This window comes from Glycine max, chromosome 2 (genome assembly GCF_000004515.6).
Source record: "Glycine max cultivar Williams 82 chromosome 2, Glycine_max_v4.0, whole genome shotgun sequence".
Classification (NCBI taxonomy): domain Eukaryota; kingdom Viridiplantae; phylum Streptophyta; class Magnoliopsida; order Fabales; family Fabaceae; genus Glycine; species Glycine max.
In genome coordinates, this window is record NC_016089.4 from 12,238,497 (window position 1) to 12,310,585 (window position 72,089).

Here is a 72,089-nt window from a genome sequence, read left to right on the forward strand (position 1 = left end):
ACTTTCCTTAAATGGTCCAGGATAGTGACATTCTGTGCTAGCTTTAGAATCACTTCTTCATAGGAATTGGGGGTATCTTTTTTCTAAAAGATCCCCCTCATAGTTTCAACTTTCACATTAGTTCATCCATGATTTGTCTGGACTCATTTCCATGTGCTAACACAAAGCCTTCAATCATCAGCTACGTGTCCGCAACACCCTTATTTGAAGAGGGGGCTCACATGGCCACACCTCCTCACTTTTATGAGCATATATGAATGTGACATGAGGCACATATGGGTTAAGCAATGACTAGTTTGGCATAATATTTTCCACTTTAGTTACATGGTTTTTATACATAAATTTAATGCACATTTGAATGAAGACTTTGTATTCTATTTATAAAAAAGATATACATTGAAATTTATTATAGAAATTGATTCTTTTGTGAATTAGCACAAGATTCTTTTAGTTTAATAAGTAATTTTAAATATGTAGTTGTGTTAAGTATTTAGATAAAGAATTTATTATTCATCCTACTTTTATAAGATCTGAACAAGATTATATTTCATAAAGAATACATATAATTTAAAAATGAAAAAAAAAAAAAACAAAGACACTGAATCTTTCTTTTGATTTTTTTCCTCCCTTTATAAATTCTACCTGAGTCGGTGCTCTTTTGGCCTTTTTTCGTTAAGAGGGTGGGGCAAGGGTAAAAATACATCAATAGAAGGAAAATGAATAACGAAATCCTCATTGTAACAATTGGAAATATTTGAGATCCAATGCCCAGTTACATCCTTTAACTTATAATGATTGAAGAGGTTAGTGTTGGCCTGGTGAGAATGCACTGTACTTAGCACTAACAATTTGTTTAATTTGGGTTGATTAAATCATATATGGTGGGATCCATAATCAACTAATAGTTGTAAGGATTAACCAACGCCGACGGGCTCTTAAAAATAGTATCAATATTTTTTCTTTGGTAAAACGTTCCAAGGACTTCATAGAAAAGAATGAGGAGTTCAATAAGTGAAAAAAATGAAAAATGAATACGCTTTTGGAAGTTGTGTGATCGACCATTTGGTAATAAACTATCTAAAATATGCATTTCTAAAATTTCACTTTGTGACAAAAAGGGAAAATAATATAATAAATCATCACAATACTATTTTGTAAGAACATATGATTGATGACCAATGTTGGATCTAGTGACAGGAGATTAATTTTTTTATAAAGAATTTTGGGTTTGAGTTGTGTGGCTAAAAATGTATTAAGATTTCAAATTGAACTCTTGTAAATAAAAAAATAAATATTAAGAAAGCTGTGCACTTTTAAATAGGACACTTTAATTAATTGAAGTGTAATGTGACATGAGATGCAGAAAGTATCAAACGAAACAAAATTGAGTATAATTGATGAAGGTTGCTATAAACAATGTGTTTATTGAAAATACATTTGACAAAAAAAGGCGATCCTTTTTTTTAGACTATATTAAGCTTTGAAAGTAATAGTATTTGAGCATCCATTAGCAGATATTTTTTATACAGAACAAATATAGTATACTATGACTAAAATATAAAGATACCAAATGAATTCAATTTTAAATTACTTTAATTTAACTAAAGCGTTCTACTATCTTGATAATTTATTTTATCATAGTTGTTAAATAGGATAGAATTAGCGTGTTGGACCAAATATTAGTTAGATCACCGATCTGGACAGTTTAGAAAAGTATTCATTCTTCGCGAATGCATAGAAATCAAGGTGCTCTTGGCAATTTCTCATCTGGATTCTTATGCGTGAATGAAGTTCAACAATTAATGCATTATCAAAAGTTTCCTTTTAGGGCTGTTTCATAGAAATCAAGGGCTGTTACATACGAGGACCAAAAATTTATGGGCCATGAGTGATCCAAATAAAACCAAACAAAGTCTTAAATTACAAAAACATGATCAACTACGTTGACCAAACATTTGTTTCGTGGGTTCTGACTATTGAATCGTACCCTCCAATCATATTTCGGAAAGTCCTGAATGAGATGCAATGGAATGTGCATGATTTAAATAAGAGGGTGTAAGATTCAAATGCCCTAGTATCCCCTTATATGATCAAACAACTTTCATCTATGTAGATCCTTAAATTCATATTGGGAGAAATTTTAATTCGATTAAACACTGCCTCCATTTCTTACACAAACGCTCTTAACACTGGATAGCAAGTGAAGATTTTTTAGTAAAAAAAACACGATAAACCTATTTATATGATTGAACTCAGTAGGAAATACATTTCTACAAATGCAATGTTTTTTCAAAGCCTTCACAAGTCAATTTAAAAAACCATTATAAAACAAATTCCTTCTAGTAATATTGTTTTAAAAGAGATGCTTTCCAATAAATCCTTCTAAAAAACGAGTATAAAGTTAGAATATTCAGTCCAAGGGATCGAATATTCAGTGTGAAATCTTCAATGCTTTGTAGGAGCTAAGCTCTGGTGGCTATTTGCAGGAGGAGATAAAGAGTATAAAGTTAGAATCCCCTTACCTTATGTGTCTTAAGCTTGTTTATGAGGTTTTCATTTGGTTATGCGGTGTTTCCAACATGTTAATGTGTGAAAAATACTTGTATATCCATCCCCTTGATTTGTGGGGCTCGTTGCTAAGTGCTAACGGTTTTGTGATCATCTTCTTGTGCTTCGCACCTACATTAAGTTTGATATAACAGAAGGTTCTCAACTATGAAGACTGTTGTGTTTCTACTTAGATGGTTGGGTTTTTAACTGGGAGCCTACATATGCTTTAGTAGCTCATTTGGACCTGGGTAGCCAAAGTTGGCCGAAAACATGATCTATTACCGTGTTTGCTTCCGAGTAATTGCTACTTGTCCCATTGTAATTACTTTTGGCTTTATCAAGGGGGGATCATTTTTTATTTCAAAATTATCCTTTCCATAAAATCATGACTTCGTTGAACAAAATATACAACATAATCATGAATTTGTTGTTTGAACAAAATTTGCATCCCCCTTATCACTGTAGAATCACGATTTTGTTATATACATGTATCATGAAATCTCAATTTCGTTGTATATTTTTTTATCACCAGAGTTATAATAATAAAATCATGATTTTATTGTTATATTTTTTTTTGGCACCCCCTTAACACAATGGGATCTAAATTCCATTGTTGTTTTTTTTTTCACATCACAATGAAATCTTGATTGCATTGTGATAAAACAAAAGTTAAACAACAAAATCTTGATTCCATTGTAGTGTTTTTTCAAAAATTGAAGAAAAAAATATATTTTTAGTTTTTTTATTGATTGAACACCATAACACTGCATTTATTAACTAAACATTATTTTTCTCAACTGTTAGTATGATTCACGAGAGAACAATAAATCATCTAATATAAATAACAATATGGGTTTGATGCAACTCAACACCTATGTTTGATATTCACCATATTGCTTAAAACAAGAAGAGTGTATATGTTATTGTGTATTGCAATGATGACATGATTTCATCATCTAAAATGATAATGTTTGAATATTCTAATGGTCCTAAAATCATTACAATAGGTGAGAACATGTTGCTTTATGCTTTAAGGAAAACAATTATGGACGTCATCGGAGGTTGCAAAATTTTATCTCTTCTTTTTTATCGTTAACTTGTTTACATAGGTGATGGTTGTGTTGAATATGAGTGTATGGAGCTTAAACACGACGATGATGTGGCAAAAATGTTTTCATCTTTTTGGAATTTAGTAACAAATGTCCAATTGAATTGAATGCAACTTTTGGTCGATCTTCAAATGAAATCCTTGGCCTGTTGCACCAACTAAGGAAACCAAGATAAGCTGATGAGATCATTACTTTGATGTGTGATAAATTTGTGAGGTCATGTTTTTACTGTATAAAAATTGTATGTTGTTTGCTTTTTTTAAGAAAATAAAAAAGTTTGCATTATGAGTGTTGATGTTTGTTTTGTGAATCAATTGTAGAGATCATTGTTATTACTAGGCATTGTGTTGTTTAAACGGTTAAGGAACACAAAAAAATGTGTTTGATAATGATAATAATAATAATAATAATAATAATAATAATGATGATGATGATACAATAATCATAATAATAATGATAATAATGTGTTTAAACAACAAAAAATGTACATACTACATCAAAAGATAATAATAATGATAATAATACAATAATCAGTGTCTCTACCACCTTTCTTGCCACCATTTTTGCTAGGCCTTTTCCTTGGTTTTTGTGTGTCTAAGTTGCACCCAACTGCTAAGCCTTCCTACAACAATTACAAAGCTTGATGTATGAGTTGATGATGACTCGTGCCCTTTGGCACAACTCTGAGGTCCAACAAGCTCTGCATAGCTTCTGATGCCATCTAGAATCGATCATGCAATAACAATTATAATTAGTAGTTATATTTTTAGTGACAATTTAAGAAAAAAAATCAACAAAATTCAATTTGCACTACTCGACAAGAGTAGCCTCCACCTGATATATAGTCTATCAGTGGCTGCCTAGGTTGTGGTTGTAATGGGATGGATGGTAACCTTACAGAACCACGTGGTGGTGGTCCATCCTTCGACGGAATGGTATAAGGGTGGAAAACCTTGTAAAACCAAGGTAGGAAGTCAAAGGTGCAAGCCCAAGGACCACTAGGTGGCACAACATCGCCCAAAGGAATGATATATTGTTGCCCTCTACCCACACCTTATCACAAAGTTGATGCATAAAACGAGGAGGTGGATGACGTGAAATCCTCAATACATGATCAAATTGCCTCAGCACCCTCTTCGAACGATAAGGCCACACATCAGTCTCACATATGATGAATCTAGAGAAAAAGGGTTTGTTGTGCGAAAGGCCTCACACCCCTGTTCGAATCATATGGACCCCAAACGACATCATCCATTAACAACTCATCCAATTTCTCCTTGACTGGAAGAGCACACCCGAAACCTCTCAATAGCCTTCATCTGCTGGCTATTAGGTCCTTCACATCATAATTTGTCGACTATGAATAGGCAACACTAGGCAGATGCACAAACATATATGACTCTAAAAAACATTAAAAGATAATTATAGTAGTAAAGAAAATAATAATAAAATAATTTACTTACCATGAGTAACGTCATGTAACCTCCACATTGTTTGCTGGTGTATTGGCTTCCATAGGAGAGATGATCGTAGAGGTATGTCAGTGCAACTACTCCCCATGCATACTCGTGGCAAGCATCCAGGTTGTCGATGTACATGAGGTAGGTGACATGGATGTGAGTCGAAGACTTGTTGGCAAATATCGTATTGTCAATCAAGTGCAACAAATAAGTTGTGTCAACCCAAACACACAACCCTGACTCACCATGCCAATGATACAAGTCTGCCAACCATGTCAACTTCACACTGGCACCTGCCCTTTTCGCCATTGTGGCCTTTCCTTTGTTAGAATGGCACGGTGATGCATTAGTAGCATCTTCACCGCATCTTTGTCAAAGGTGGAAGGGACATGATCAATGGGCTTGGCGGTCGTAGGCAAGTGCAGCAGACAAGACGGATCATTCAGACTAATGATCATCTATCTGACAGACAGGTGGAAAGAAGACATCTCCTGGTGTCACTTCTCTAGAAATGCATTCATAAAGTCTTTGTTTGCAGCATGATACTGCGTCGTAACAAGGTATGATAACCCTAATCGCCCCACGTAAGTCTTTACCTACAGATGGGTAGGGAACGATAACACTTGGGCACTGGGGCTGACAAACTTCACCTCTAGACACTCTTGACAGATCTAAACATGACCAACACAATGGTCTCTGTAAGATTGAATCAATGACAAATCAACTAGATCTCCTCCAAGTGGAGGTCCAATCATCTTATCAGCAGCTAGCCCTAGCCTTGGTTGTGGCTGTTGTCGTCACTAGTCAACATGACACACACATCTCCAAACTCTTTTGCATGTCATTTGATTTCTTGAGCTTTATCACCACTATCCATCAACTGTCTTTCACCCTTCTCAATGTTATTTCTCCTCACCAACTTGAGTCTCTCCCCAAACCCAATGGTGGTCCACTTGGTTGTGCCCACCTCCACCCCAATCTCCCTTCCCTTACCTTAGTTATCAATTTCTCATTGTAGAAATGTTCTCCTTACACCGACCATATCAACATCAAAATCATTATGACTTAACATACTCTTTTTTTCTCTGTTTGAATACTCGTACTCTTTTATATTTTTTTTAAAAGTTTAAACAATTCATTATATTTTTTTCAATATATATTTAATCTTTTTATGAGACTTTGACATTTTTTTACTGTCAAAGATTAAGTTTATGTTTTGAACCGTTGTGTTTTATATTATGAATTATTTAATTTAATGACATCTAAAATTAGTTTTAAATTTAAAATTAGACAACAAATATCTACAAATTTATTGTTTCATAGCAGTAACCACTTTTAGTAGACAAGAATAAGCAGAGGCAAATATACCTGACCCTAAACGGGGAGGAGGTAGGCACAAAATTTTATCTCCAATAGATATCTCGAATAAAGACAATAATGTATTATGATTTTCATATGAAATTTAATAATTTTTTGAAGTAAATAAATATTTTTTTAAAATGATAAATAAGAATTTAAAATATTAAATGTAATTAATAGTTTTAAATGTGAGTATAATTTTTTTCTTATTTAAATATATATAGAACATAATTTGTAATGAGAATTAAAATATATTTAAAAACTCACCCAAAATAATCTTATTTAAAAGAAATTTGATAAGAAATTAATAGAAATTCTTTATATAATAAAAATCCTGGTCAACATTTGTTGATAACTGATATTAATGTGTTTAAAACTTACCCAAAATAAACTTATTATTGTATATATATGTTTGTTTAAAACTGATAAAAAAATACATTTTTAGAATTAATTAATAGTGCCATTTAATTTAATGAAAATGTTTGATATAAAACAAAAACTCAAAACAAATGTTCATGGTCAAATAAAATGTTCGATTAAGTAGAGTTGAGCTTGTGATGTTTTAAACTTTACTCTTACTTGATCTAAAATTTTGATTGGATCATTTTCTTAAACTTAAACCTACCTCAATTAAGACTTGAAATATGTGTGACATTATCGGGTCAATTAATTTTTTTGGTGAATATGTGTATTATCTTGTATGAATTTTAACAAAATAAGATTCTAAATCTCTAATATACTTCTCAAAACCATATTATAATCAAAGATATATTGATGTAAATGTGATCATAACATACGAGGTTGTTGAAAATATTGATTATAAAATCGATCCCTTGCATCATATCAAATATCAAATACCAATACTCATTATCACCTTTCGTGTAAATAATGCAATAACAACACGAAAATTAAATGAAGTTAGTTGGTAAGTATAAAAGAGCTATACTACTTCTACTCCTATGAATTTACCATTAAAACTATAAAGAAGCTACAAAACCAACAAAATAAAGAATCAAATATATTTTTTATTGATTCATGATACGATGTAAACTTTACATTGAATAATAAACCTATTGGATATCTTACATGTGTCATCATCTGGAATTTTAAAAAATTAAAATAAAATTAGAAAAATAATATCTAAGTCATCTAATTTTAAGCCACTTATTTAGATTTCTCTATGTCCATCCTATCATTATATTATTTCCCCCCTCCCCCTAAGAAAAGAGAAATCAACTTTCAACATTTTGTTTATTCTTGAATTAGCTCTATCATTTAACATTTTTGCCAATATAATATCATATGATTAGTAGATAATTTTATTTGTTCAGCATGTAATCATACATTTTATTCCTGATCCATGCAATAAAAACATATCTATTCTTAGAGATCAATCCCTTAGATTCATTCACAAGTCTTAATTTATGATTACTTGATTCACCTAAAAAAAATCTTTTTTTATATTATCCGTATGATAATTTGTCCATCCCAATTCAATAAATAGACAAAGAACTTAACTGGAAAGAATATTCTGCCAATAGAAATGTCCAAGAAGTTGTTAAACAGGTTGCCAAAAATGCGTTAAGCTAGTAGCAAGAAATGGAACTCACTACTAATGAATGAGAATCAAATAATTCAGAAAGAGATGGAGCGCTTAAAATACTATTTTTGTCGTCAAGCTTTTATTAACCAAATCATCACACATTATATTTTAACAATTAAGAAAAGTCTTTCCATTCTTTAACAAAAAAAAAAAAAAGAAACAATATGAAATTGAAACATCATTTTAGCATTAACAAGAATGATAATTCTCTCTCACAATACCAAGTTGTCTGAATCGATTTTTATGGACCCACAAAGACAAAGACACTTGAGCTTTACAGTGTCCTAAGCCATTGATCTGTGTCTTATCTATCTAGTTGTGTGTACAGTGTTGTTGTTTTCTTTTTTGTTGTGTCTCGAACTCAATTATTCAAAGTCAATATCAACGGTTCAAGATCAAGTTAACGTGCACCCCAATTTAAGTCTTTGATTTTTCTTTGATTTGTCTTCCCACAGATCACAACAACGCTCTCACGCACTAGTTTGACCTCTTTGCTGTTTGCACTTTTGGTTCCTCCTCTTCCACCTCACCGATCCACACAGGTTGGAGACCAGAAAAAAAGGATAAAAAGTTACCTTTTATTTATTTATTTTGTGTTGGGGAATGAGAAAAAGTGACCCTTATATTTATATAACGGTAATTTGGAAATGAGTGGTAGTTAGGAGGCTCAGAAAGACTATCCAGCTGAATTTTGCATGTGGGGGTTTCTGTTAAGTCAAGTTTCTTCAAGATCGTTGTCAAAGTGAGGGATAGGAAGACCCAGAAGCGCTTTGAGAAAGGTATGACTCAATTTCTGAGTTCCCATTTGAGAATTTAATGTGAGTTGAGGAATTTTCTTTGAGTGGTTCCTTAGTGGAAATGGGGGAGGTCATGTTTGTTCTTTATTGTGGCATTTCATGTTTTGGAATGGTAAAGTTAGGAGCTTTGTTGAGGATACTCAATGGGGTGGGTTTGGTGTTAGAAACTTTATGTTCTGATTGATGTAAGCTGAATGTGTAGTAAAATTTTGGTGATGTCTATGTTGATGTTATGATTGATGGTTTTAGGGGGTTATCTGTCAAGGATTTCCACGGGTTGGCGGTGTTTTGTGTGTTGAATTTGTTAGAAAACTCTGGATCTCGTATGCTTTCTGTTGTTAAGATTGGAATAGATGCTTCATTTGAGGAATTAATTACCTTTCTGTTGAAATAAAAATTGTATTTTGAAATGAACTGCTATTGAGTTTAGCTTTTCTAGTGGTGATTTATGCATGTATAAAGAATGTGGAGAGGAAATGTCACGGATGTTCTCTATTTGTATGTGTGGGAGAAACATGGAAGCTTTGATTGTGGTGTTTTTTTTTGTTGTTGAGTAGATGTTGATGAATTTGGAGAGTGGAGGAAAATGCTAGTAGTGAGTTGTAGAAAAAGATGTTTCAATCTTTTTGCTTCTTGCCATACACTCTTGAGGTCTGCAGTGTCAGGAAAAGTGAGAGAAGGTGAGGTGAGGAAATTAATATAAAGATGAAATGCTACATGTTTGAGGTCTTGAAATTCATATAAAATGAAAAGGTGAACGAAAGAAACTTGTAAAAAAAACAGACTAGGTTAATTGATCCTAAAAATATAAATACCCTAATGCCATTGAAAAAAAAATCCTACAGTACCTTTTATTTTGTACTTTCTTTTATTTGCATTTCTTCAATTCCATATTCTTTTGTATACAGCAGCAATTTTTTGTCTTTCCACCGTGGAATTGAAGGGAAAAACATAAGCATACCAATGCTTTCTTTTTATGTTTTCAGTGAACACTGCCAATAAAAGAGAGCATACAAATTCTTTGCTATTCCTTCATCAATTCCCTCCTCCTCAACCTTCTATAAATGATCAAATCATTCTAGACTCTAGAGGAGTTGTGTGAACTTTAGAAGTAATCTATGCATAGGAAGTAGGAACTATAGGCCTGCTAATTACTAACTGCTAACTATTGTTGTTTTCCTTTAGCAGCATTCATTAATGTTAGAGATTCCCTTAATTAGCTAGTGAATTATACACTATCTTTTTTATTTATGTTGTTGTGTTAACACACAAAATATAGTTGTTTTGTTTCTTCCACAAAAGATCTCATTTTTACCTTACTGTTGGACCAGCGGCCTCAATAACTTGCACTTACTTTCAGGACTTCCTGCTAGTTGCTGAACCACAAGATACAGACTAGCAATGGATGAACTAGCTAATAAAATTCAAGATGAATTTTATGGTATAGATGCAGCTTTTGGAGAACCCTACTCACTGCGGGGGTTCTCAACTAAAGAAAATGATGTGCAAGAAATATCCCTGCAAGCTTTAACAGATATAGACCATCGCTTAGCCTATTTTTCGGAGAAGCTGGTGAACTTGCATGTGCTTTATATTTATCTATTGGCCGAGGAAAGTGATCTTGAAGCAATGGATTCAACGAATAACTGCATCTTGGCCAACTTATTTGAGAAGGCAATGACATTTGATCTATTGTCTGGCATTTTAGATTCTGAGGTAAGAGAGCTGGACAGTTTCATGGACACTCTCCAAGAAGAAATTGTTGATGCTCGTCATAAAATATTTTCATGCAAACATTTGACTGAGGTTTTCTTTATGATGGACAAAAAATTGCATGACTCTGAAGAGTCTGTGAAGCAGTTTCAACAGCAGTTATTGGAGTTGAAAATGCAGTCATCCCAGTTACAGAAAACCATTGAGGCTTTTCGACATGAGAATTGTAAGTTGAAATTTTTACTCAAAATATTTTTGTTCAACATATTTATTCTGAGGATACAGTCCTTTTCCAAGTTTTGGATGACTGTTTACTTTTCTTAGTCATCCATGTCAACAGGCGAAGCGGGGAAGGCCTTGAATTTATCAGGAAATGGTCAACTGACAAATGTGAAAGCAAAATCCAATGAACAGATGGTTGAACAACGAAGATATATTCTGCGAATGCTTGAGAAATCTCTAGCAAGGGAACTCGAGCTTGAAAGGAAGTTAGCAGAGTCAAGAAACAATGAAGACCTAAAGTTGAAACTCCATTACACAGAACAAGTGGCATTTTATATGGAAGAAGCTGCAGAAGTAGTTTGGGGAAGATTTCTAGAGGCAGACAATACCACAGAGGTGTTAATGGGGATTTCTAAAGGTATAATGGGACGCCTTCAAGTAACTGAGTTCAACCTCAATGGTTCTATGCAACGAGAAAATGAGCTGAGATCAAAAGTTCAAATTTTGATAGATCAACTCAAGGCTAAAGATGCTGCTTTAGAGAAGCTTGAGAAATGTAATGTTGAGAGTGTTAAGGAAAAATCTGAGGTGTTGGCTTTAAGGGAAAAGGTGAAATTTCTTGAGGAAGAGCAAAAAGAATTTGAGCTTCAGATAAATAATGTGACTGCAGAGAATGAAGCATGTCACGAACACCTAATTGAAATGGAAAATTTTGTTGACTCTTTGAAAGAAAGCATTGACATAGCAGAAAATCGGGCTGAGAGTGCAGAAGCAAAGGTTACACAGTTAACTGAGACCAACTTGGAACTTACTGAAGAGGTGAGTTTTCTTAAAGGGAGTGCCAGTACTGCAGAGAAAAAGGTTGGTTCACTTGAGAAGCAACTAAGGGAATTAGATATCCAACTACAAAATGCAAAGGCATCTTCTGAAGCAAGTCAAGAACAGCAGAACATGTTATACACAGCTATATGGGATATGGAAATATTGATTGAAGAGCTAAAATCAAAGGTTGCAAAAGCTGAAACTAATAAAGAAAGTGCTGCAGAGCAATGCTTTGTGCTGTCTGAAACTAACTTGGAACTTAATAAAGAATTGGATCTCCTTAGGTCCAGAACAGTAAGCTTGAAAACATCTTTGGATCAAGCTAGCAATACAAGATCATCAAGGGCAAAAGAAATTGATTGTAAAGCTAAGCTTATCATGGATATGGTAATGCAACTAGCCTCTGAAAGAGAGCGCATCAATAACCAGGTAATGAGTTGATAAATTTCTAATTTTGAACTCTAGCTTCGATGTTTCTTTTAACAAAAAAACTAGTATTTTGGGCCTTTAAGGATATGTGTGTACTCAATTGAGTTCCCTAGAGATTGATTTTATAAAATGAAACATTTAATTTATCCAAGTTTGGTCCTTCTGTGCTTATTTCGTGCAATTTTTTGTTATCTCAACTGGTTATGCTAGGACTGAATTGAAATGAACTAAAATATTTAATGTCTAAATTGTTGAAAATTATACCCTGCAGAACACAATTGAGAAAAGTGTAGATGACATATACCCATTACTTAGTTAGATACTATAATAATTGGAGTTAGTTAGTTAGTTGAGGGCTGGAATAATTAGAAAAATAAGGAATGTTTCCTATAAATAGGAAGAGGGGTTGAGAGGAGTAGTTAATCAATTGGAGGGTTAATATTGCGTCTAGGGAGAGTCCTGGATCTCTCGAATATCCATGAAAATTGTGCATTCTTTCTGTTCATCAATAACAGTATGTTCTTTGTGTGCTCAACCTGAACAAGTTTCTATCAGTATATTGTAAGGACCAAAATAGTTTCTCTCCATCTTTATAGTTTCCCTAGCATATTAAAATGTATCTAAGCGAATTATCTTCAGTATACCTGAATCAGAATTTCCAATCAGGACTGTAACGGTTTATGGGTAGTTATACTGAAAGGAACAAGTGGAGATAGTTAACTTTATGGTAGCCATCAGTTTTAATCTCTATATTTTGCATAATTAATATAGGGAATAAATTAGTAATTTTTCCTTGAAAGAAAGAAGGATACCCAAAAAGTAACATGATCATTTTCAAGTTATGATTGTGTATTTAGTACAAGTTTTAATTTTTCTTCAAAATAGTATGGATTTATTATTCAACTTTTGCTGAGCAATGATACACTAACAGGGATATTAACACTCTTATCACTATGTTCATCCTGCAGTTACATGCTTTAAAACAGGAAAATAAACATTTGGTAGAAAAGTTAAAGAATACTAAAATTGATGCCTCTTTAGATGCATCCAACAATGGACTAAATAACAGAAATGAAGATCAAGCTTCCAACAATGACTCGAGCAATGATAACTCTGCTAAATCATCAGATGAAGAAGGAATAGATCACTTTAATAAGACATTTCAGGCAGGTACTTTTTTTGTCATCCTAATCTCTTTAGTTGATACTTGATATGCTTATATGATGCTGATAGGTGATAGCTGGGTGTTAAATTTAATTGTTCTTTTAATGACGCTGCATGTAGGACTAATGCTTTTATTTTTACAAAACTAGTGCCTTGACAAGCATTTACATACATGCCTATCGTCTCAATCCATGTTTTTATTTTATTCAGAGAGTAAAAATTGGAAACAAAACTAGTAATAAAACCTCATAATTATTCCACTAACGGCCCACTCTTTTGGGTATGCTTTTGCATTTTATAGGTAGGGGGGACTACAGACCATACCAAAGTTTTGGTATATCATGGTTATTTCATAATTTTCGCAATTAACTGAAGCTTAACAAAATATTATCTATACCTGCATAATAAAAGAAAATGTAATACTTAACATATCATTATTCCACTTTGCTTTTTATTTTTATTTTTTCTATGTGCTAATTACATGATGCACTCTGGTTGGCCATATATGAAAGACATGATTATTTAGAACTGTATTGGTGATACATAAGTATACTTTGAGCCTTCCGGGGTTCTTCTACTTGTCCATTATTCTATTGCATGCATATTGGAATCTCTTGGTGGTACCCAAAGATGAAACATATGGTAAATGATAAAAGGAATATTCTTTTATGTATGTGATGACTGATGAGAATATAGAAACAATTGACCCTTGTTTAACCACTCCAAAGTAACTTAAAGCTAAATAGTTCTTGGCTAACACCTGATTTACCATACACAGGTAGAATTGATGAATGCATATAAGCTGTCTCTAGGTTTCTATGGTTTTCAGTTATGTTTGTTTAAGAACTTGGATGAATATGTAAGTCAATGAACTTTCTGGTCATCATTGTAGATTTTGTCTCCCATTTAGTGTTTTATTTTATTCAACAAATAACTTTACAATTATTAAGACAATATAATGTTTGTATTAATATTGGATTTCCTCTATTTCTTTATTTCTTGTCATTCATCTTTCTTTGCCTCTATAATATAATTACCCTCTCTGCCTGAATACACTAGTGGCATGACATGAGTCTACGAACCCTGGTTCTCCCTTCTCAAACTATTTTCTGCCTCTCATGCTATAATCAGAATATAAACATAAGAAAACTTACTTCGAATTTTAAATTATCTGTGAAAAGTTAAACAATTCTTATCCTGATCGCATTTGCATTCTTTAAATTAATGGTGCTTGCAATGGTAATTCACAGAATTGAGCAAAATGCCCAGCATGAATCAATAACTAGTCATTTCTCTCAATCGTTTACTTTCTACCATCATTGAAATAGCCACCCTAAATGGATTTTGTATATTGCTGTGGTCAGATCACAAAATGGAGAATTTAACCTTGCAATTGCATTGATAGAATAAAAAGCTAATTTAGAGGTCCAAACTTATTTTTGCTTAGATCCTAAAACCTTCCCCCTTTCTTGGTTTCTATTTTTAGGTGGATGAAGAAGGTGCAAGCTCCGTAACTCGAGTAACATCATCTATTTCAGCAGATAAGCCTGCAAATTGGAGAAACTTGACATTTCTTTCAGTAGCAATGTTTGTCCCACTGATTTCTGTGCTAGCCTTCTGGTGGTTTGACAAAGGAAACATTTTTCTTTCCAAAAGCTTTTGATTGCTAAGTTATGACCTAGCATATAGAAAAATTTGCTGTTTGTGCAGTTGTGCTTCCCTCAAGTCCTTAGCTTATGTATTGTTATTGTATATTCATGTGATCTTAGGTGGTTGTAAGCTAATATTATAATTGAATTGGAGGTGTGTTTCTATCATGAGTGCTGAACAAATGTAGAGTTTTGTGTTTGATAAAGGTGCAAATGATGAAGATATATGCTTAAGATGTGCAATAATCATGGAAAAATCCATTGTTGAGAGGTGTAAAAATCATGTAGAGTTAAGAAGACTAAGGGAAGTTGGATATGATGTTTGATTTTAGGTGGGTCTTCAATGCCGTTGAGGTAGTTCAGGCAAGGAGAAAGTTTGTTTAGGCAAGAGCTGTTGGAAAATATTTTTATTATAATTTAAAATTTAAAGAAAAAATATTTTCTTTTTCTCAGTCAGTTTTTCTTTTAATTCAAGATAAAAAAAAATCATATCTTTTATTCCTATCTTTTAGGAATTGTGTTTGACTGAGCCTTTAGTCTTTAGTCTTTCCGTTGGAAGCCTTTTAGCACGTTAAGATTTTTATTATGTTTGTTATTGTTTTGTCGTTGCAAGTTGTGATAAATTCGGGGCTACATATTTGGTGGTTATTTATTTTGCTTATAAATAACTCCCTTTTGAGGATAAAAAACAAAAACTAGAGACACACATACATAAAATAAACACCGGATATTTTAGCTATTTCTTATAAAATTCTATTATAAAAAAAATTGTTTTTGAGTATAGATGTTCTTTGGTTCGGAGATTCTTTGTTCCACATCATCTTGATCTTGTGAGATAAATTTTTAACAGTGAAATGTTTTCTCTCTAAGGACAACCTTTGTTTCAACCCAGGTATTTTTAAACCGTTCCTATATTATATTTATTCTTTATAATAATTGATTGTAAAAGCATTTTATGTGTTTTAATTATAGGTGAGATTATAACACTGCTATATTTGTTGTTTCTAGCTTCCTAATTCTTTATGGCACAAGAGCTATCTTGAGCACTTTATCTTGGGATACGCGTTAATAGCACAAGAAATACGTACAATGCAGCAAAGTTCCCTCAGCAAAGCATGGTTTCCGTTTCGTGATGGTTATAGTCTATGCCCTTAGTGCCATTATGCATAATAATTAACTAAAGAACAAGGATTCCCTAAAAAAAACACCAAAGAACAAGGAAAAAAAATATTTGAAAATGATATGATAAAAACAAGTGCATTGTATTATATATGCTTGATAATGGTTATAATTGTTGTCTTTTAAATGTATTCACATGGTTGGAAAGTAGAATTTTAAGTTAAGATCTGGAAGAAAACATGGTCTTTATTATGCATAGAAAATTAGAGAATGTGTGAGAAGATGGCATTGGAGTTACCCTAAATTGCAGCAGTGTAAATCACAAGTGAGCTAAGATAGTCTTGACTGTCATGTTCTTTAAATTGTCTTGAACTACTATCTTAACCGTGCATGCACGGAAAAAAAATTTAACTTATTATATTATGATTATAATATGTAATTTGTTTTATGATAAATTTGATCAAACTAAAAAACTGATATCAATATATAAATTATAAATATATTGACAAAACATTGAAAGATAATAAGAGTTTTTTAATATATTAACATAAAATTCATCATACTACTTATATCTATTTATCATCATACTACTTGTATCTATCTAGAGTTTTGACAGCAGTTTGTGGTTACTATATTTCCTAATCTAATATAAACAATTATTATATAAATTTCATTAAATAATAAAAAGTAATAACATATATATATATATATATATATATATATATATATATATATTTATATAATTAAATCTAAAGTTGACCATAAAGTGTTGTTTATAAAATATTACTAATAATTATTAAAGTTACAATAAAATATATATTATATATCGATATAATATAACCATAAATATTAAATTTTCTAAAAAATTTTCTTCTTTGTTTGTTATTTTTTTCTTTAAAAATAAGCAGCTTCTTTTGTAAGAAGTTTTAGTGTTTGATTCAGTTTTTCCTTATAAGTATTTGTGATATAATTTTACAAATTTTTTTATATCAAATCAAATAAAATAAATTATTTAAGTCAGAAAAAGAGGAAGCCATAAAATTATTATAACTTAGAAGTATCATTAGAGAGTCTAACACCTTAATCACACCTTAATTAAGGTGCTAACTAAATAAAATGCAGAAAGTGAAAGAAAGAAAAGCATTGTATTGGTATTGTTTGATTTGATAGTATTTGTGTTGCATTCCCTTGTACGTTTTCTCTGGTTATATTCTTTGTTGTTTCTGTCTTATAATAGAACAACGGAGTATTCATGTTGAGCAGTTTTATGTAGATGCATTTTTTGTCTTTATTAATTGGAATTTTACTTTGATAAGAACCGTGACATATGTATATCCCATATTTCTAATATTCGTTTTGTCTCTTGTTACGTTAGTACTATTATTTAGGATATAATATTTTGTCTATTTATTTTCTTGTTAAATTTAATCTTAGTCTATAATTTTGGTCATTGTGTTTAATGATATACAAAAACGGAGCCAAGTTCAAGAGTATATTTGTCTTGAAATTCACAAACATCAAATGGAGTTAAGAGTGAAAAATCAATTACATCAATTTTCAAAAATAAGAAATCAAAATCATCATCATTTTAAAAGTAACAAGATTATGATTAAGTTTATTCAGAAAATAAATAAATTTTATTCAGAAATAAAATTTATTTGAAGACAAATAGATGTTACTAACTAATTTGAAAGATAATTTTGGAAAAATAAATATAAATTATTAAATAATTTAATGTTATTAACTAAATTAAATAACTTTCTTAAATGTGAATTAGGTAAAATAATTTTATATTTAAGAATGAAGCCAGTTAGTTTTGTTTTGATTATTACTCAAAAGTAATTTACTGCAATACGTTATAGTTACAACAGACCTTACTAGTTACTACTAACTACAGCTAAAGCATCGTATCTATGATTTTTTTTTTTTATTTATCCATTTTTTTAAAACAACCACATATACTCTGTATGGGACCAATCCAAATATACTCTGTATGGGGTTTGCTAATATACATACTTCCTTTTCTAATTGGAATGCATTAGCCATGTACACCAAAATATTTGCACATTAAACTCATTCAACTTCTATGTTTTATTATATTTATTTTAAGGATCTTATTGTAATTTAGTTTTATTTTTAAAAAAATAGATTTCTCTCTCCTCTTCCACTCATGGCTCTCGTTCCAAATTAACAAAGAAGGTTTGATCAATCCTTGTAACCTGCTTTGCCTCCGCATTCTACTGCCACCATCATTTGTGACGATGACGACCACGACATCTCCGGTAGAAAACTCCACTGCATCGTCATCGCACTATAGTAGAACTTGAATTGTTTTTCTTTTATCATAGTCACACCTTTTCCCTCATCAAAAACTTGTATTTTTCAATTGCACGATAGGATCATGTGTTTCCATGATTCCATGAAGAAACTTGTACAATCCATTAAGCAAAGGTGGTTAAAAGTTTTTTTTTTTCCGGTGACAAAAGTTGATCCCCTCTCGTTACAAAGAAAAAAGTGGTTGCGATTAAAAATTTGTGATGTTGCACCAACAACATGAACATGGAGGTTGGAGTAAGAGACGATCACCATGGAAGGACATCTCTAATAGGAGATTTCATTTTAGATTCTTAACTACTTTTTTGGTTCTATGATGTCACATTACTTTTAAAATCTCTTAAATTTTTTATTCAAATCATTTTAAAATATTTATTTATAATTTTTTTTAAATAATGAAAAATAATTAATTATATAATTTTAAATTTCAAAAAAATTTACAACAGAGAAACTCTGAGATAAAGTGGGTTCCAACGGCGTAGTGGGGTTCTATTGTGCACCATATAATCCCACTACATTTACATTTCTATTATATACTATTCCTATTTTTTTTTCTTACTTTTTTCTTCCCTCTTTGCTTTCCCACCCACCTCCTCCCTCCTTTCTTCTTTTCTCTCTTACCCCCACCTCCTCCGCCCCCGATCGGGGTCCCTTGACCGCACAAATCTCTTATTTGACCACCATAATCGTCGTCAGCCACCGATCTGACCTCCATCCCTCTTTTGTAATTATTTTATTTTTTATTATTTGTTTAAAATTATATTGTTATGTTATTGTATTGGATTGTGGTCTATTGTTGGTGTTATATGTTCTTCTTCTTCTTCTTTTTCGCAACAATTAGTTAGGACTTAGGAGAGAAACAATAAAAAACAATTTAAAAAAATTACAGATATTTAGGATTCTTCTATAAGAACCAAATCTTCGACATGAAGATCTTAAGAGAGGGTCTCCAGTAGCTAGATCTTAGACGAACAAATCTTCAGCTTAAGATCTCTCTAGGATCTTGAGATGACCTAAGATGAGAATAAAAGATTCTTTTTCCCAATTTCACCTTCTCTCTCCTATAATTTTTCAAAATACACCATTCTCAAAATAAATGCTTGAAATGAACCTATTTTTACTATCGGTGAGAAGTCGGTTTTTTTTTTTTCCAATTACACCTTGACCTTCTTTCTCCTATAATTTCTCAAAATACACCACTTTCAAAATAAATACTTGAAATGCACCTATTTTTACTGTTGGTGAGAAGTTGGGTTTAGCAATCCCGAATTCTCAACCTGCATGTTTTTTTTAACTTTAATTTGTTTTAATTTTTTAAGAAAAGATTTTTAAGGAGGTTAAGAAGTTGGGAATTCACTGCCTAATTCCCTAACTTTATTTTTTTAAAATATTATATTTTTAAAAAAAATGATTTTATTAAATATGATTTTTTTGCTTATATTACTTAATTTTAAAAAATTGATAATATTTTTGGCTTAATAATAATTAATTTATACTAGAATACATTACATCATAAATAAAATACATGAATAATAATATGTCTTTGGCTTAATAATAATTAATTTATATTATAATACATTACATCATAAATAAAATACATGAATAATGATATTTGTCTAAGGGAAATTTGTTTGTTATAACCTTGTTGTCAGCATATTTCATATTTTTTTTTGTGGTATCCCATTCTATTTCTTTGTTCATTTCAGTGGGAATGCGATTGAACGACCCTTTGCACTCCTTCTTCTCCTCAGATTGGATTAGGACCCATTGATCTCCTTCATATTCTTGTCACATTAATTTGTGTGGTGATAAACCAAAGGAGTTATCGTAAACATTATGTCCTGTAAAGTAAATAGCGGTGTAACATAGTTCATGGGATCAACATTGACAGATTTACAGACAATCATAATGTGAGAACATGGTAATTGTTTAGCCTGATATTCACCACAATCACAATTTTGAGATTGTAATATGATTCTAAACCTTCCAGGTGCTCTGGGTGTTTGAAATGGGGCTTGGGTCTCTTACCATAAATGTGTGGGTGTGTTTGTCAAATTCATTCATTTAACAATGTTTGTATTTGATCCTTGCTAACTATTATTCTTTGCCTCCGAGACGACTTTGGAATATTGTGAGTCGGAGTTGATCATTGCTTGGGTGTGTCGGCCTCTAACAGCAAAAAAATTTGCGATCTTGAAGTACATTGCAGTCTTAAAATATGTCTCCTCAACCAACGATGATGACACTGGCATTTCTTGTGCTTTTGAACATAGAATTAACCAACTCAGACAACAAATTTATAGTCATATGTCCTCAACATTTCCCCTCATCGAAACATTGTACCCAATATTTTTTGGGTCACTGATCCAGTCATTCAGCTACAAACACTAGTCAATTTAATATGTTATGAAATTTGAATTAAAATATAATTTAACAAAAAAAAATAAAGATTTTCACTAGCCTGCATGAGTGGTTTCTTCAAATGTTTGCAGTTCCGGTTACCCGTGAAGAAATGGGAAGTGTCCTCAACCCATAAGTTACTTGGGTTGTGGTAGACACTTATAATCAATGGGTGCCTATATGAAATGAGAGAAATGCTACTTTGTGGAGTATCCTGCCTTCTCAAATTTTGATGGAAAACCCTATGCTGAAGTTGACTCCCCTTCTACAATGGCGTAGGCAATCGGGAAGATATGGTTAGCATTGTCTTGTGTTTTCGCTATCAATAATGTGTCAGTATACTTCCCCTAAAGACATGTACCATCTACTTGTACGATGGGTTTGCAATATGCAAAACAAACACAGTAATGCATGGACCGAATGACCAAAACACACTTTTAAGCATTTTTTTTTGCCAAGTACTATTTCTCTTTCTTCAAACACGGATTTTGTTTGAGCAACAATCATAATCCCAGGAACACAACATTGCAAAGCTCCCAAAACTTTTGGTAGCTTGACATACGATTCTTTTCCATAATCATCTCCAACGCTTGCTAACCATGTCATTTTGTAGGATAGAGTATAATTCATGAACTTTTTAATCTTTGTAATTAATGTTTTGATGGAGATTGTTGGGTTCATTTTGACAATGGGTTGGATGATCTACGTTATGATGTGTTTGTCGAGTTGCCTATGATCCTGTCTAAGCATTGGTGCGAGACAAGTGCGATGACCTCTGATATTCTTGATAATTCATTTCCTATGCATCTTTGAATTGCATGCGCCCAATCTCCATGTACAACCATTTTCATGTGATTTACATACGAAGTTTAGCCTTTTCTGGTCATAATGTATTGTTTTGCAGTCAAAATGATTTCTGATGTTGTATTCTTTGGCTGCTCGAATACATTGTGATTTTTCATCAAAGGTTGTGCCAACCTTGAGTGCACCAGTTGGTGGTTGTGCACAATCTTATTGTTGAACGAAATGGTGATGATCAATGTATTGTGGTAGGTGGTCAAGGTTCAATTCCACTGAACACTTAGGTTAGTGATATTGCTTTGGTCAAGGTGACGTTGGTTCGACAACACCCTCGTCATTGCTTTGGTCATTATTATGATGAAACAACTCTTGATCCTCATGCTCACTGAAATCATCCATGTTTTCTTCGTGACATTGTATAATGAGATCTCCATTACTGATGGGATGTTCATTTGGGTTTGATGTTTGTGTTTGTGTTTGTTTGTTAGTCGATATTCACAACTTAATTTTGTATTGAATATTTGCACAAAATTAGAGCCTTACCTCCAATTTATGGTTCTTTTTGTAGGAATTGTACATATTTTCATGTTTAGTGTGATTTTACATATTAGATACTCACATTTTGTGAATTAATGTTGAAACCACTTCAGTTTCAGGCCAAAAGAAAAAAAGGTTCAAGTAGCTGATGTCTTGCTAAGCGAGGCAGATCCGTTTAGCGAGTGACATCCGCTAAGCGAGGCATACAGCTTGCTTAACAGGTTGGGAAACCCTAGAAGAGGATTAGTCAAAGATGTTCTCGCCCAGCGCGCCGCCAGCTCACCCAGCGAGTAGGTTGTCTCTTCTCACGCTTAGCGTGCCCAGCTCGCTAAGTCAAAATTCATTTACTCTCGCTAAACGAGCCTTCAGAAGCTGAAACGTCCAAGAAGCCTTTAAAACACTAAAGTTGGCAAAAACTAAAGGGGGAGTCGAAATGCAGAGCACAAGGAGAAGCTGAAGCAACAGAAATAGAGCTGCAAAGAGAGCTTAGGTTAGAGGAGTGAAATTAGGGTTTTAGAGGTTGAAGGAGACATCCTCAACCATTCTTTGCCATTTTATTTCACTAAACTATGTTCCTTCCTTGTATTGAGAGCATATTTCTTGTAATGGAAGGTTAAGCCTCTTGGTTAGGAAGTTCTGCTAAACCCTTGATGTAATATTATTTCACTATCTATTTAATGTTATTTTTATGTGTTCATTGCTTCTATCTATGCTTATTTTTACATGTTTGTGGCTTGATTACCCATTTGTATGTATAGCTAGGATTTTTAGCATTGGGAAATGCTTTAAAACCTTAGAACTTGATAGAGCAAGCTAGAAATCTGTATGTTTAGGTATGGAGTGTAGAGATCTAATTCATATTATGTCGTGGACTTAATGCAACTCTTTTAGGCTAAGTTTGTTGAGGGATCAAGGACGAAGTTTAAAGAAAGTTAGGCTCATTCACTAGAGGGATCTTGGTTTGAGTAATTTCTCAGCATAAGAACACTAGGATAATGTTAAATAAAGAAAAATACATAATAACATCAAGAGGAACTCAGTAGAACAACCCAACGCTTTTTACTTGACTGTTTTCGCTTCTATAATCCTAGATATTTAGTTTATACTCAAATAGACTGTAGTACAGAATTCAACTTGATATTTACTTTGCTTTTAGTTTATACAAATGTTTTCATACTGAATATACAGTGTCTGAGTGAAACAAATTCCTTGTGGATACGATACTCGATCTTATCATTTTATATACTATTTGTGCGAATTGGTACACTTGCCGACGTCATTCGAACATTGTTGTGATGGAGTGATGTTGTAAAATATTGTGATGGAGTGATGTTGTAAAATATTGTGATGGATGATAGTTTTGTTGGTGAAAGGAGGTTTGTTGGGCATCAGAAAAATAATCATTTTGGGATAATAGTCGTATGTATGAAGTATAAATGTCAAAGGCATCTTGTGTTTCAAGGTTGTTGTATGAAAATGTTGGATCATTGAGGTCCAGGTTGTTGTACGGTAATGGTTGTGGAGACGAAGACGGTAGTTGTGGTTGTGGAGACGGAAGGTGTGGATGTGGAGGCGGTGGTTGTGCTTGAGGAATAAGCTCAACAACAACATATAATTTGGAAGAATTCAATTCTGGATTTTGAACAATTGTTTCCAGCACACCTCTGAGATCGTCATTGTCGTGTAGTTGTGCTGAAATAAAACGTGTTTGGCCATGATGAAATGAAATAGGGACACACTATAACAACTTAACAACTATTTCAGTTGCCCGAGTGGGAGACAGTTGTTAATTTTTTGAATCAATTATGTTAACATAATTGACATACTCACGTATAGAAATATGGAGTTCACACATAAATACGCCAATATGACCAGATCGTCTACAATTTGAGACCATGGTGGTCAATGACAACTAATATTTCTTTAGGTGGAGTCATGGGTGGTGTTTGGGAGATGTGAGTGGGAAGACTATGAGAGTTAGAACAAATGTTACTTTTGTGAGGATGTTGTTGTGTGTGATGTTTTGTGAAAATAACAACTCTTGACCGTCGACAGTTTGTCCGTTGCATCATGACTATTGACCGCAATGTTTCTCATTATGCACTGAGCTCACATGGATTATTGAGATCCGCATTAATGTGCTTTCAAAGCATTTAGGTTCATATTATTAAAATAAATTGAAAATAACAACTAAAAAGCATGGAACAATGAAAAATACATAATAAAGACTAACAAAAAATTAAAAGCAATACAACAATATATGTTAAATTATTCATTGTAATTTCAGGGAATTGTCCAGCTTCTACTTCATCTCTGCCTAGCTTAGGTCATTAACTTGAGAAGGTGATGATGAATTATGAATATCAACTTTAAGTTCCATACATATTACACTTGTCATATTTGCAAATGTGTCGAACATGCACCAAACACTTTCTTCGTCAATAATTTCAATTGCCTTATACTGAGCACGATCATTGAATTGGTATACAAGACAACGATATCAAAGTGTAGTAATTATAGGTGTAACATCATCTTCTCTAATTGATAATTGCATTGTAGTGTTTATGTCTAGCAGCGTCATTGTTGAATTCAACGGTATCGATTTTGTCTTTTCACTTTTGAAAACTGCATTTGCACTTGAACTGTGGATGATCTCACCATTGAAATAAACGTACACACAGATTGGCTCTAAATTCATTTTGCTTGTTCTATCTGTTTTCTCGCATAATTTGATTTAATGCAACTATGCAAAGTCTATGGTAATATGGTGCCTTTATATATACAATCAATCATGGGTTCATGGTTCGTGTGATTTGGAATCTCAATGCGTGACAGTAAGACAGTCGTGTTAACGTGCTTTCGAATCTCGAGGCCTTAGAATGAGACAAAGTGTAAACGTGCTTTGGAATCTCGATGCAATTTATATTATAAATTGATGGGAGGAGCATGTTAATAACATATTTTCCAACTTCAAATTTTATATCATTTGTACCCGATTTACCTTTAAACCTCGTTCCCATGGCTCATATACCTCTATTGCATCATCAACATGTTCACCGTTCACGTACCACAGTTAACGACTTAATCACTTTGCATTACCATACAATACGTGAACCACAACCACAAATTATACCATTATTATCATCTACTAGATTCCAACATATTGCCCTAGTCAAACAGTACAGAATTGTTCCTGCATTAATCACTATATTGGTTGAACGATGGAGGCTTGAAACACATATCTTTCACCTGCCATGGGGTGAGTGCACCATCATACTCGAAGATGTTGCCCTGTATCTAGGCATTAGGGTCGATGGTCGTGTTGTGACTAGACCTAGCTTCTTACATTGGGATGAGTCATGCACTGAGATACTAGGCGAAGTCCCTCTAGATAATGCACGTAAGGGAGTTGCACTAAAGTTGACATGGTTGCTTAGTATCTTGTGCGCACCATTACCTGAAGAACCAACAACACACTAACTACAATGCAGGTGTAGAGCTTGCATAATGTATATGATTAGTGATTCTTTAATACCTAATAAATTTGAAAATATAGTTCATCTAATATATTTGAACCTATTACGTGATTTCGACAACATAAAAAACTATAGTCGAGGTTCTACTTGTTTAGCAAACTTGTACAAAGAACTGTGTCGGGCATCATCGGAGGTTGGTAGAGTTATGGGTGGTTGTGCCATACTCTTGCAGTCATGGGCTTGGTATCACATGCCTTTTATTACACCAAGAGTCCCACAGCCCAAAACAACTTATCCACTTGCCAAAAGGTTATTACAAATAATGAATAATTTTTTTTAATTTCAATTATGCGCATTATAACATTACAATACATGGTGGTATTGTTTCATTTACATTTCAAATGGAGTAGTGGTAGATTAGAACATAAGGGCACACCTCATGGTGACTTGGTCGGATATAGATCTCGTATAGATCATATGAAAAACCATCAACTATATTACTATCATCAACCGCACCATCAATATGTACATATTAACATTTACTAATGTTGCATTATTAACATATATTTCAATTTTCTTGGGTCCCATATAGAAGATTTGAAGAGCACCTACCAAGACATGCATACAGAGACATGGACATTTGGTCTGCATGTACTGCAATTATTTGTTTTCCCATCATGGAATAACATCAAACAAATCGGGTCAAGCTACAATTTAGACTACATCAAGATATTCCTATTGATCCCATGAATCTTGATCGACTTTACTGGTAAATTGCAATCATTATAGTGACTGGATGAAATATCACACGGGGTGGAGTAATATCTGGAAAAATAGACACAATGATGTTTTAACTGAACAATGGGTTGAGGGGTCAGTGACACATACAACGGAGTATATGGAATGGTATAGGCAAAAGACCATTTTGTTCTTGTTTGTTGCACAATAACTAAATAATCCACGCACAACAATTACACATAATGTTATAGGGACAACCGTTGAAGAAACACATTTCTCAGTTCCACATCCTCAGTCAATTTTTATACTCCATCACCTGTTCATCAAACTTTTAGCCAAACTTGTGAGTCAGTCAATGTAACTAACCATGATGGATAACCAATTTATTTGGTGTCGATTTGAATACACCAAATTTTGTGGTATCATATTTAGCTTCTTTACAACAATTAGATGCACCATATTCATTTAGAGAGCAAACACAAAGTTCTTCACCTGTCGCAACTCACAGTGAAAACACCAAGACAAAACAACAACATCATCATCATGAGGGAGAATTAGTGATATAGGAGAGAATAAATCCGCGACGTAATCAACGTCCACCGCCCTGTGGGACTGGTTGTCATCTTGGTCATTAAAGTATAAAATATTGTGATAATGAGATCAACTATGTTTAACTAACCTTCTAATGTAGTTTTCAAAATTATGTTAAAGTAGTCATGCCATGTTATGTTATGTTTAAGTGATCATGTTATGCAATTTATAAAATTTATGTCCAATACATTAAAAATATCTGTGGCAAATTTATTTCATAGTTTTCACGTCAAAGAATCCAATATATCTGTGATAATGATGATGATGTTTGCACAATGTTAATGTGCAATGAGAAATACCATGTGTTGATCCTATAAAATTATTATGTACCATCAACAGAACATCCGATGGTATGCTCAACTTACTTCAATCCACCATCACTCTCACTCATGATGTAATGTTATATTACAATGGGTGGAAGATACCACAACAATGTGATTTTTTGGATTACTCCTTCACTAGAGCAAACCCAATAAGATTTGAAATTCCTTCGGGTTGTAGCATCGAAACATTCAAGGATGTCATTAAGTAAATTGTGCCTATAGGGATTCACCCTTATGAAATTCACGAATCACAACTGATCAAACAATTGTTCTTTCAACAACCAAGTAATTCAAAATAATCAGAAAAATTAATCGAATATCAAATAATAGAGTTGAAAAATAATGAAGATGTGTTAAAGGTGTTAGCAGAATCCAACTATTGGAAACGTTTTTGTCTAATAGAAATTTTAGCTATTTCTAATAAACCAGTAATCCAACTATTGAAAGAAGACATGTTCGCTGCACAACACCTTTTAAATTATGATGAGTTACGTCATTTTCATATTTTAATTGTTATTGTTAGTATATTCCGCTATTTTTATTTTATTGTGTTCTATTTGTTATGTTTCAATTTTGTTTTATTATTTTCAATTGTTATTGGTAATATTTTCCATTATTTGAATGTTTTAATTTCTTCATATGATATAATTAAGATGTGATAATTATATATTTATTGTATTTAAAAAAATATTAAAAAAAAATCAAAAATTCGACAATCGTGTACAAATTAATTATTATTAAATAAAAAATATTATCAATTTTTTAAAATTAATTAATATAAGAAATAAATTATATTTAATAAAATCATTTTCTTAAAAAATATTTTTTTAAAAAAAAAAGTATAATATTTAAAAAAAATAAAGTTGGTTAGTCGGGTAGTGAATTCCCAACATCTTAACTTCCTTAAAAACCCTGTTTTTTTTAAGAAAATAAAACAAATTAAAAAAAAAACACGCAGGTTGAGAAGTCATAATGACCAAACTTGACTTCTCAAGTTTTTTTTTTCCAATTACACCTTCTCTCTTATAATTTTTCAAAATACACCACTTTCAAAATATATGTTTGAAATACATTTGTTTAAGATTAATGAGACGTCAGGTCTGACCATCCCGAATTCACAACCTGCAAGTTTTTTTTTTTAAATTTGTTTTTAATTTTTTTTAAATGTTTTATAAGAAAGTTAAGAAGTGGGGAATTCTTTACCCGACTTCCCAACTTTATTTTCTTAAAATATTATATTTTTAAAAAAATAATTTTATTTTTTTTATAATTTTTTATTAATTATTATTTTTATTATATTATTTAATTTTAAAAAATTAATAATATTTCTAATTTAATAATAATTAAATTATAGTCGTGATGTCCTTCGTTTCTCTCTCTTCACGTTTAACTATTGCCTCACACGCTACACATTACACAACACAAGTAACCTCATAATATATATATATATATATATATATATATATATATATATATATATATATATATATAGTAGAAGTATATTAAATATATATATACTCTTGCCTATCTTTGTGCAACATGTACTCTTATTGTCACTTAAAAAGAGACCTTAGGATAAAATTATATGATTATAATTGTATCTATGTTAAAAAAATTAAAAATAGAAGTATATTTTAAAAATTTTACATGTGTTATAAATTATTTAATATAATCTGATACAATGATTTAATATTCTGATTGATTGAGTTGATGATCGATCTAATTTTAATAATAATGTGTGTGACATTAAAAAAGAGGAAAAATAATATTTTTTGTTTTATTAAATTAAATATCTCAAATTACTTTAATACCTTGAAATTAATTAATTAAAATATATAATAATGAATTTTTGTCCTCTATATTTATATAGTACATTACTCACGCATTTACCACATCTCATATATATATATATATATATATATATATATATATATATATATATATATATATATATATATATATATATTCCAAGGTTTTTGGGATTTAAGAATTGAGGAGTTAATGCACCGTATTATGAGTCCCTTGTTAGGTGGGTAATCAATTATATTTGTGAATTGAAAAATGCACAGGGAAGGCTATCATTTGCTTCATTTCAGACATTCAAAGAAAACGCAGTGAGCAATTGAACTCGCTTCCTATCTCATTTGCTTCATCTCTTACATTTGTGATTAGTTTGTTTGTTTTATTCGTTCTCTCTTTAATGCTAAGGGAAGGACCCTGTTTTATTACTCATCTCTGACATTTATTTTCCTTTTTTCGTTTTGTATAATATTGGTGTATACTTTTTCTTGACCGAGGCTTGCAAGTTGATGCTGTAACAGCAAAAGGGGCTTGAAGATGGTGCATTTTCTACAATTGGTTATGAAGGTATAGTATTGTAGTGATTTTTTTTTTAACGTTTTTCAATTCTGGTTTGCTTTTCTTCTTTCTTATTTCACTTTTTTATGTTTACTCTTTCATCTTTGGTTGTAGGTGGTGAGAATCAAGGTCATTGTGACTTTGGGATTGATGAGAAATTATTATATTTCTCAATTGCTCATCTTCTCTCCGATGAATCGTTTCATTTTTGTTCTTCCATCTCTGATGAGCAAGAGTTTTCATAAGAAATAATTTTTTTAAGCACATAAGAAACAACCTCACTCTGTAATAAGAAACTGGTATATTAGGAAAGCAAACTTTGCAAACACAAAGTTATCATTAGACAACTCAAGTAAAATACCAAGGTGAGGGTTTGAGTGAAATATTACTATGTAACATGTAGCATTTATTTGATTCATGAAATCCAACTGTGCACAAGATGTGCCAAATTAGAAAGAAAAGAAGCTACAAAATTGCGTAGTATCCTGTCACAAAATTACAAAACTAAGTAGCCATTTACTTAGTATCCAATTGTGTATTTTCATTGTTTATAAATATTTAGTTATTGATTACTTACATTTCGTCTCTCTTTTTTAAAACACAAATGCTAGCCAAAGAAATTGTGCGTTAAATAAGACAACACAATATGTAGCAATTGTGGTGTGATTATTACACCATGCCTATGTTTGAGCATTTTTTGCCCACATAGGTGGTAACATTTAAATTTACAAAATCATGTAAATGATTAAAATCCCTCCTTTTATCTTTTTTTTTTTACAGGGCCTCTACTTTTATCTTATAAACTTATTTTTATTGTTCTTTTATCTTCTAAAATGGTAAAGGAAAAGATTATTTCTAACTGATTAATTAATTTGTCAATTTTCAGTTTGCTAACAAATTTGAATTGAAAGTCTTTTACATTGAAGAAGAAGGTTTACTTGATGTAGGATATTGCTTCAGAGTTCTCAATAGAATGAGATTCTAAAGCTTTTGAACTAAGGGTGTTGAAATTCTCTATTTTTGCCCGTTCTCTCTCTCTCAAATTAGTTTTTAATTATCTCATAAATTAGGTTCTTCCACATTTTTATTCAGTGGGAAATTATTTTGAGATTGTATGTAAACTTTTAATTTTAATTAGTTTCCTTCATATACCAGTACCTGAGAACCAATATTTGTTTTCTCCCTTTTCTAATAAATATCACAAATTAATATTATGAAGTAATTATACTACTTTTTTTTTGAAATTATACATTAAGTGTCTTTTTAATTTGAATATATGATCACTACAATATTGTGATATTTCTAAGCTAATAAAAAAATGAGGTAAATATTTTTACTTAGCTGTTGCCTTATCAATGAAAGCTAAAATATTTTTTAAAACAATATATTTACCTCTTATTATTCTATCTAACTTTTAAACTTGATTTTTTAAATAATAAAAAATATTACTCTTCTTTGTTACGTGCATCACAAGGGATACATGCACTAGTATGTGTCTCACACACACGTTGTATAGTATCGTTTAAACAAATACACATTATTATCCTCGTGAATGCAAGATAGATTATATATTTAGTTTCACAACCCTTCTGTGTTGTTTCACAACCCTTCTGTTATATATTTAGTTTCACAACCCTTCTGTGTTGTTTCACAACTTGGAAAATCTGGGGTCAACTTAAAGGGGTCATGGAGAATATTAAAAAAAAGATCCAAACAAGAAATTGGAAGAGCTTTATTGAAACAACGCAGAAGTGTTGTTAAACTAAATATACTACATTATCTCACCTCCACGAGGAGAGTGATATTTAATTGTTTAAACAATACTATGGTCCTATAGTAGGATATATAGTAGCCACCCGTGCTTGAGGCAAATTAAGCATCCAACATTCGATTGATATATATCATATTCCATTTAGTTACGTCAAGCCATGGAAATGGAGTTAATCTCGATACAAACCATTAAACCCTCCACAACCACCCCTCCTCACCCATAATCTATCACCTCTGTAAAAGACTTTATTTGAGAACTTACTAGTTGCTACAAAGAACAAAGTTCTAATACTAATAAAGAAACAAAATCTCACATAAAAAATGCTGACATTGGGAATATTCAACAACTTTAAACGGTATAAGAGTAAGGACGGATACATTTGAAATCACACTTTAAAAGGCCAAAGTATCAAGAAGGGGCAATTTTTTTTAAAAAAAATTTACCATTTAAGGATAAAATTTAAATTAATATCCCAAAGTAAGTGGTGAAGGTTACAACTTATTTGGTATTACTTCATATTGTTCTACATTAAAGTCGTAAAATATTTTATAACTTCAATTTTTTTTAATTATGACTTTAAAGTTATAAAAGTTTTTTTTTCTATGACTTTAAAATCGTAAAGTAAAATATTTTTTTTATTGAAATCATAAAATAATTTAAAACTTCAATTTTTTTACCTAAAAAATAGTAAATATTTTTTATTTTAATTATTTAATGAATCATTGTTTTATTTTTTAGTTTTATTTAATATTTTCTATATTCTTATATGGTTTTATTTAATATTTTCTATATTATTTGTTTTTTAAATTAAAAAAAATAATGCAAAAGACTAAAATTTAAATAAAAATATTAAAATATACTACATATTTATTTGACAAAAATATTAAAAATTTTTTTTTACTAATATTAACAAATAATATTAACTTATAATTTATCAAATAATATTAATTTAAAAAATAGTTCATTTTTACAATTATCATTAAGTAAATTAACAATTTCATACAGTAGTATTGACTAATTTTATTTTATAAATTATTTTAATATTAATAATAAAAAATAATTTAATAATAAAAGTAATTGTTAAAATAAAAATAACATAATACAACAACAACAACAACGCCTTATCCCATTAGGTGGGGTCGGCTACATGGATCAACTTCCGCCATAATGTTCTATCAAGTACCATACTTCTATCCAAACCATTAATTTCGAGATCCTTTTTGATAACCTCTCTTATAGTCTTTTTGGGTCTTCCTCTGTCTCGAATTGTTTGTCTTCTCTCCATCTGGTCTACTCTCCTCACTACAGAGTCTACCGGTCTTCTCTCTACATGCCCAAACCACCTAAGTCTATTTTCCACCATCTTCTCTACAATAGGCGCTACTCCAACCCTCTCTCTAATAGCTTCGTTTCTAATTTTATCCTGTCGAGTCTTACCACACATCCACCGCAACATCCTCATCTCCGCTACACCTACTTTATTCTCATGTTGGCTCTTGACTGCCCAACATTCTGTTCCGTACAAAATCGCCGGTCTTACCGCAGTCCGATAAAACTTTCCCTTTAGCTTGATCGGTACCTTTGCATCACATAACACCCCCGATGCTTTTCTCCATTTCATCCATCCTGCTTGAATGCGATGATTCACATCCCCTTCAATTTCCCCATCATCCTGTATTACAGACCCAAGATATTTAAACCGTGTGACTTGAGGGATAATATGGTCTCCTATTTTCACCTCTGAGTTAGAAACCCTCCTTCTTTTGTTGAACTTACATTCCATATACTCCGATTTGCTTCTGCTTAGGCGAAAGCCATGTGTTTCTAGAGCTCGTCTCCAAGTTTCCAACCTCTCATTCAACTCCTCCCTCGACTCTCCAAAGAGGACTATGTCATCTGCAAAAAGCATGCATCTCGGCGCTATCTCTTGGATTTGTTCCGTGAGGACATCCAGAATTAAGGTAAAAAGGTAGGGGCTAAGGGTTGACTCTTGATGTAAACCAATTGTGATGGGAAAATCGTCTGACTCTCCATCCTGTGTCCTAACACTAGTCGATACCCTATCATACATATCTTGGATAGCTCGAATATATGCAACCCTAACCCCTTTCTTCTCTAGAGCTTTCCACAAAATCTCTCTAGGCACTCTATCATACGCTTTCTCCAAGTCAATAAAAATCAAGTGCAAGTCTTGTTGGGCCATACGATATTGCTCCATCACCCGCCGTAATAAATAAATCGCTTCCATGGTCGACCTTCCCGGCATGAAACCAAATTGATTCTCAGTAACTTGAGTCTCCTTTCTTAATCTCCGTTCGATCACTCTTTCCCATAATTTCATGGTATGACTCATGAGCTTGATTCCCCTATAATTTGCACAATTTTGTATATCCCCCTTGTTCTTATAGATTGGCACTAACGTGCTTCTCCTCCATTCCTCCGGCATGCGTTTTGACCTCATAATTTCGTTAAAGAGTTCGGTGAGCCACTCAAGACCTCTATCTCCAAGAGTTTTCCACACTTCAATAGGTATGTTGTCTGGCCCCACCGCCTTACCATTACTCATTCTTTTCAACGCTTCCTTTACTTCCTATTTCTGAATCCGACGATAGTACTTATAGTTCCGGTCCTCTTCTCTTGTGTCTAGACTGCTAGAGTCATATCCATATCCATCATTAAATAAGTTGTGGAAATACGCCTTCCACCTTTCCTTGATATCTTTTTCATGCACTAAGACTTTGCCTTCTTCATCCTTAACACACTTTACTTGATCCAAATCTCTAGTCTTCCTCTCTCTACCCTTAGCAAGCCTATATATAGATCTTTCTCCGTCCCTGGTTCCTAGAGCTTGGTATAGTCCGTCAAAAGCTTGGGCTCTTGCCTCACTCACCGCCTTTTTGGTTTCATTTCTAGCTATCTTATACTTATCCCAAGTTTCAGAATTTCTACACCTAGACCACTCCTTGAAACACTCCTTTTTTACTCTAACTTTGCTCTGAACATTTTCATTCCACCACCACGATTCTTTACCCCTAGGTCCAAAACCTCTAGATTCACCCAACGTCTCTTTAGCCACTTTAATAATCTCTTGGGACATCTTGTTCCACATATCATTTGCACTTCCTTGTGATTGTCCACACCAACCCTCCCATATCTTTTGTTGGAAGATTCCTTGTTTCTCACCCTTCAAGTGCCACCATTTGATCCTTGGTGCTACCAGAGGACTTCTTCTCTTTGCCCTATTTCTAATTCTTACATCCATAACCAAAACTCTATGTTGGGTAGTCAAGCTCTCTCCCGGGATAACTTTACAGTTCAAGCAATACTTCCTATCAGACTTCCTGATAAGGAAGAAATCTATCTGAGAACATGTCCCTCCACTTTTGTAAGTGATAAGATGTTCCTCTCTTTTCTTAAACCATGTATTGGCTATAGAAAGATCCAAAGCCTCCGAAAACTCCAAGATGGATTTACCCTCCCCATTCATCTCCCCTAGGCCAAAACCCCCATGCACCCCCTCAAAACCTCTAGCCACGCTACCTACATGTCCATTGAGATCCCCTCCTAGGAAAACTTTCTCTCCTTGGGGTATATCCTGAAGTACCCCTTCTAGATCCTCCCAAAATTTTACCTTAAAGTGTTCTGCTAACCCAACCTGAGGTGCGTACCCACTAATAACATTAAAGGTGTCCTGTCCCACTACCAATTTTAAGACTATGATACGATCTCCTACTCTTCTTACATCCACGACATCCTTCTTCCACTCCTTGTCCACAATAATCCCTACCCCATTTCTTGATCTGATTTTTCCCGTATACCATAGCTTAAATCCCGAGCTGTCTAATTCTTTCGCTTTTTCACCTGTCCACTTAGTTTCTTGTAGGCACATAAAATTGATCTTCCTCCTCACCATAACATCCACTATTTCCATAGATTTTCCAGTAAGTGTGCCTATATTCCATGTACCAAAGCGAATCCTCCTGTCATGAACTAGCTTCTTTACCCACACCCGTTCACGAAAATGTGGGAACCCTTGCTTACTTTTCACTACATCCGGGCGGCGATGCAGCGGCCCTTGCTCTTTTGACACTGTACTCGAGCCATACAGCGCGTTGCTTCCGGGCAACGACCTAGCAGTCACATTATTACGTAATTGATCCATGTCATAGAGATTCGACAAAGTTTAACGTTGGCTGTCGAAAGCCTAACACAACCCTCTCCTTTTATCCGGGCTTGGGACCGGCTAAGAATAGCAAAACTACCCTAGGCAGGATTAAAAAATAACATAATACATTAATATAAAATGAATAATACAAATGAAACCGAAGCATGAAATTAAAAAGTAAAAATAATATTAGCGGCCAACTTACTTATCACAATAAACATTTTAAGCGATTATTTTTGTTAAATTAATATATAGTAACTTTAATATTTTTGTTTAAATTAAAATCTTTTGTATTATTTTTTTAATGTACAAAACAAATAATAATCCTTAACATTAGTAAAAAATATTAAATATAAAAAATATTAAAAAAAAAAAAACTAAAAAAAGAAAACATATATTAATTCATTAAATAATTAAAATAAAAAAATACTTACAATTTAAAAAAAGAACAAAAAATTAAAATAATAAATTATTTTATGACTTCAATTAAAAAAAAATTACTTTACAATTTTAAAGTGGTCGAAAAAAAAAAATCTTACAACTTTAAGGATGTAATTAAAAAAAATGAAGTCCTAAAATATTCTAGGACTTTAATATAAAAAAAAAATCATAATCTATTATGACTTATTTCTTTTTTAGTATTAATTTAAATTTCATTCTAAATCAATCATAATTTTTTTAAAAAAAATTACCCTTAATACTTTGGCCCACTTTAAAATGAACACTAACTAGTTTGCGCTTTAAAATAAGATCATGTTTACAAACTTGCACTAAAAGGGGTTTCTAAACTGAAGTGCGAATGTAAAATTAGGGATTTCGAACTGAGTCGACCATGAAGCGTGGAAAGAATCGCCGATCCTACGATCCCATGCTCAAAACGCTATTTCACTTCGATCTTTGTCTCTAGCGATGATGTGTACGAGGCAACACAGATGGAGGACCTTCAAAAATTTGTTGTTGTGCACCATGTTACGAGTTGAACCACAGTTTTTCTAACAATGGAACCAACCATAACACAATACAATAATTAGGGCTACGACGAAGTTCACATTACCTGTAGGAGATGAATTTCACGACAGTGGTGTCAGAGGGTTCATCAAAATTCACAGTAGCAGCGAAATAAATTTGTGTTACGATGTTTGAATAGAGAGTAAAAAGATTAGGCTCTGTTATGTTTATTACTTACCAATTTAAAACTAAAAAAATTTACTATTATATTATTAAATAAAATAAAATGACCAAAGGACTACATTGAAAATAACAAACTTAAACTTCAGAACAAATACATGACATGGTATGAGAAAATGACATGTCTCAATAATATAGGTCCAAGTCATGTAGGGTATCAAAACTCTTTAAAATGCGCGGACACAAGAAAAATTGCCTTTTTTTATGATGAAAGAAAGAAGAAAAAAAACTTAAACATTGAGATAAACTATGGAGATAACAACAGGCTATGAAGAACAATAAGAAAGAATTGACCGTTGAACACTAAGAGTTGCTTTGTGAATTAGTTTATGTATAAATTAAATAAACTTTTGAAAAAGCTTATATAAAAGAGTTTTTACAAACTAATTTACATACAAGTTAATTTTAATTTATCGAAAAAAAATCATTTTTTGCTTCTAATAGTATTTTATGGAGAAGTTTATCTAAATACATAAGAGATAAATATCTTTAAAATGTGTTCACTTATGGACAAAAAGAGAGAAAATGGATAATAAGGTTAAAATCGCTTTAACTTAAGCAAAATTTATTTTTTGTTCATATCACACATATCTTTTATTGGAGATAATCTTGTTTGAACCATATATGATAAAAAAAATAGACTCACTTGAATTCAAACTAAAATTAAAAAATGATAAGAAAATAAATATGTGAAAATATGTATAACTAAAGTTTAAGTTAAATAATATATTTCCATTGCAAACTATGTGAAATTAATATAAGTTAAATAAATGAATATACATGTAATTCAACTTATTTAAAATTTAATATTTTTAGAGATTTAAAAGAAGAATAACTAATCTATGACATTATAAAAAGATTTTATATTGCCATTCAATTATAAACTGTCATGTTAAGATTGTTAAATTATTTTTATTGATTGTGTCAAATTTTTACATTGATAATTGAAAATGTATAAAAGTTAAGCTCTTAAAAAATTTCTTAAAGTCAAAAGAATCACTAAAAAAAATCGTATTTGGTATAATTCTGTTAAATAAATCATTGCACCAAACTATCTAAAATAAAGTTTGGGCTGTTGCTTCCTCTGCCCCTAATTTGCTTCATGCACCCCATAAAGTTAAGATCACAAAAATTGACATTATTACCCTTGGTGCCACTTTAATTTAGCACACACCCCATAAGTGGCAACCCTAGCACCTTCCTACCCCATTGTGCGCCACAAGAAGAGAAGGGTTTGTGTGTATAATTATAGAAATTTTTTTGGAAAAAGTGTGTGGACATTGGTTGAGGAAGCAACTAGGGAGCATCTCTTGACTTCTTTGGTGCTAAGTGATGCTAGGCTATTTTTTATGTCAACATAATTCAATTCCGGAAACTATAATTCGGAGGAGATTTTTAAAGCTTTTAGAATGATGAATCTGGAACAATGATGCACAATTCTGGAAAATCAAATTTGAATCACAATACATAGTAAATTAATGTTGTGGATTTATGATTCTAGAATGGCAATCACATAATTGCAGACCAATTGTTCCAAAATAAACTTATATTTTTGGATTACATGTTGTAAAAAAAGAAGAAAACAACTTACCATCAATAGTGCAATGGGATTGGAGTCTCGAAATATTTAAGGGTGCGGAATTTTGATTTTGAATTGGGGAAGTTGTATAAGGTGACTCGGTGTTGGTGGTTACATTGGTTGGTGTGTGAATTTGTGTTTGAATTGTGAGGGTTAGATGAGATTGTTCAGTGGAAATTGATAAGGGAGGATGGGGTGCTGATTCTATGGGATTTGATAAGGGGTTCGAGGCATGTATTTGTGGGCAATGGAAATTATTTGTGAGGTGAGTAGGGGAATATGGTTTCAACAAGACAAACTTTAAAGAAAGAAGGACAACTTTGGAATATTTCAAATTAAGGAGATCCAGGCAGAAGTAAAACAGGAGGTGCAAGAAGTAAAAGCCTAAAGTTTGGTATTTTTAGCCCAGAACAAAAAGAACCCTAAACCTTAAATGGCTATGTACTTTCGTAGTCGTATATAAAGATGTAGACACTGCCTTTGCAAATGATACCAATGAAAAATTGTGTTGCAGCCTCACTCTGTCGTTTCATTTCATTTTATTAGGTCTTTCAGCAAATTATTGTTATCATGATGCACCATGTAGCCTCTTGCATTTTCTAGTTTTAGTTGCAAGAAAATCCTGAGTTAAGGTTGTCCTGGTGCAAAATCTAGCCACGGCAATTAAAATTCGTGTTTTTAGATGCGTGATTTTTCGCCCAATTTGCAATTTTTTTGCCACAAAATTGTTTTGCTACGTAGTACTGCGTGGTTAAAATGATTAATACCATTGAATAAGTAAAGCAAAATGATGAATCCATAACTTGTCTGAAACGGATGAGGATATCTTGTGTTTCTTATTGTCTTCCAAGTTCTCTGATTGCTTTGCTTTGTGTTGTTGTAACTGATTACGGTTTGTTCAACGGGTCAGTTACTTGTTCTTTTTTTTTTTATTTGGGTGTTGGTTTGATTATGGGGTTTCAAGTGTTAGTGTCTGTATTAGATGGTTAATACCGAGTTTGCTGCAATATGAAGGTTCAGTATAATAAAAAAAAATGTTTTTGATGCTGCATCTTCTGGTTTGGTTTCAGCTAATATTTCTATTAGAAATAAACAAGGAGAAAAAAATGGAAAGGAATTGTAGAAGGCAGAGAAAAGTGATGAGGTTATAATATCTGAATATGGTGTGGATTCCTTATTTCAAAGGGTCTTAAAAGTTCTCTGATTGCTTGGTTGGTGATTATCAATTGTGTTTTTTGCAGAGGTTTTATGTTTTCATGATATTATGATATGAAGGGAAGTGGAATAAAATTTTAATGGGAGTAATCAGTGATGAATCACCAATCACACTATTCCCCTTCTCTCAATTCCAATTTGTCTTCCCTTTTGATTGTTTACATTAGAATCCTTCTCCCAACAGGTTTGTATAGTTTGCATTAGCCTAGGTTTATTTTGATTACTTCAATGAACACGATGCTCTTGGGAAATTTAGTTGATTGTGTTAGGTGTTCATCTATTTAAAGTTACATTTGCACCCTGTCTTGAAATTTTTTTAGTGTTATGTTAGTGACAATTTCACACCCACAGCAAAGAACAGGTAGCTTTAAAACTTGATCATCTTTTTAAAAAGAAATTGAAGTAAAAGTTTGTGATTTAATGTGGGCATAATGTAATGTCATCTTCTGGCGGTTGAGATTCTTAGATGTAGGTCCTGCCGCTGAAGAAATAATAAGTTAACTGAACACAAGCACCAAAATTCTTAATCTGATGTGCATTGATCTGTCAGATTATACGAGCATGGTGCAACAAAAATTTCTTCTTCCCTGGTTTTTTCTTGCTTTATTTGTCTTTATAAATTGACATGTGAAGTAGAACTCGGGCAGGACATGTAGGAAGCTGCAAGCTTGTTAATTTTCCTGCAATCATTGAAATAGTTTTCTCAAGTAATATTTGTTCAACAATTACTTTTTCATGACATCTTCAACTTTGAGAATATAAGATGCCATCTTCCAATGACTTTGTCCTGATTGGATCTTCAAAGTTATGAAGCCATGTGATTTTCCCTATTGAAAACTTGATACTGTTTTAAGAGAAAAAAGGCTATTCAATCCTTGTAAACTTTTATACTCCAAATCCAGAACATCCCATTTAATCCCTTAATGATATTTATCTCAAGCTCTTGGTTAAGGTCCGTTTCAAATGACTTGTCTTGTGCCCTTTTTTTTGTGTGGTCAATGATGATAAATATAATCCCAGCTCTATGAGACCTTCTTTGCAAGGTCTGGGAATAGATTTGTTCACATTTGTCTGAGCCACCTTCTCTCAAACGTCATGTATACTTTATTTTAATGTTCAATTGCTGGAAATGTGATATTCTTAGAGCCAGTTGAGACCGTTTGATTGAAACTTTTTTGTGAAATTGCAATTCGTTCGTTGTTGTATGCCATGTTTGAAATTGTTGTACAAAATTAGGCATTTTGTGTAGTTGTTATCTAGTGTTGGTAGACAATTGTTAAACATATCTCATGATCATTAAATATTCTTTATTTCTTTTCTTATTTGTTATTAAATATCCTTATCCCTTGCATCTCTCTTGCATTTTTTTTTTGTTGGTCAATGATGATAAATGTGATCCCAGCTCATTACGAGACTTTCACCATTGCAAGGTCTGGGAATAGATTTTTCCACATTTGTCTGAGCCACCTTCTCTCAAACGTCATGTACATTTTATTTTAATGTTATTGCTGGAAATGTTGTAATTTTATAAATTGACTATTGAAGTAGAACTCGGGTAGGACATGTAGGAAGCTGCATGCTTGTTAATTTTATTACAATCATTAAGATAGTTTGCTGACTTTGCTCAAGTTTGTTCAATAATTGCTTTTTCATGACATCTTTAACTTTGAGAATTTAAGATGCCATCGTCCAATGATCTGATTAGATCTTCCAAAGTTATGAAACCTTGTGGTTTTCTCTATTGAAAACTTGACATTGTTTTAAGAGAAATTACGTGAACTTTTTTATTTTATTATTAAATTTATTAAAATATCACCCTTGCCTGTTTTTCCCATACCCCTTTTATGCATTTTTTATTGTGATCAATGATGATAAATATAATCCTAGCTCTATGAGACCTTCACCATTTGTCTAAGCCACCTTCTCTCAAACGTCATGTAAGTTTTATTTTAAGCTTAAATATGTTTTTGGTTTGTATTTTTTTCAATTTCGGTTCCTTTAAAGAATTATTTATTTTTAGTCCTGTAAATTTGTATTTTTTAATTTGTTTTTATAAAATATTTTGTTTATTTTAATCTTTATAAGTTTGTAATTTTTCAATTTTGATCTATGTAAGTGTTAATTTATGAGGATTATACATAAAAAAAATTAAAATCTTTAAGGAACTAAAATTAAGAAAGCAAAAATTTACAGGAATTTAAAAATGAACAAAAACTAAGTAACCAACATTGGAAAAGTGATAACATGTAGGGATTAAAATTAGACAAATGAATTTACAATTACTTAAAATGAAAAAAAATGCTAACCTATGGGAATTAAAAGCATAGTTATGCCTTTAATTTCAATGGCTGGAAATGTGATATTTTAAAAACCAGTTGAGACCATTTTTTTTAACATGTTTTATGATATTGCAATTCGTTCGACGTTGTGTACCTCTTTTTATTCAAGTTAGAGTAAATCCGCTGTAACCTGCAATTTGTGAAATCGATGCTATATGTAACTTCTTAATTGAAGAAGTTATAAAGAATTTCAAATAGAATTGCTTAGCCAAATTAAAAAATCATTTAAAATCCCTTTAACTTTTTTTTGGTTGATTTAAATAAATGTTATGTACGGTTGGATAGGGTTGAGCATATGTTGGATTTGGGTACAAAATGGCTTATTAGTCCATAATCATCCATGTTAAGATTTGGTTCAAATTTGATCGCTAGAAGCTTCGGGTACAAAGGGTTCGGATTGTTCGATTCACGGGTTTAGTCAATTGGGTAGAAATGGGTTGAAGACAACAACTTTCATTGCAGAACCAATGTCAACAACAATGACAAATCGAAAGTTTGTATCGAAACCAGAAACACAATGATGAAAAAATATAAGATTACAAAAGGAATAAAAAACCAAAGATGAAGAAAAATATATTGAACGTTCAAATGTCAAAGCACAGCACTGGTGCTATCAGAGAGTACGATGAGGGTGTTGTTCAATAGTAGCAGATAGAAAGATAGAGAGTGCGATAGCTTTTCCTTCTTGATGGCATGAAGCTGGACAATGAAGGGGAAGCAAGAAGATGAGTGGTGTAGGAGGAGAAAGAGTAACACTCAACTTGGGTAAATGTAAATATAGTTGTGTGACACAATGGCACAATGCTCAACATGCGTGGCAGAACTCTATCTTTTCTACTCATACCTGATATATCCGTTCTTAATCGAGATTTTCACTTCACCCCACCAGAAACCCAAAACCAACCAACCATTTCAATCAAATTAGGCTCGGGTGGATCCGGAATTGCTGCTCACCCCTAGGGTTGAATAACATATATGGGTAAAAAATTAAGGCAATCGTATAACAAAGTTATGGTTGTTGCTTTCTCATTTGGCCATTCTGGATGTTGCATTGGTAATTGGAGCTCCCCATTTAGACAATTTTGTTATCGGTGGATTTGATCATTAATTTTTTTTAACACTTTCTTATGTTATTTTGATGAGGTGGTTGGATTTAATAATCAAAGCCGAACATTAGTACATGCCCTTGTTTAAAGATGCTTGTAGGTGGGACTGCCTCAAATCTGAACTCTTCATGAACAATTGGTACTATCATTAAAAGATGTTTTGTGAAGCTGAAAAAAAATTAGTTTTCTTTGTCAACAAACTAATCAAGTCACTCATCATTTAACAAGGGCGTCGAGATTATATGCTGGATTAGTTATAAATTAGTTTTGTGAAGTCGAACAATTGGTTTTGTTGGTCAATACACTAAGTTCCTAGACACTACTCCAGCATTATTGTTTGTTTTGACTTCTGAGTTTATTTGGATTTCTTGATGTTGATTCGCGATGTGAAAGGGAATGGAAGTGAAGGAAGGATTAATTTATCTGGTTAAAAACTTATAATATGAGATAAATTTGAGTAAACAAAATAGATTTAAATATATTTTTGTTACTTGTAAGTTAATGTTTTTTGTTATTATATATAAGTATATTTTTTAATTTTAGTCTATTGATATTTTTTTAATTTTGATTCCAATAAGTTATTTTAATTCCTTAACATTTTTTTTCATTTATAGTCTTGAGACTAAAATTGAAAAAATTCAAACTTATTAGAACTGAAAATAAACAAAATCTCACAAGGATCAAATTGAAGAAACATAAACTTATAAAGAATATAAAAAAAAATTGCATAGACCAAAATTGAAAAATTGCAAATATGTTGAGACCAAAAACATATATTTAAACCAACAAATCTGTTTTTTTTCTACAAGACATTGGTTTGAAAATTCTTTTTCTCCTTTTATAAGATTTTTTCAACTTGTCCATTGCATTACTTTTTTTTAAAACTAAAATACTCTTACTTAATTTAGTTCATAAATAAATGTTTCAATGCAAAGCTAAAAGGACAATTATATTATAACAATAAAGTTTTTCTTACAGGACAATTATAATGAAACGGATGAAATAATTTCCATAATTAGTGTAAAATTAGTTATTTTGTTATATACAAGAGTCAGATAGAATACATCTAATGTTACAATAAAAAGAAAAAATAATAATTATATTAAAATAAAAAATATTTTTCTTACATGACAATTATAATGAGACAAAGCGAATAATTTTCTTAATTAGTGTGAATTAATTTTGTTTTATATATAAGAGTAAGAGAGAATATATCTAATAGTTATAAATAGTAGTACACCATTAAATCACTTGTTTCACCTATTCATTATAGAATTTACTATGATTTAAACACACTCAAAAAGAAAAGGAGAAAGTGAAGAGAGAAAGGGAGAGAATCAAGATAACTTATCCAACAAAACATCAACTTGCACACACAATTCTATACCTCTTTCTAACTTGTTTATAAATTTAATACACAAGATGAGTTATAAAGGCAACAACCACAAACCCAACAGCTATTAGTGTTCTGTTGTCCTTGTGCACGAAACTAACAAAAGAGTAGTACTCCCCCTCAACTAGTTTGCTTCATTACTCCCCTCAACTCACTATTAGAAGAAGTTAGCATTAATGCTAGTCACAGTTGCCAGAAGGTTGCGCCCCTATTCCCAAACAAAACCACAACATAGAACAAGTAGGGGATATATCAATTACAAAAACGAAGTTATTGAAAGTAGGATGGTAGTAGTTGATTTCTATGGGCAGCCTAGCTAGTTTACATTTTACATAATAATATTAAACATTTGAATTGTCGATTGCTACTACTTAATAGTGTAGGTAAGAGTGTATTGAATGCTCAAAATGGGTGTGCAATAAACTTATCCAACAACTTGAAATATGGAAACATCGATGAAGGTGTTGGGAGGCATTGCACTTATGTAAGAGGTCACTTGTTACAAGACCAAGCTTCTATATATTATTGTGCTTCTTCACGTGCCTTTAAGTGTGCATGCCTTTTCGTTTGTTTTAATCAATATTCAACATTGCGTTGACTTATGCACTTTGACTGCTCAAAGACCACGTGAGGCAACTCATTTCTAGGTTTCCAGTTTCCTCCTCCCTTCCTGCATCCATGTTTCCTCCACTCCTGTTTTTCCAATTTTCACTTGCACAGTTGCACTTTTGCAACTTTTGAAATGTCAAGCTCTTGTCCAATCACCTACAAACAAGAATTGAGAAGAAAATGCGGACTGTGTCTATTATTATATCAAGGGTTGTGCAAGATTTGAATTTCGAAAAAATTACACCGAATCAAATCGAATTACATTAAAAAAAATCAACTGCTTTCATAAAGTGGTTCGGTTCAGGGATTTTTTCTTAAACACTTTGATATTTTTAGGTTTGGTTTGATTAAATTTAGTTATTCATTTTATACTTATATATACCTCAGGTTTTTTAAAGAATCAAATCGAACTACACTTTTTAAGAATAGTTTGATTAACTATAGTGTTTTTAATTTATGAAGCTATTTCATTCAGGGTTTTTTTCCTTCTCAAAACGGTTTAATTTTTATAATTATAAATTTGGTTTGGTTTTTTCATACCCTTATTTATGATACAAACATATAATTTCATTATATTGGATAATGATTATAGTGAAGCTTAAAGCACAATGCGTAGTCATTTTAGAAAACAAAAAGTATTAGTTGTGCAAGTGAGAAACCATTTCACATTTTTTTTTTTTGGATAGGAGAAAGAATTTATTTCACATTAAGATCTTCAAATCAAAGGAATTCTATATTTAAATGATGTTATTATTTCAAAAGAATACACATCTTTAATCAAGTGGTATAGTTAAAAAAACATTAAAAGGACTATTTATGATTGATTTTGTACAGCTTTAGGTGAAGTACGGACACATACGGCCAGCTAACAGTATCTGAGATTGTTCCAACTTCCAATTAGCTACCTTAAATTAAATTAGCTTTTAAGAAAGTACATTGCTTGGATTCATTGGGTACAATTACAAAAAATGAGGAGCTATAAAAGATTGTGCTTTCATGTGTACAAAGTAGTACGGTACAATATTTGAAATTACAAAATATATACAAAGTCTATAAAAAAATATTTCTTATAATAAATGAATATTCTTATTGTCTGTGTTTTCCTCGTTCTGGTATCTTCAGAGAAACTTCACGGGGACTAACATACATATATTTTTTTTAATTAAAAAACTGAACTACTTTTTAATGCGAGATCAGATTGAACGGAATACAAATGATGAAAAAGATGTTAAGAGTTAAAGTAAATTTTGTTGCTATATTTATATCTTGAATAGTTAAAGTATTATTATGCATATTCAATACATTTGTCCGTTGTTATATTTTTTTTTCTCTCTTCTTTTCTTATCATACAACCTATTACATCTTACATTTCCTCTCTTATTATTCAAGATAGATACACCTCCAAAAAACAAATCTGCAACCATATATCATTTATCATAATTATTTAAGCCCTCTCAATTTTTTTTCAAAATTTTATTAATAAATGAATTAAAAAATATCATTTTATTGTGATATTTTATTTTTTAAAAGTAATGAATACTTAGAATTTGTTTGAAATACGCTAATAGTATAAAAAAATTATATTATCATTTAATTATAGATTGTTATGTAGGGTAAGATTATTAGTTTTTATAATACAATAAATATTTGAAAAGTCATATTTAAAATTATTTATAATTTTAATAATTTAAAACATTTACATTGACAATTTATAAAAATTAAATAATTGTTTATATTATTCTCAAATTAAAAAATAAATTTTGTTTTAACAAAATTTAAGGATGCTTTTAGAAGTTAAAATATAATAAAGAATGAGTTTAATATTTATGTAATGATAATGTAAAATAGTTTTATATCATCATTTAATTATATATTATCATTTGAATTACTTAAAATAATCATTTTAAAAGTTAACAAACTTATCATATATGGTGTGATTGAATGATTATGTAAAAAATTTATGGTGTGATTGAATGATTATGTAAAAAATTTATATTGTGAGTGTATAATCATTTTTTTCATAAAGAATTCCTATTATTAGAATTTCATGCTTGATTTTTAAAATTAAATCTCTCTTTTTTTAGTTATAGCATTATAATTTTGTATTTTTTATTTAATTTATACAAATGTAGTTTTCATAATATATAATTAATAATTATGAATCTTTTAATTATTGATTAAATTTAATATATCAGTTTTAAAATTATATTTTGACTTTAATTTTTATATTTGATCCCCTAAAAAGTCTGGTTCCGTCCATTCGTACTAGCTTGGCCTTTCCACATCCAAATCGTGTTTTGTACAGTAAATACGTGTTTCGCGTGTTTTGTAACAACAAATAAAATTTTCGCACCTTCTCTTTTTGGTAAATACACGTGTCTTTACTCTTTGGTACATAGTCGCTTCATAAACGTGTTTGCTTAAAATTGTCTTTTTTTCCTAACATTTTGTCGTTGAAAGGACTGAGGACCAAATAAATAGAGTACGTCTTTTATATGAGTTTTCTTAAATGAGAGTAAACATAAAAAAAAAAAAAAAATTGGCTTTACATATGGATAAAGGGTGTGTAATTATTTTTAACTTATATTTTCTTAATTACTCTTAAATTAATTTCGTGATAAATATATTAAAAATGTTTGAGTAAAACTTTGGTCCTTAATTAGTTCCCGGTGTAAAGATGTCCTTTTTTTTTTATTATCATTCAATTGGCATTGACGAATTACTAAAAGAATTTGATTTTGTAAACGGTTGTCTTTATAATTATCGAACAAAAAAATTAAATACCGACAATATAAATGTTTGGATTGAATAATAATGTAAAATAATTTTATAATATTACTATATCATCATTAAACCTATAATCATTTTACTTGTTGCATTTGAACTTTACAATAAATACATATATATAAATTAAGTAAAGATTATATGGAATGAATTAATATTATTTTAAAATTTTCCTTAAAAAAACATTATCTTAAATTTTAAAAATGACAAATAAATAAAAATATTATTTTTTTTAAAAAAATACGACAATTAAAAATGAACGAAAGTAGTACATTTTATCAATAACATACAATAAAGCACATGATTAAATAATAATTTAATTTTTTTATGCAAATAGTGTAACCTAAATCTCAAAGTGTTTTACCTAATTAGTTGTAGCTAGTCTTTGATTTTAGCAACTACTATAACCTCGTAAACAAAGTTTGTCTTCCATACTGGAAACAATTACTTTGTCTACAAGATTAGTAGCTAATGCAGGTAATTAAGGCCAACTTGCATTTGCAAACATCCCAAGCCAGATCACCTTGAAGACTGTTCCCAACAAACTTGACCTCACATAGACGTTAAATGTGTTGATTAGATGTTTATAGCCATAGTTTAGTATTTTGTCGCCAAGTTGTGTTTTTGAAAATGAATAAATTTGTCCACAGAACATGCTTAAAACTAAATATCCTTTTTCCAATAATTTTCTTTATTTTAATTGCAACATAAATTGTCGTTCACATTACTAATATTTATTGGCTCTATTACTTTTAGTACTTCATTCGATTAAAGATAAGGGCATACTTTTTTAAAAAGTTCGAGCTTGCAAATGCTAGATCAGAGCAGTTCTCTCCATTGAGTATAGCTTCTTTTCTAATTTAGTGACATAAAAAATTCACAAATATTAAGAAATTAAGAATTAATAAGAATAGAAATGACTTATGTTAATTATTTTTTAAAATCAATGTTATATGTGTGAAGTATTAACCGATTTTGTTAATGATTAATTTTTGTCAAAAAATCTTATTAATCAACCATTTTTTGTAAGGTTCTCCCCCCCCTCCTAAATATGTTTTTCTTTCATCTCAAATTTGAAATCTTACTTAAAGAATCCAAACTCAGATATACTCAAACCAACGACTTATTAGTTGACTTGTATTAAATTAAACTTATCAAACTTATTTAGGACTTGGCTAGGGTAATTGTGAAATTTTGAATTTTAATTTTTAGATCATTTTCAAAACAAATCATGTTTAACAAAAATGAAGTTGAAAGTAATTTTTAACTCAATTTCAAAATATTTCTACTTTCATTTTTAAAATCAAGAACAAATGATATGTGAATCTTGTTTTTAGTTTAAAAAAAAACACATTCTCCTTACATTTTATAATGATCTTTCCTGCTTCCATAACCACCACCACCATTGTCATTGTAAACATTATATTTTTTTCAATGTCTAATTAGAGTGGTTTTAATTAGATTTCAAGATTAACTAAATTTAATTTAAGTGCTTGTAATTAATTATTTAATTATGAATTGATGGTGAAACTTGAAGGTTTAGTGGTGAGAACTACTTCCTAAAAGGTTTAGTGACTTTTTAGTGTTAATGAGATGAATTATTGTTGATGGTGAAACTTGGATACTCGAAATTGACCATGAGTAAGATGGTGGGTTCGAATGTGTCAAACCTGAAACTCTCAAGGAATGTAAGTGTAGTTGTTGTGAGTAGGCACATAAATTATGGGCTTTTGATGAGCCTTGGACCTAATGTTGGAGGTTGTCTTTGGTGGCTAACAGAAATGAACCTATAGAATGGATGGATGAGTGAATCTCTAAATGAATTAAGATCTTTGCAAGTCTTACCGAGATAAGTCAGTATCCACGCACATCCATTTTTTTTTATAAAACCACACTTTCTATGTAGGTTAATTCGAGTCTCCCCGAATGATCAAGGTATGATTATATTAAGGGATGTACTTTGGTTAATTGCTCAAAAGGTGAAATCTCCATGTAGTTGAGTTTGTCAGTGGTGTCGATGATTGATGGGTGGATGATAGTATTGTTTGATGGATGAATCATGGTGATGATGATTGATTGACTGATGATGTATGTTTATTGAATCTTGATGTGATGGTTGATGAACTAATAATTATTATGAGATGCTCTATTATATGATTTTATAAGATTTATGCCTTAAATATGATTTTTGAATATTATGTTGCATATGTATATGATGATGTTTGTTTATGTTTTAACTTTTAAGTTCTATCTTGTTTTCGGTATGTTTGTTTTTTATAACTTATCCCGCATTGTTGTCCATGTGATTTGTGTCTATAATAACCTTGTATCTGATGTACATGGGGAGTAAAGGCTAAGAGGTGTCCCCATGTCTTTGGAGTCTTCAAGAAAATGCATTTTCGTCTATTGTTTCTCTCTTAACATCTTGTATAGTATTGATCAACTTAGAGTCTAGGAAGTTTATCTTTATAGAATTGTATGTGTTTATATGTATGTTCTGAGGAGTTATGAGTTGTGTTGATGTTGTGTAAGTGTATTTTATGATAGTGTTATAAGACGTAATTATTTAGTTGTACGTAAATAAACTAATAAAAGAATTTTAAATGAATTAAAATAAAAATTTTCATTTCAAATAATTTCTAGTTTCATATAACGACAATAAATCATTACAAGCACATAAACACTACTATCATCATTATCATCATCGTTAACACTGTCTTCATTGTCGTCTCTATTGTCATCGCTATCACCATCTCTACCATTACATTGTTCTCATCGCCTTTGCAAAACAAATACCAAACTAGGTGCTAAAGAAATTTCCTTCTTCATAACTCCGCTTTAAGTGTTTAGTTAGTTGTATGAATGTGGCTTCTCTACAAATAAATGTGATCAACTTTTACATTGCATAACAAGATCAAACTCCTTATACATTAAAATTTAAGGCGTTATCTATCGAGAAAAGAAGAAAGAAATGATGGTCCAATTATGATAGTACAATGGTCCAAAAAGGAACTCCTTCAAATGGTCCAACGCTAGCATGTTTTGCTTCCTCAGCATCGTGATCGGGCAATGCAAGTGAGCAACGGTACCTAAGCCGACCACATCACTGTTTATTAATATATGTGGGTTCTCAATATTGATGATAGAAATTTAATGTATTGTCTAATTAAGAATTTTTTTGGCAATTCAATTGTAGCTCAAGTTAGGTGTTTGATGTCATTGAGCGTCACTGTTTAATTGCTATTCATGTTAATTCTATTTCTACATGTCAAAATTACGGATGAAGGTTCTTTCCTTCTACAAAAAAAATGAAATACAATTTTTATCCTTCCATTTTATTTAATCTGTTATTTTAGTTCCTATATTTTAAAATAGGGACATTTTATGCTTCTATTTTATAAAATCTATATTTTTTGTTCTCCTATTTTAAAATAAAAACATTTGATTCTCATATTTTAATAAAATTGTAATTTTGATTTTCATATTTTAGAAAATTTGTAATTTTTTTCTAATTTTTAATTTTCTCTGTTTCATTTCTTACACTGTAAAGAATTTTAAATGAATTTGTTAAGTTTAGGGTTCAATTGAACTAAAATAAAAGAAATAAAACATAGGAAAAATTTAAAAAATTGACTAAAGTAGAGTATTTTTTTTAAAATATGAGAACTAAATGTCTTTAATTTAAAATATAAAAACTATAATCATATACTTTTTAAAATAGAGAGATTAAATGTGTCTATTTTAAAATAGAGGGACTAAAATTGTGGATTAAATAAAATAAAAAGACCAAAATTGCATTAAAAAAATGGATGAAGGGTTGGAAATTATTATCGTATATTCTAGATTCTGACTTACAACACACTTCTTATTTTAAAGGTTTTTTTTATCAAAAAATGTTAATTATTAATTTGTTAGTTTTTGTTAGCAAAACAATCAAACTCACAGCCTTTCCTCATTTTGATTCTTTCTTAACCACTCAACTAACCTTATATCTCCACTATAATAGTGTAAATGTCATCAATAAGTGTTATGAGATATTACAAATTTGATACTTAATTACTTTTTATCATAGCTTTTAGATAATCTTTTTCATAAATATTTATGAAATAATTTCTTTTATATGCAAATGAAATAAAAAAAATAAGAATGAAAAATGAAATTTATAAGTTACTAGTTTAAATATAAACTAATAAATGCGTAAAAGTTCTTTTATATTATATTATTTTCTTCAAAAGCTTCTTTTAATATAATTTACACATGAGTTAATTTTAGCTTTAAAATATTTATTATTATTTTCTTTTCTTATAAATACTCACTGAGAAGTTTATCTAAAGAAATCTTAGATCTTTCCATCAACACTTATAGAAAAAAAAAAAGAAAAAAATACAACAGATTAAGTTTCTCTCATAAAATAAAATTAATTTATGCACCTAATTAGCTTTTGAAAACGTTAAATGGGGAGAGTTTCTATAAAAAAAATCAAGTGCATGATTAAGTTGGCTGTACATTGTGAGAGAAACTCAATCCATCCTATAAATACTTACCAAAAATTTTATCCAAATATTATTATCTTATTTCTTTTTCAAGGGTTGTTTTAGATTGTAATACTGTAAATGAGAAATAACTAATATTCTCGTATTTAATTTTATATTATATCCTTCATTTATATATATGAACCATTATTTTTTTTGTCATTTATTTTCTTCATTTTTCTCTTTATTTAATTTCATGATACTTATGTCACATTTCTCTTAAAAAATTATTAAACATACTTTTACTATGATAAAATGACCTTCTCTCACAAAATTTCCTTTATCAAATTAAAAGTCAATTATAGTTGAAAATTCACACGAAAAAATATACTTGTAAATTAAATTATTTATGTGAGCTACTAATAAATGAAAGTATTTTTTACTAATTAATAATAATTAATGTTTTCTAAATTTTCTAAAGTAACAAATATTTTTGGACATATTAAAATGCCTAAAGTGAAATATAGTATGAAACAAGTGTTAGATTATTTTAATTTGAGTGAATCATGTAATTATGGAATGACTTTAATGAAAAGAAATCTAATATAATGATGGTTAAACTTAAAATTATATTAAAGATATTAGGATTTATTTTTAAGTTATTAAAATAAATCTTTCTCTCTTTTGACTTCATTAATGTCAATTTTCACATTAAAGAAAAGATTAAAAAAGAGGTTATGGAGGGATAAATTTAGTCTCTGTGTGACACATGCTAATAACTTTGAAGTCTCACGAAAGTAAAAAGTGAAGAAACAATTTTCTTTTTAACATTAAAATAAGTTATCAAGGGTCTAATTCAGTTGGATTAAGTAGGATGTGAGAGTATTATAAATCCTCTAATATTATATTTAATTCCAACAAATAAAAAAAAATTTCTCCTCATTTCATTAAGGTTGATTTTGGCATTAAAGGAAAAAAAAAATTAACTATGATATCAATATGATGTTATCTTTTATTGAAAACAGTAACACATCTCTGTGAGAGACCTTGAAGACATACAAGATATATATTCTCCTAGTGCGATACATCTAAAGAAAAGGATTTGAAAAAAAAATGAGATTATGGAAGTTATCAAAATAGAAATAAAAAATAACTTTCTTCTCTGTCTTGACACATTCTGATAATTTTTTATTTTTTTTATAAATTTTATGATATATGTTTTTCCATGTTTTAAAACCTACACAAAAAGCAAGATAATCTATTGAAGATGGTTGAAAAACAATTATATTTAATAATACATCAAATGATATAAGGAAAACATTTTTCTACGGTTAACCATCACAAAATACATCACTACAAAATACCACTCAACAACTTCCACTGTTTTTCTATGCATATTAGCAATGTAATAAAAAAAAAGGTGTAGGCTACATACATTTTTATTTCTCTCCCCACTTATTTTCACATAATCAAACAATCTCACGCGTTTATTTTTCATCAATGTCTTTTGTCTTTTTCCTTTTTTCCCCGCCATTTCTGTTCTACCAAACAAAAAAGTAAAGACTAAAGAGTATGTTATGTTGCAAAAAAGAAATAATGAAGTAAAAATACAAATACTTGCTCTTTTTGTTGTTAAAAAGTAAATAAAAATGAAAAAGAAGAAAAAATCGAGGGAAATCATAGGCTTGTTTCATTTTTGGTACTACTCAATAATTTCTGTGTGAAATGTTTAAAATCAAATGAAGGCAAGGATACGTTTGATAAAATACTACTAATGAACATTACCTTAAACTCTTAAATTAAATGGAAATAAAAATAATAATATTTTGACAAAAAAAAAATCAACCGTTAAAGAAGAATAGATGTAATAATGATATCTGAAAATATTTTCAATATTATACCTTTAATTGCAGTTTCAAAAAAAAATTCTGAAAATAATGTCAATAACAACTCTATTGGCCATATTTTTTATTGGCAGCATTCATATGGCTCAACCTAGACAAGAGGGGGCAGAGCAGAACCAACCAGCAGCTCATTAATTTCAGAAGAATTTTTAATTCGATTATAGAGTTACATTATAATAGACTTATATTAATTCATTTAATATCCCCTCTATTGGAGAACAATTATGTATCACTTGAGTCATAATCTATATACAAGTAATAATAATTTATGTTATTTAATGAATTGATTTAAGATTCAAATTTTGATTGATGCTGAGGTTTTAAAAGAAAAATATTGATCTTATTTGCACTTATGATATTAACGACTACTCATTCTGTTGGGGAATAAGCTTTAATTGCTTTCATAACAATTATAATTGACTGCTGTCGGTGAACCACCCTTTTGCAAGTTCAATGAACTGAACGCTGGCTACCTCAGTGTGTGACTCTTTAAACGGTTCCAAAGTGCTTAACAATGACAACACATTGATCAATTTCTAACTCTTTTGAAGACATCATTTGTGTGCATAGGCTTTTGCAGGGTTTGTACCAAAACCAACCAGACCAATGTGCATGCATGTACATGCCTACACCAGCACCCAACTTAATTGTCGGTTCTGAAAATTATCTAAAGTTGGATAAGAATTGAAGAACGGCAGGTGTATTAATCAAAACTAGGAAACTTTGTTGTTTTATGTTTTGCAAGCATTTTCTTAAAATGAAATCCAATTTAAAGGCATGTAGAGAGAGAAATTAAATATAATACATGTTTGGATGGATATCTTAAATACACTTAATGCTACAAATTCACGTTAAATAAGTAACATACAAGTAACAAGGAGGTGCTTCAAGATAACACACATTAATCATCTCTCGACATGAAATTAAACATGCGCATAAACAAATTTTAAGAGAATTTAAATTGTTGTTGGTTTGTTACAAGAAAAATTAAAATTTGGGATATTGTAATTTATGTATAATTTTTAAAAAAAGGTGGTAAAATTTTTGTGACACTAATATTAACGACGAAAATGTCATTTTTTCCACAAAGAAATTATTTTTTTCTTCTCGTACGTTATTGGATAAAATTACTAAATTCAACCTCCATTGATAGAATTCAGTGTTTACTTACATAGAACTTAAAAGAACTGTTACACTAAAGTGGAACAAATTTTGAACACTATATATTAATATTTTAATGCAGTGTATACATTTTATAATAACATAGTCCTATATTTTAGAGTCTTAATTAGTCCCTGTTCACCAATTAACAATTTTTTTTTTATCAACACTTGCCAATTAGTAATTACTAATTAATGACTTTCAGTATAGGAAATATGGAAATATAGATGAAGGAACAAGGAGGCATATAGCACAGTGTGATGAAGACACTTCATTCATGGGAATGGGATCAGACCTACCAGCTACGTGCTTCACGTGCGTTCTTGTGTTTTCTTTTGTTTGCATCATTCAGCATTACGTGGTATCCTTTGACTACTCCACCACCACGTGGGGCAACATATTTTCAGGTTTTCACTTTCCTTCTACCTTCCACGCCTCCATGTTTTCTCCACTTTCAATGTTTACTTTGTCACTTGCTCTTTTTTATTGTTTTTATCATCAAAGTTATATATATAATTATGTATTAGCATTAAATATTTATTAATTTTTTAAATAATTAACTTTTTTCGAGAAATTTAACTATTTATTAATTTAAGATTTTCATTCTAAAATTTAAATTCGATACTTTATTATTATCAAAGTTATTTACATGTAAATTTAATTCATCTACACTTAAAAAATAAACTATAAATTACTATAAAAAATCGATTAACCATTATTTTTAAGTTCTTCATATATTCCTAAATATATTTTTTTCACAAAAAAATCCAAACTCGATACCTTGCTATTGCCAAAATAATGTGCTCTAAACTCTAGTAATTACAAAGTTTCACATGATTTAAGAGTAAAAAATATGAATAATTTATAAACACCCTTTCCTTTTAAGTCTCAATGCATTAAGACACTTTTTCTAAGAATAAAACCACGATAATCATTAAACACTTAAAGTGAATAATATCTCATATACAAAACTTTAAGGATATTTGGGGACTTGAGTTGAAACATTATACACTTTTAATTCATCCACACTAAAATAAAATAGTAAAAATGGGAACTATGGCATTATTATGTTTCAAACTATTTTAAGGAATAAATTATAAGAAAACTCAAAAATAATTATTCAAATTTTAAAAAATATATATGTTAGCATTTTTAGAAATCAACATAGAATATTCGAAAAACCGTCCATATTAAAACACTCATAGCTTCTTAAGGCAAGTGATATACGCGGAGGAAGTATTAATTGAAATGAGGTGACAACATGAAAAACGTGATAAGTGTTTGCCTTTTTGGCATTTAATTTACTATAACTCCAACTTTTTACTACTTTGTTCTTCATCACTAGCTAGGTTCAATGTTTTACGGCGAGTCAACAAGATGACACTAGCTGGCATTGTCTAACTTTACCAAACTTTCTTGGTCCAAACTTTGATTTGCGTCGACAATGGTAATTAAAAGGATAAGAGAGACGTATAATCCGAGAAAACAAATATAATGATGTACTAAAACGTATACTTTATACGATTAATTTCACATGCAAATTTAAGAACTTCGCGTATTCGTTGTCTGTTTTTGTTGTATGTAAATGTTATTAGAATATCACATAATTATGCAAATATTGTATTAATTGATTCATATATAAAATGCATCGATCTTCTCGGATATAAACGATTGATCAGTTTAGACTTTTCTTTATTTTTTAAAATCTATTTATACGATTGTGTAAAATGTGAGTAAGGTATCTGTATAACATAAGGTATTTGTGGCATTCTAAATAAGTTTTTTATTTTATATTTTCAAAAAATATTTTAATTTTTCAATGGTTTTTATTTAAAAAATAAAAAATTTATCTATACAGTATTTATGAACTAAAAAGCTCATAAATAAAAATCAAAGCATGCACTTTTAATAAATTGTAAATTTTCACCAATATTACTACACCCAAGTGGTCCCTATGTCAAATTCTCTTAAAGAAACAAAACAAAAAACTAAAAACTAAAAACAAAAGTTTAGAAAATATTATCCTATTTACCAACAAAAGAAAATATTAGGTAGCACTTAGTTTGAATGTTTATTTTTAATTTTTGAAATTAATTTTTTTCTTAAATTTTTAAGATTTAAAAAACATATATTGAGAAGAAAGTACTCGAACGTGTTACTGGGTTTTTACTTTTTCAGAAAACAATGTTGAAAACGTTAATCTGTTTTTTTCTTTTCAGTTTTAGATCTATTGTTCAAAATATTTTTTAAATTTTAAACAAACATATTTTTACTCTTATTTTCTGTTATTTTAACTAAAAATAGAAAACACATAAAGTGTGACAACTCAATATACATTTTCTCTTTGAATGACTTTATTCGCTCACAAATATTAGTTGATAAATCAAGGTATTCTTCATAGGTAATAGGTAATTTTACTAAAACGTATATCATTTAAGAAGAATAAAGAGAACATAATTATTATTTTATGTTAATGAGCTGAAATAATGATTATTATGAAAAATTCAACGGTCAAGAAATTAAACTGAACAAAAAAAAGTAAGGCTGAGAAGAATATGACAGATACATTGTTTTTGCTCCATCTCTATTTTCTACTCAGCATCCCAATCCATAATTTTTCACCTTTTTCACTTCAATTCGACATAAGAGTTTAGAAGATACGAAAAAAAGCATGAAAAAGGTAAAAAAAGAAAAAAAAAAAAAAGAACAGACGAAGACTAGAAAATTTTGGATTGGCCTCCTTACTTAATTTGAGTAGAACTAATAAAAACCATTTTCAAAACCCATGCGTGTAACTTCGGGGGCTAGAGAAAAAAAGAAAAAAAAATTATTGTGGCTGCTTAGCCATAGATATTAGATAGTGCCATTTGGTTTTTATTAATTTGGTTCACTGTTTTGAACATGTTAAGCTGTTAAACAGTATAGCAAACGAATTTTCTTTGTGCTGTGGAAAGTTTGGTCAAGTCAAAAATCTTAATTAGTTCATGTCAATGCAGTTGGTCTCAATTGGTCGAAGAAATTAACATAATATTAAGTATATAAAGTACATGATTGACGTGCATATAGGTTTGAATTCTCCATTAATTATGCGTTAGTCCATTTGAGTTTCTAACGAATTTTAAAATAATATATATATACCCTCATTATATATAGATATAAGTACATACAGTTTAACCTTATCTTAATTAAATTATATAAGATGATGAACGAAAAAACAAGTGGGGTTGGGGGATTGAAAATGATACTCCTCCTATAAATAACCATAACGTGTTAGGTATTTACATGTCTTTATGCCAACTTTTTACTAATACCGGAGTAAAACCCTATTACATGCATATATCTACGCATCCCTTTGCGTTTGTGATATGCATAACCTCTCAGCCTAATAAAATTCAATGCATTATATAATTCAGAAGAACCTTTCTTCAATTGGAAAAACAGAAAGGCCAATTAGATTAATTGAAATAAAACATGCACTATCTGTTGTACCCCATTAACTAACTTTGTTATTCAATTCATATATATCACCTAATTTTCAATCAAATTAATTAGAAATTCACTTTGAAGGGGGTCATCACATAGCTAGATTGGACCGAATTTTTAATTTGAGTAAAGAAAGCATAAGCAAGGATGAATAAGGACAAGCTATGAAATTATTTTTGACCTCACACGGAATTTTGAATAGAAGGATAACAAAATGTCGGTCCAAACATGTTATCATAACTTAGATTCCAAGCGTTAATTATTGTGATGGTTACTAACAGTTCAGTTTTCTCTCACTTAATATTGTTAACAAATAAATTAATGTGGATTATTTATTAAAACGTGATCAGTATTTTATGTTAATGAGCTGAATAATGATTATCATGAAAACCCATTAATAAAGAAATGCACCGGCATTAGCCACAGTGATTATTCTTAATATTTTTAAATATAGAAAACAAATAAAAAAAAGTATAGTCATTACAAAATAAATGAAGAGAAAACAACAAATAAAAAATATCCATTATTTAGAAGTTTCGAACCTAAAGACAAATACCTTCTTTTTTCTTTTTTTTGAAAATATTAATTCTATATACATGCCAGCAGTATATATGAAAGCTGGACAACAATCTAACTAATAGATTTCTAAGTCATTTTCTATTAAACAAACAACTATTTTCGATATTAGTCGTGATAATTTTAATCAAAAGCCTTTTTGAAACCATAGCATCAGATTTGTTATAAAACGTAAAACACACATAAGTATAAAGAATTTTGGATAGGAAGTTTCACTGAAAAGGGGGAACACGTGATTGGGGCTACATATTAGATGATGTTCAAAATGTTGTGAATCTTGTCAGGGTTGTTATATCTTAAACTGTGTATATTACATAACATTTTCTTAAAATTATTTTTTCTCTTTATCTCTCAGTATTATATCTATTAATGATTTTATTACACACTTTTTCTGTTTTTTTTTTAATATTTTGTTGTATAAAGGAATTATATAAATATAATTTATCTTTAGTACTTACCATCTTCTATCTTTTCCCGTTACAAGTGTGCGTTTTCTAATCTAAATTATTAATTATTAATATTTATAACAAACTTGCGTTAGGGTTTACAAGCGTACGTGCATGTATAACCAACAATTACATTTACATTGTCATTTTCCTTACATATAATTTAGGGAACTTTTTTAGCAGTGCCATAGTAAATATTTATTTCCATAAAATGTTAAGACTCATTTTTATATGACTATTTTCTTGATTTATTTTTAATTAAAAGAAAGAAAAGTTGCAAAATGAAAAAAAAATTACGAAGGAATAAGTACCGTTAAAATTTCAAAAATTTACTCATATTAATTCAGATGGCAAGTATCCCTTCTTAATATGTAAGAGGCAGACTTAGATGATTTTTTACCCTAAATCCTTATTATTACTCTCAAAACTCAAAAGTACAACATATCTATATGTTATGAGAATCATATTTGTTAGAAATAGAGGCATAAATTTGACTTAAACTATAATTAACAAGTGATAAGAATAAAAAATATTATTTATTTTGGTATTTCCCGTCCTAAATACTAGTAAGTCTGTAGGTTAAAGAATTAAAAAATATTTTTTAATATAATAAATAAGTTTTATAATTTCAATATTGTAATAAATGATTTTTATAATTTCAATGAAACAAATGTTTTTTATGATAAAATTTGTCTTTTTTTCACCCACTGCCCAGGTTAGAAAAAAATGTTTGTTCTGAAAGCAATAATCTTTTCTCTAAATATCTTTGTCCTCTAATTCATACACCTCAAAAGCAAATTAATTTCTTCTTGGTACGTTCAGTTTGACCATATGCCGTCCACATCATTCATTATTTCATTGCCAACACACCCCATTTAATTCGTCATGTAATAATCAATTTCATTATCTGATCACCAAATATTTGCTCTTTTTCTAGTTCTATTTAAAATTTTATAAGACTTCTTCGACACTGTTGGAATATTGTACTCTTTGTCCTAATCCGAATTAGAATGTAATTATTATGACGTAAACAGAATCATATTGATGATGATAAGAACAACACTAAGTCACAAACAGTTGGAGTGGAAAGGAATTTGGCATGACAAGATATATTAAAGCAATCATGTTATTAATTTTTTTAAAGAAAATTGTTCCCTTACCATTTTCAATAGATAGGCCGGTTGTAATCGTTCCTTAAATTACTTATGGTCCTATGTTTGGCTATAGATAATACCCAGTATCATTCGTAGCATTACATTAATTAGCATTTTGTAGTGACAACGTAACAACATGAAAAGAAAATAAAAATAAAAAAATCTTAAAGACACATTCATTTTGAACAGCATATTTGTTAGAGACACAACAAACTGAGACTTAAACTGAAAACTTAATTATCCATCTACTGAAAAGAAAAAGAAAAAGAAAAACACAATTAATTCTAATAATTAACAACAATAATTTCTCTAATTATCCTTGTCCAGTTCATTCATACATTTCGAGGGCATGCAAAAGAATTTGTCCTCGGTATGTGCAGTTTGACCATGTGCCGTCCACATTCGTACATGATAATCATCAAGTTCATTTCCTCATTATCCGATTACCAATTATTATGAGCTATTTAATTAATAATTCTTACTGGATATATAAATTAAACTCATAAAAGTAAAAAACCTGTTCCTTTTGCGGAAAACAATTAGCACACTTGTTGTAATTTCTCGTCATTGGAATACAGTAACGTACTTTAATTAATTGTCCTAATCCAAATTAGAAGGTACTGTAATTTTATGTCACCAATGATAATATTAGTGTAAAGTACATTATTTATCAGTTATGATTAATCTCTGAATGATTCGCCATCTTTAGTGATATCTTGGACTTTTAAGTAAGTTTTTTTTATCAATAGACTCAAATGCATAAACTTAGTTGAAAATGTCAAATTTAGTTTCACTAGCAAGCGCAATTACATAGGCATATTTATCTCACGTGCAAATAAATTATAGTAAATTGTTTGTTTGTTTTTTTTTTTTTTTGGCGAAATGGCTTGTACGCCGGCAAGCCATCGTTGTCGAGGCCCAACAATGGTACCAGAAATGGGTTCCTTGGTTGGTCGACGCGTATTATCTTCCAAAACGAAAACTACCACTCTGCTTCCTTCGTTGACATGGCTGGTCCCTCACTCACATTTCCTTGCCCATTTTTCTGCCTATGTCTACGTGACGTGGACCCCACTTTGTCCCCTCCCTCCCCTACACCACCCTGTTCAACCTTTTTCTCAACACCTCTTCAGCTTTTTTTCCTTACTACTTTTTTTATTCTTAAACAATGTTTTAATATATGTTCTTTATTTTCAACCTGGAAAAACACTTCCAATCCTATTATAGATGACATTTCAGGGTTGATTGGTCAAAAATAAGGTGAGTTTGAATTTAACTTATGGTATACAATTGATTTGTAAAATAATAATTGTTTTTTATTTATATAGTTTATTTTAATATTATTTTTAGTTGATACGTGATTTTAATATATTTTTTGTCCTTTATGTGAAACTTTTAACCTACCTATTTTATTTAGAATTGATCATAATTTAAATAATTTTTTCTAGTAGAATCTAAACTCAACTTGAACTTGAAATCAAAATTAGAAATATCATATTTTACATCAAGATGAGTCGATCTAATAAGAAGAAGATAAATTGAATATCAAATACAAATTTCAAATTTCTTCTTATAATATTAAACAGTAACGAATTGATTGCACTGAAAGATGAAAATTTAATATGAATCCTTAATTACTTATCAAAACTAGAATTAGCTTAATTAATGATGTTAGTTGCCAATTAACAAATTATTATATGTTTTTTATTTAAAAATTAAAAAATTCGTAAATATCATAAAAAATGTTGGTTAGAGTTCATATTTATTGATATACTAGGATTACGCAATTGAAAGAATATTTCGCTACAAGGGAAAGTACTTTTTGTATTTGGCTGTTTGTGTTGCTTTATCTTGCGTGTGTCACTGTGCACTCTGACTCGTCAAATTTCTTGTTACTCGTTTCAGTCAACAATGTTTGTTTGAAGGCGGAACCTAAACCACGCTCGTGTATTGTCACCAAGTTGTCGTGGAAATCCACTATTCACAATTCTTTGAGTTTTCGTATGCAAAGTGAATGGTTAATTACTTAATTTTGTTATAAATATTTAATATTTTCAATATAATTGACAATTCAATTTGAGAATATTGTCTTTATACAAAAATTTAATGCTAGAAGAAAACTTTTTCGTGCAATAATTTTTTGAAGGTAGACAAAAATGACTTTGCAATAGGCATTAAATTAGGGCACTTAGCATATGCAAAAGGTCTTGATCGAAGTCTGATGTTTCTTTCTCGTGTCTTTTTCTACGTCCATTTAATTTAACAATGACTAGAGAAAAATGACAAAAATATTTTTTTATGTAACATACTTCCACTTTTAATTTTTAGTTCGTATACTAGACTAGAGAAAAAAGGACAAAAAACAACAAATTACATTCCATTAAAAAAAAAATACTATATCGTACCTCATGAAAGAAAATTAGACTACCGTCCATTCAAAAAAAGAATATTCTGAAAACACTGACTATTGATTATTGAATCACTCAAATTAAATATTTTTAATCACTTAAAAACTAAATCTTATTAATTTTTTTTTCTCAATTTCCATACAATAAATATGTTTATTTCCCCAACTAAAAACCACTCCCTGGATTCTCTTAAAAACAATACATTTTCTGCATGTTAGAGTTTTAGTATGGACGGCACACGGCAGCAGGGTACATAATATAATCTTTTTATTATTTTTTAAAAAAAAAAATAGTAAAGTACAGAAATAATCTTGTTTCTCACCACGTGGGTCCCACTGGATGGCATGGCACAGTGCAGCGTGTAGTCACACACACCCCGGTCCCTCCTTAGTTCTTCCTCTATATAAACTCTGCAACGTGCACTGGTTCTCTCACTACACCATAACCATAACCACCACGAGTTTCTCTATCTGCTTTCTTCACAAAGAGTAACTCAGTCTTCTAAAAACTTTCTCAAAACCATTATTATTCTCTAATCTTTCGTTTCTTCAATTAATTAATTGGTTTCTTGCTATGGCTGTGGACTCTGCGATTTCGTCCCCATTGGGTCCCCCGGCCTGTGAGAAGGACGCAAAGGCGTTGCGGTTCATCGAAGAAATGACTCGCAACGCCGACGCCGTCCAGGAGAGAGTCCTGGAGGAGATTCTCACACGCAACGCCCAGACAGAGTACCTTAAACGCTTCGAACTCGACGGCGCCGCCGACCGCCAAGCCTTCAAGTCCAAGATTCCCGTCATAACCTACGAGGACGTCCAGCCGGAGATTCAGCGCATCGCCAATGGCGACCGCTCCCCCATCCTGTCCGCTCACCCCATCTCCGAGTTTCTCACCAGGTAATTACTTGCTTCAACACAATACTCAATTTAAATATACCAGAAAGAGATCAATTTACATCAACATGAGTAACTTTTTCAGTTAAATAAAATTAATGACCTATTTCCGTCGTTAAAGTATAAAAACAAAAAATAACTCTAAAAATATTATTCTTGGTATAAACTCATCGAACTAAAATTGGGATTTGTGTTGGTGGAATCTGAATCTGCAGTTCTGGGACTTCAGCTGGGGAAAGAAAACTAATGCCCACAATCAAGGAAGAGCTGGATCGTCGCCAACTTCTATACAGCCTCCTCATGCCAGTTATGAACCTGTAAGTTTCCATCTCTAAATAATTGACCTAAAAAAACAAATAATACTATTACTATACTCCTCTGCTTTCCGATTCTCATCTGCGTCTAATTAATGTTTTTTGTCTTTACCTGGCAAAAAAACCATCAATTGCGGAAGAATAAATTTATAGTTTTCATAAATTAAAATTAAAATATTGACTTGAGAATTTAGTTTGTTTTTAGTCAATTAAATTAATACATTTATTTATTCTAACGGTGATTATTATTATTTTTGAATGGAACAGTTATGTGCCCGGCTTGGACAAGGGAAAGGGCCTATACTTTTTGTTCGTGAAGTCCGAAACAAGGACCCCGGGTGGGTTACTGGCCCGTCCGGTTCTCACAAGCTACTACAAAAGTGACCATTTCAAGACCCGACCCTATGACCCGTACAATGTTTACACAAGTCCAAATGAAGCCATTCTTTGCTCGGACTCATTCCAAAGCATGTATACTCAAATGCTATGTGGCCTCATTGAGCGCCACCATGTCCTCCGCCTCGGCGCCGTCTTCGCCTCCGGGCTCCTCCGTGCAATCCGGTTCCTCCAACTCAATTGGCCCGAACTTGCCCATGATATCCAAACCGGAACCTTAAATTCTCGGATCACCGACCCGGCAATTAGGAGTTACATGGACAAGGTGCTAAAATCCGACCCGGAATTGGCCCAATTTGTGACACAACAATGTTCCAAGGACAATTGGGAAGGAATCATCACAAGGATTTGGCCCAACACAAAATACTTGGACGTCATCGTAACGGGTGCCATGGCCCAATACATTCCCACTCTTAACTACTACAGCGGAGGAGGGTTGCCACTTGCATGCACCATGTACGCTTCATCAGAGTGTTACTTTGGACTCAACCTTAATCCGATGTGCAAGCCCTCTGAGGTTTCATACACCATTATGCCAAACATGGCATATTTCGAATTCCTTCCCCACGATCCTAAGCCTGGCTCCACCAGTTCAAAACTAGTGGAGTTGGCGGACGTTGAAGTGGGGAAGGAATACGAACTGGTGATCACAACCTATGCGGGACTCTATCGGTACCGTGTGGGCGACATCCTCCGAGTCACCGGTTTCCACAACTCGGCACCACAATTCCACTTCGTGCGCAGGAAGAACGTGTTGCTGAGCATTGACTCAGACAAAACAGACGAGTCAGAGTTGCAAAAGGGGATTGAGAATGCCTCAAAGCTTTTATCAGAGTTCAATACAAGCGTTGTGGAGTACACGAGTTATGCAGACACAACAACGATTCCGGGTCACTACGTGATTTATTGGGAATTGTTGACCAAGGACTCGACGAACTCACCCAGTCACGAGGTGTTGAATCGGTGTTGTTTGGAGATGGAGGAGTGCTTGAACTCGGTGTATAGACAATGTCGTGTTGCTGATCATTCCATTGGCCCATTGGAAATTCGTGTTGTGAGGAATGGGACCTTTGAGGAGCTTATGGATTATGCAATCTCAAGAGGTGCGTCCATAAATCAATATAAGGTGCCAAGATGTGTGAATTTCACACCCATAATGGAGTTATTGGACTCTAGGGTTGTGTCTGTGCATTTTAGCCAGGAATTACCACATTGGACCCCTGAAAGGAGGAGGTGAGGTTCTTCGTATGTGGCTTATTGGGCTTGAGTCAAACATGTAGATGTAGATTTTATTTGTTGTTTTTTTTGCTAAGGTTTTGTATTTTTTGGGTAGTGTGTAGGACTCATGGTGAGTCTACATGGAGATGTTGAATTAGGATGTCTCTTGGTTGGATTAATTATGTATTTCGGTTCGATTAACTTGTGTAAAAGATGTGACTTTTTTTTTTTTTTTCCTTTTAGCAAAGTTATATGTTGTATGTATTGGTCTTTCCATGTAGAAGTGAAGAAATGTAATTGAGCAGAGGATATTTTCTTTTGGCAAGTAAAATTGTTCTATTCATTTATGTCATTATTAAATTTATTTAGATTCCTTAATCTCTATGAGAGAGAAAGATGGCAAATCATAATTAATTATAAATTTCAACAAATTACTATTACGTTATTGTTGGAGGTGTTGTAATAAAGGATCTTTATCTCTTATTTCTCTCTCCAATGTTAGCCTCCTTTTATACATTTTAAGAGAAAAAAAAAAAACAGGTTCTTCTTTGTTCACTTTTAGTCTTCTTAACTCTGAATGATACACTTGTTGAATATTTTGTGGGTAAGTTTTAAAAGCGACTCCCACATGGACTAAACAAGGAGAAATAAGAAGAAAAAAAAATTATTTATTAGGAAACTAGTTTTATTTTCAAATTTGTTGTGGTAAGTTTTGACTTGATCAAACTTATATTTTGCTGACTAGTGTTTTTACATTGTCCAATAGTCTTGACCATTCTTTTGCTAATCCTAATTTTTCTTACCCTTTGATGTTAATTTTCAACACTATTTAACATCTGTTACGTCTTCTTTCTCATAATCATAATTCTTCGTTCATTCTCCAATACTATATTAAGTATTAACATAATTTACTTCTCGGTAGTTCTCGGAATTTTGGCATTATTAAAATCCTTAAAAGCAGTGTTTTCACACGTTTTAAGCTACCAATTTTTCTTTTACCTCTTTTTCTTCTAATTTAAGAAACACAGTTCGTATTAGGAGATGATCTTACGATATAGGACAAATAAAGGCTAAGGTATTACGGCTGAATTTTTAAGAACCTTTAGTAATCTTAATTGTGAAAGAATTATTTTATGTCCCACTTCATCGAGTTCTGAAGAAGAAAGCTCTGTGCAAGTATTGAAAGAGCAGAAACGAATGGTCTTTATAAAATCAGTCCATGCCCTAAGTCTAGAAATATGAAATATATAAACAATATCAATTACTAGATAGATATGAAGACTCAATATATACAATAGAAAGTAGGTAAGTGAAATTGTCAATTACTGATAGCCTCTTGGATTCATGAGTGGCAGGGTCACTCTCGGGGAATATATCAAAATTCAAAATTAATATTATTTTTATCAATGTTTGTTAGAATCTTAATTTTGTTTTAGGGGAGATTAAACTCGCCTGATCTTTCCTCTCTTTCTTTTTCCCTTAATCATTCAACACATCTTATATCTCCATATCAAAATCAGCATAGATAACCTTTGGTAAAAATTGTTAGGGTCACTTTAGTTCTAGTATCATGTTAAAGTCTCTTTATTGTGTAATCGAAAAAAGTCTCTCTATTAAAGTGTTTTTGCAAGGACCAAAGTCCATGTTGGGAGATTTTCTCACTGAACCATGGTTCATCGTTGGATGGATACGATCATGATTTGCTTTGGACCAAGATCCATTCTCGTAACGTTTTGGTGCAGTTTGTACCATGGCCCGTTTTAGTAAGTCTTTGAAAACCATAAATTATTTTGGACCCTGAATCACAATTCAATATGAATTATGATTCTTTCTCGTTAATTAGTCAATGATCACTGGGATTGTTGGTGTTGCACCTATATTCCTTCATGGGAACAAAGGGGGTCTAACAGTTACTTCAATAGAGTGTATGAGTGTTAGAAATCTTCTGGTACCTTGTTCAATTCTTACGAGTATATAAAAAAAATTCCTTCATGGGTCTTGAACTTTGGAGTTTCTGTTAGAATTATTTATTTGTGTTGAACATGCTACATCATGCTGATGCATCATTGTATGACAAGATTTAAAATCTTTCTTCTAACATTCAATAGCTTAATCCTCACATACCTTGCTCATAGGACATAATCCTAATAAGTTCACAGTTGCACTTGACTGCAAATACAAGGGTGTGCTACATGACAAAAAATGAAGAGGAATGAAAATTTTCGGACCTATGAGTAATATGTCCCTCAATTTTCAATCCAATTTGTTTATTCTATGTAAACTTCAATTAAGTACATTGAAATAGTGACTTAATATGTCTCATAACAGATTCAAATACTTCACAGGTTGCCATGTTATTAGATTCAGCAGATCATTAACAAAATCAACCTAGTAAGTGATAGTTACTTGATTACTTCCAGAAGCAGGCTAGACGAAAACCTGCAAGACCAACATCAAATTTTTTATAATGATTTGTTTACTCACTAGTGCATAAGACATGAAAAAATATTATGTTATTGATTGAATAGAACATACATTGTGAACTGACATTAAAAATCTTAAACATGTATATCAGAGTAACAGATACTTAAGATTCCATCACTTACTTGTGTGTTGGAAGCCAAGCTGAGGTTGCCGTTGAATGGTTACAGCTACAAGATCCATTTTGACTAGGCATAAATAGCTGTGTCTTGTAACAAGACTTCAAGAAAGTGGAATACGTAGGCTATTTTACTTTCTTGTGTGGTGTGATTGTGTGAACCATATTAAGGTTAAGAATACATTCATAGAGGCTCTGTTCTACCATTACCTATTTGTAGTTAACCCAACACGGATTATGGCTAATAGCTACCAGGTAACAGCCATTGAAGTATAAAATACGAATGGTTTCTTATGATTGATCTATGTTGTACCTATATATGATATTAATTCAGGATTAAATCCGAACTCATGTTTTTTTTTTTCTTTGTCAACCAAATTAAGTTTTATTAGGTATGGATACAAGAGGAACCCTTTTACATGACAACATATCAACATCCAACCAATTTCCTAATACCTTAACACCTCCCTGCCCACCTTAATGCCTTAGCACTTGTCCACCCACCTAAAAGGAAAAAAATGAGTTGGTGCATACATCAAATGCTGCTTACTTAAAAAGGCATGACAGAAACATGCATCGACTACTACAACCTATATTACATACTTCTCTGTTCAGATCACACACCTACAAGCACTTGAAACACTCCAAGGGTTCGATAATTGACCATTCATAAAAGAAAAAAGGAAAAGCCTTTCATTTTATTGGACAGTTAAGACCAAGCTCTAAATTCAATCAAAACAAACACAAGTACGTTCACCGTTAGGACCCTCATTTTTTGAAGATAACGCAATTTCTATGCAGCCAATAGGGACCAAATTGAGGCAAACCAGATAAACAATCAAGCTGTCTTAACTTTCTTATCAGAGTAAACTAACTTATATTTTTTAGAAACATAAAAAAAATAAAATCAATCTATTAATTAATTTGTAATTGAAAAATTATACTGGTTTTTTAAGAGAAAAATAAATGATAAAATTTAAATAACGTACCGACATGCATATTCCCACGCACCAAATCTTTTCAAGGTCGCGTACATGTACCAAACCTGTACCGTAACAAGCACCGAATAGTACCACAATCTATGTAACTATAATGGTTGGACCTATAGTATCACATGTTATCGAATCTTCTACACATGTGTAAGCTATGCAAACTTCTCATTTAAGATGTTTAATTCTTGGCTGCATTGGAGATCTTACCTCGCCTAGTAATATAGTCAAAGTAGAATATATAAGTGAAGATAATCCTCATCTTATAAGTTGATTTTGTAGGATCCAGTTAGACTCATTTTGAAATAAATGTGAGCTCGGGAGTAATGAGGAGTGATGAAAGGATTTATTCATCGCTCCTGAGCTCACATTTATCCCATAATGGGTCCTTGACCCTAATTGATTCACCAGTAGAGGGACAAGCTTCATGTAAATAAGCGTATAAGGAGGATTAGCATGATCCAACCCATAGCCAACCCTCCTATGATAATCCACAAGATCAAATTTCCAGAGAAGAAAACTCTTATCATTACCAAGAAACTGAGTGTGAAAGAGAGATACCCAATTAGCTCAACAATAGCTGCAAGCCGTGGGTAGGAACGGGTTATGGTATCATTGTTTGAAAATAACACCACAGAGAGTGAAGCTACAAAAGCAATCACTATAGCAGGTCCAAGAATACAAGGTTGGTCTTGGGATGTGATCGTTTGATACCCCAAAGCAGCAAAAGTTAGACAAACAATTTTTGGTAACAGATTTAAGGGAATTTTCTTGGGGTTGTAGTCTAGTTTTTCCTTCTCAGTTGCATTAAAATGGTATAGTGGCAAGTGATCATCAGAACCACCATGGTTCTGAGGCAGTGTTAAGGTTAAGGACTTATTCTTGTTACACTGGTGGGTGTTCCAAGCATTAGGAATTATTCTGTGGAAAAACGGAGGCTCAGAAGACATGAATGATAAAAAACAACCAAAGGAGAAAGACTAATTTCAAAAATTCTCTCAGTGCTCTTTGTTATCAAAGATAGTGTAGTTTTCTACCTACCTTCTTAATTGAGTGCATTTTTCTATTTTATAATGAGATAAGGAACATTCAAGAAAAGCCATGTTCTCTTTCCAACAAGCCTCATAAATTTCCAAGCAATTGCAAAGTCTTTATTGCTTGATTTGATTTTCCACGTAATGATGCGTAGGGTGTGAAATCAATTAACAATGTACGAGCAATGAAAGTTATTAAAAGAAGTTAACAACACGCTGATCCATTTTCTAATTTGATAAATCATAGAAATGCAACAATTAATTTACATTGTCTTCAAAGAAATTGTCACCCTTTGATCTTTATTAAAAAAAACACGGTTGTTTACTAATACCTTCATAGGTGTGAGAGTGGGCCATGTGATGTCCAAGAATCTTGCTTTTTTCTTTTTCTTTTACTGTGCTTATACCTTCTTTTACTTTATATTTCAAGCAATAGTTGTGATTATTTTTAAATTCAAGTAACATTGAAAAATTAAATTCTAAAATATTTAAAATAAAATTTTAATAAATGTATGTATAGTTAATTCATATAAAATTTGAATAATTTAATTCTTTAAAAATATATCTATAATTAATTTAAAGAATTTAAATTTAAACAAAAGAAATTATGAATAACATAGATAATCATTTATGCTCTATTTAAATTAGAAGATATAGAGAAAGAATAAATAAGAAGGAAGGAATAGGAGGGATGAAAAAGTGAAGAAAAAAGATGTGTTATTTGGAAGAATAAAAATATGATATCTCTACTTATTTAAATGAGTGGATGAGTGACTAAAAATATATAAATTGTATATGAAATTTTTTTATGCGAGTTAAAAATTTAATTTAACTAAAAAATTAAAATTTTGTATCTTATTTATTTATTATTTTATGTTATAAAATTATTTATTTTTTAAAAAAATTAAACGTAAAGAAAGAAAAAAAAAAAACAAATGCAACACTTCTTTCTCGGTTCATGGCTCATTACGGGGAAAATGATTTTATACGTGGGACTCAATTTTGTTTTCCTCCCTCAATAGTTCATATTCCTTCTCTCACATGAATAATAAAATTTAATATTTTTATCTTATTTTTATTTTTTATTTTCTTCATCCTTATTTACAATCAAACAAACCCAAACATATATACATAGTTAGATAACGAAAACTAAATAAAGCAATTAATATTATACGGTGTATACCTTTGCTTTTGTCCTGTCTCCAGGATTACTACGGTTCTTTTCCAGGGGTGTCCAACGAAGTTGTCTAACAATTTCATATTTTTTTATTGATAAAAATTAAAAATAATATACAAAAATTAATAATAATTCACATATTCTTTTAAACCAATTGAATTAGAC

At 31.0% G+C, this 72,089-nt stretch overlaps 2 protein-coding genes, 1 long non-coding RNA gene and 6 other non-coding genes across 13 annotated transcripts; 7 read left to right on the forward strand and 2 right to left on the reverse strand.

The window, feature by feature from the left end:
- Positions 1–8,388: 8,388 nt before the first annotated feature.
- On the forward strand, positions 8,389–15,077 carry LOC100784341 (WPP domain-interacting tail-anchored protein 2). 5 transcript variants are annotated; one of them, XM_014766802.3, is made up of 6 exons: positions 8,389–8,860; positions 9,436–9,563; positions 10,239–10,817; positions 10,932–12,064; positions 13,033–13,230; positions 14,715–15,077. In XM_014766802.3, the coding sequence occupies exons 3-6, from the start codon at positions 10,280–10,282 to the stop codon at positions 14,889–14,891; spliced, it is 2,046 nt and encodes a 681-aa protein (XP_014622288.1). In that variant the 5' UTR covers positions 8,389–8,860; positions 9,436–9,563; positions 10,239–10,279; the 3' UTR covers positions 14,892–15,077. The 5 variants fall into 5 exon arrangements, with proteins under 5 accessions (XP_014622288.1, XP_014622290.1, XP_006574978.1 ...); XM_014766804.3 differs by having other exon boundaries at positions 9,436–9,558; XM_006574915.4 differs by lacking the exon at positions 9,436–9,563 and having other exon boundaries at positions 10,210–10,817.
- A 23,961-nt stretch (positions 15,078–39,038) lies between these two features.
- LOC113000962 (small nucleolar RNA R160) lies at positions 39,039–39,121 on the forward strand. Its single transcript, XR_003266266.1, has one exon. It is a non-coding gene; the product is annotated as a small nucleolar RNA R160 (small nucleolar RNA).
- Positions 39,122–39,387: 266 nt separating this feature from the next.
- LOC113000961 (small nucleolar RNA R160) lies at positions 39,388–39,466 on the forward strand. Its single transcript, XR_003266264.1, has one exon. It is a non-coding gene; the product is annotated as a small nucleolar RNA R160 (small nucleolar RNA).
- Positions 39,467–40,463: 997 nt separating this feature from the next.
- On the forward strand, positions 40,464–40,555 carry LOC113000977 (small nucleolar RNA snoR69Y). The gene has a single exon (XR_003266283.1). It is a non-coding gene; the product is annotated as a small nucleolar RNA snoR69Y (small nucleolar RNA).
- A 290-nt stretch (positions 40,556–40,845) lies between these two features.
- On the forward strand, positions 40,846–40,942 carry LOC113000978 (small nucleolar RNA snoR69Y). Its single transcript, XR_003266284.1, has one exon. It is a non-coding gene; the product is annotated as a small nucleolar RNA snoR69Y (small nucleolar RNA).
- A 22,792-nt stretch (positions 40,943–63,734) lies between these two features.
- Positions 63,735–66,450, forward strand: LOC100776488 (probable indole-3-acetic acid-amido synthetase GH3.1). Its single transcript, XM_003518758.5, has 3 exons — positions 63,735–64,200; positions 64,413–64,514; positions 64,779–66,450. Exons 1-3 carry the CDS (start codon positions 63,881–63,883, stop codon positions 66,142–66,144), a joined length of 1,788 nt encoding a protein of 595 aa, XP_003518806.1. The 5' UTR covers positions 63,735–63,880; the 3' UTR covers positions 66,145–66,450.
- Positions 66,451–68,119: 1,669 nt separating this feature from the next.
- LOC121174078 (uncharacterized) lies at positions 68,120–70,927 on the reverse strand. The gene is made up of 2 exons (XR_005889832.1): positions 68,732–70,927; positions 68,120–68,564 (listed from the first exon to the last, which is right to left on the reverse strand). It is a non-coding gene; the product is annotated as an uncharacterized lncRNA (long non-coding RNA).
- On the forward strand, positions 70,004–70,154 carry MIR1523B (microRNA MIR1523b). Its single transcript, NR_048813.1, has one exon. It is a non-coding gene; the product is annotated as a microRNA MIR1523b (primary transcript).
- MIR1523A (microRNA MIR1523a) lies at positions 70,009–70,103 on the reverse strand. The gene has a single exon (NR_048633.1). It is a non-coding gene; the product is annotated as a microRNA MIR1523a (primary transcript).
- Positions 70,928–72,089: the final 1,162 nt, after the last annotated feature.

Excerpts from the sequence above, each read along its gene's own strand:
- LOC100784341 (XM_014766802.3), top strand. The coding sequence starts at position 10,280 with ATGGATGAACTAGCTAATAAAATTCAAGATGAATTTTATGGTATAGAT. Across the intron at positions 12,065-13,032 it reads GAGAGCGCATCAATAACCAG|TTACATGCTTTAAAACAGGA; the intron begins GTAATGAGTTGA and ends TTCATCCTGCAG. Across the intron at positions 13,231-14,714 it reads ACTTTAATAAGACATTTCAG|GTGGATGAAGAAGGTGCAAG; the intron begins GCAGGTACTTTT and ends TTCTATTTTTAG.
- LOC100776488 (XM_003518758.5), top strand. The coding sequence starts at position 63,881 with ATGGCTGTGGACTCTGCGATTTCGTCCCCATTGGGTCCCCCGGCCTGT. Across the intron at positions 64,201-64,412 it reads ATCTCCGAGTTTCTCACCAG|TTCTGGGACTTCAGCTGGGG; the intron begins GTAATTACTTGC and ends CTGAATCTGCAG. Across the intron at positions 64,515-64,778 it reads CTCATGCCAGTTATGAACCT|TTATGTGCCCGGCTTGGACA; the intron begins GTAAGTTTCCAT and ends TGAATGGAACAG.